General features: G+C 48.8%; 1 protein-coding gene across 1 annotated transcript; it reads right to left on the reverse strand.

The window, feature by feature from the left end:
- Positions 1-732: 732 nt before the first annotated feature.
- Positions 733-48,961, reverse strand: LCT (lactase). The gene is made up of 18 exons (XM_036254814.1): positions 48,331-48,961; positions 37,320-37,399; positions 34,882-34,965; positions 31,251-31,353; positions 29,769-29,847; positions 28,627-28,629; positions 26,936-27,656; positions 21,714-22,359; positions 17,897-19,447; positions 16,810-17,078; positions 13,447-13,737; positions 11,842-12,040; positions 10,153-10,355; positions 7,854-7,963; positions 5,532-5,666; positions 3,057-3,280; positions 1,604-1,831; positions 733-953 (listed from the first exon to the last, which is right to left on the reverse strand). The coding sequence occupies exons 1-18, from the start codon at positions 48,959-48,961 to the stop codon at positions 733-735; spliced, it is 5,778 nt and encodes a 1,925-aa protein (XP_036110707.1).
- Between the last annotated feature and the right edge of the window lie 1,577 nt (positions 48,962-50,538).

Here is a 50,538-nt window from a genome sequence, read left to right on the forward strand (position 1 = left end):
CATGGGCCTTGAAGGCCATACTTTTGTCTTTAAAAGTCTGTCTATACACAGGGGAGAGGCAGTAAGGACATAAAAGGTGGCAGGGTGGAATAAAGGATCATTCACAAGTCTGTCTTGTATGTTTGGGTTTCTCTGCCCCAGGGAATACTTAATGTAAACAGGAAGCCTTGGTCTGGTGGGACTCTTTAGATGCCCCAAATGGCTTGTGTGACTTCATAACTTCTGTGGGTCCTACTGTCTAAAGAAAAATCACTCATAGAGGATAGGACACAGTTCACAGTACCATTTTTATTTTCTGAGAAACACCAGGTGTGAGGCTGGGAGGGAGCTTGGAGAGAGGGCAGGGGATGACACTGCATCCATCTATGCGGTGGAGTGGATTCTTACAGAAACATTGCTATGGTTTTACTCCTGTTTCTATACTTAAAATCTCTTAAACCTGAAACTGCCCAGTTAAATGGTTCACAGAACACTGACTGGTTCAGTGCCTGCACAGTTCCACAAGAGCCAGTTGCAGGGTCTTCTGATGCCCAAATGAATTCCCGACATGGGCAAGATGCAGATATTTCCATTTTAACCAGGGACTTGAAGTCCTTGAAGTTTAGTCTGAGAGTGTAGAAGGCCTTTATGAAGTCTGGTATGGGCAACTATAAGATCCTAAGGAGTTCTGTGGGCGGCAAAGGTGTACAGAGAAACTAGGCTTATTTTGCAGAACTGGAGGAAGTGGTAACGTCAGAATGAAGAAATAGGGCTCATCTCCTGTTGGCCTGGTTGTGTTTTTCCCTGCTTGGAGCTCTTACAGTACTTGTATGACAGTAATGCCACACCACAGATGCCAAGAAGCACAAGAGAAAAGAGTGTGTACAAAGCTGTCTGGGCTTCTGTCGTACCCAGTGCCAGGCCCAGGAACTGAATGTCGTCTTCTCTCTTGGGACTGGTGGTGGGTCCAGCATCTAGGAGAGGACAGCAGAGGGCAGTGTACACACTAGCACAGATGTAGTTATCAACAGTGTTAACCTATATTAAGCCCAAGCTAGGTCCTTGGAATAGAGAAGTTAGAAATAGGTACCCAGAGCGAGCACCTTGCTGAGGTGCACATCCCTTTCACTGAGCTATGAGCCTCTGAATGGAGTTCAGTAGTTTTATTTTTAAACCCCTCTATCAGCAATTAGAATATAATCTAAATTGGATAACTGTCTCTTATATTTGTATAATAATTTATATTTTTTCAGTCATTCAACAAACACTGGCATCTTTACATTATGTCAGGCACTATATTTCATCATTGTATTTGATCCTCACATCAGCCCAGAATATTTGCCTAGTTTCCTGCCTAAAGTTGCACAGCCGGTTAGTGTTAGGGCTGGGACGAGACTCTAGACCTGCTATGCCCAGACCAGGGCCTAGTTTCTAGATGTACCATTAAACCTAAGTTAGTTGCTTTGTTCCATCCTAAGAACAGTAAAAGAAAATATTGGTTGAATGAATGAAGGGAACGGGGAGAGGCTGAGAGGAAGGTAATAAACTAGAAGAAATTAGACTGAAAAAGGTCCCTCTCACCCCTCACCCTCTGGCTTAAGTCTCTCCCAGAGCTCCATCTCACCTTCTGCTTGGAGACAAGGGTGTGGGCCTGCTTCTGGGTCAGGGAAGCCATTGCACCGGGTTATAGAGGCGTAGAGCTTGGCTGATGCTTTGGGAATCCTTGGCAGGGAAGGGTCAGTGTAGTTCACAAAATGGAGACCAAACCTCTCTGAGAAGCCTGTGGCCCACTCAAAGTTGTCCATCACACTCCAAACAGTGTATCCTCGAAGGTCCACTTTATCCTGCACAGCTGTCCAAACACAGGCCCTGGCATCAGCTTCCTGCATAAGCCATCCTCCTGCCAAGCCTGCTGAGGCCCTGCCTGCCCAGAGCTCTCCCCCAGTTCCCACTTGCATGTCAAGGTGAGCTTTGTTTGCGCTCTTTGAGAAAGCTGCCCATCCACTGCATGCAGTATTTGTTACAGGTCCTCTGTGGATGGAGCTGCAGAGCCATCAGCCCTGAATGGGGGTCAGGAACATGGGTAGACTAGTGTTCCTCTTTTCTTTTTTAAGGTTCTCTACTTTTTTTTTTTAATATGTTTTTGGCCCTGGCTGGTTTGGCTCAGTGGTTGGAGCGTCTGCACACAGATCAATAAGTCACAGGTTCGATTCCAGTCAAGGGTACTACCTCGGTTGCGGTTTGTCCCTGGCCCTGATCGGGGTTGTGTGGGAGGCAGCCAGTTGATGTGTCTCACATCCATGTTTCTCTCCCTCTCTCTCCCTCCCACTCTATCTGAAGATAAATAGAAAAATATCCTCAGGTGTGGATTAAAAAAAATAATGCTTTTGTTGATTTTTTTTTAGCAAGAGAGGAAGGGAGAGAAAAAACATCAATCAGCCACCTCCTGCATGTCCCTACTGGGGATCGAGCCTGCAACTCGAGCATGTGCCCTAACTGGGAATCAAACTGGACCTCTCAGTCCATGGGCCAACACTCAGTCCACTGAGCCACACTGGCTGGGCTAATGCTGCTCTTTATAGAAAATGAGTGGCCCTTGGGAAAGATCTTGGCTGGAACAGGATTTTCTAATGGGTTTGTTCTCACTGCTGCATTGCTCATTCTCTTCTGTCACCACGTCCTTGCCAGAGTCACATCCCAAGTTCTGCTGAGCTGAGGTCTTAAACTTTGCTTTGGAAACAAAGACCCTTCAGACAACCCCAAGCCCACTCCTCCTGGTCCTGCCCAAACTGTCCTCAGGAGAGCACTGTTGTTCAGCAGCATCAGACATCAGTGAGCATCAAGGAGAGCAAGGGATTACGGCCAGGAACTCAGGTCTAGCTGTATTAGGCAACTGGGTTTGCCTGCTGAGCTTAAATCTGGGAAGGAAAAATCTCAAAAGTTCAGCTAAACCCAACAGGAGTAAGAAGCCTCATCTTTGTCATTATGGGGTTCGTGGCTGCAGTCCCACCCAAATGTGGACGTTAGCAGATGTTTCCGCAGTGAAGGGTGCATGGAGGAAGGTGGGCCTGTCCTACCTTTGAGTGCCTCATTGATATAGCTGCGGAGGTAGTAGATCCTTGCGGTGTCATTGAGGTTTGTTTCTCCCCGTTGGGACACTCCGTTCTCTGTTACATAAATCGGAGGGTTGTTGTACTCTTCCTTTAACCAGTTCAGGATCCTCCTGAAGCCAAAAGGTGTCATCTTCAGCCAGGAGGAGCCGGAGTCTGGCCAAGAGCGATCTGTGATGGTGGCAACTCCCCTACCATTCCAAACACAAGATTAGGTCTGGTTTTGTAAATCCCTAGAGGTTCTTTGCACAAAAGACAAAACAGGATTTATACTAGGAAAAACCTTAGGCTTTGTCTAGTCTTGAGTCATAAGTAAACCCAGAACAGTCAAATTGCCTCACGTTCCCCTTCCATTAGTTCTAGTTGCACTACTAGTGCTGGTGTAACTGGACAGGCCACGTTGGCTGTCTGTCCTAGCCTTCCACGTGTACAGGGGAATGGTCTCGCTCACGGACCTGACCCTGCATGGGCTGTGCTGCACACCTCACACTAATGTGAGAGGGCTCTGGCTTTCCCTAGCCAGTCCCCAGTGGGGTGTGAGTGCTATGTCTTCAGAGAATGGGCTTCCCTGAGTCACCTACGTCTGGTCAGTGCCACAGGCACCAACCCTTTTGTTGATGATAGAGCAGTAGACTGGGACCTGCTTCAAGTGCCAAGACCCGCCTTTCTCTCCAGTGATAGACTAGAGAGGGCACCAGGTTGCGCCAAAGGAGCGCCCGCCAGGCGTCATACATTTCAAATGAAGACAGTGATTTAGATACGTCTTTCACCCAAATTCTTTTTAAAATGTTAGGTTTTACCAGTAACTCAATCTTGTTCTGCTGAACTGAATGTGGGGCTTTTCATAAGCCTGAGTGCAGGTCACTGGGGAGGCAGTCCCAGGAGCCAGTGAGGCAGCAAGAGTTGAGTGAGTGCCTGAATGGGGTCTCTCAGCCCCTCACCGGCCTGACTGGTAGTTTCAGGATGCAGTTGGGGTGCAGGCATGTTTTCAAAGAAAACCTTGACAAGTTCACACACTGAGCTGGAAAGATGCTTGATAGAAAAGGAACAAAATAACCCTGGCCAGGTAGCTCAGTTGGTTGGAGCGTTGTCCCCATATGCCAAGGTTGTGGGTTTGATCCCCAGTCAGGGCACATACAAGAAGCAACCAATGAATGCATACATAAGTGGAACAAAAATCAATGTTTCTCTCTCCCCACCCCCTACCCCTCCCTTTCTAAATTCAATAAAAAAAAAAGAACTTAGGTTCAGCCAATGTGGCTCAGTGGTTGAGCATCGGCCCATGGACCCAAGAGGTCACCGTTCGATTCCCAGATGCCTGGGTTTTGGGCTCAATCCCCAGTGGGGGTCATGCAGGAGGCAGCCAGTCGATGTGTCTCTCTCATCAATGTTTCTATCTCCCTCTAAAAATCAATAATAAGAAATATTTTTTAAGCCCTGGCCAGTTTGGCTCAGCAGTTAGAGCGTCAGCCCACAGACCAGAGAGTCCTGGGTTCGGTTCTCACTAAGGGCACGTACCTCGGTTGCGGTTTGTCCCCGACCCTGGCTAGGGTCATGTGGGTAGTGGAGAAAAAAAAGAAAAAAAATATATATATATATATATATTTATATTTATATATATTTATATAAAATAAACTTAGAACAGGAACAAATTGTGTGTGTGTGTGTGTGTGTGTGTGTGTGTGTATATATATATATATATATATATATAAAATCTTGTTTATTTTTAATCCTTACCTGAGGAAATTTTTCTATTTATCTTCAGATAGAGTGAGAGGGAGAGAGAGAAACATCGACATGAGAGGGACACGTCAACTAGCTGCCTCCCGCAGAACCCTGACCAGGGCCAGGGCCGAACCACAACTGAGGTACGTGCCCTTGATTGGAATCGAACCCAAGACTCAGTCTGTGGGCTGACATTCTAACCACTGAGCCAAACTGGCCAGGGTTAATATTATTTTTTTGTAAGGAATAATATATGTATAAATATATACTATATAAACTATGTATAATAATATATATACTCCTGAAATTACACAAGAGTTTCCTATTCTTTGTTTCCACTGTGAACACATATTTGCATAATACAAAAATAGCTTGACCTTTATGCTGAAAAGGAAAAAAAAACTTATTGTTATTTTAACTAAAATATAGCTGATAAAACAAATTTTACAAAAAAAAAAAAAAGAATAGGGGAGAAAAAGATTCTTCTCAAATGTTATTTTAAAACTCCAGGCACGTCTATGTCAATGGGAAGAGTCTTGGAAATCCCAGCCGTATGGGATTGATGGGGTTTGATTAGGTGTCTTAGGAGACAGGGCTCATCTCAGAAACCTCAGGATGGATGGCATCAGGAGGCAGCTCTCGGAGTAAGAGATGGGCAAAGGGTGACTCACTGTCTTTTCCAAAGGTGGTTCTAGGCGGCCCTGCTGACCGTCTTACCTGTCTGCGTCAAAGGAAGAGTTCCTGGAGTCATAGTCGAGATTGTAGGCCAGGACAGTGGTGTAGTGATTGAACCCAAAGAAGTCGTAAGTGCCATTGATCCTCCTCTTCTCCCTCTCCGTGAACTCCGGGAGCCTGGGCGGAAGGAGCCATTAAGGGTGTGGGGCTTCAGGAACAGTCCTGCTTTGGGAGAATGTCCTGGGGCAGGGCTGGACGTGACAGGGTGGTGACTAGGGTGCAGCTGGCCAGGAGCAAGGAGAGGCCTTCCACGCGCTGCTGGAGTGCCGAGGCTCCTCCTACCAGTCTGTAAGCTCACTGCCCCTGTTGCTGCAGGGCCTCTCGTCCTGCTGACTGAGTTAAACCACATGCTTTTCTATGAACCCCCTTCAGGGACACACACACAGATACACAGACTAATTTTTTTTTCCTTCAAAAAATTAACATGTAAGTGCTGATATTTACCATTTATGGTAGATTTTTGAAATCAAGACCATGTTTGAGGTACATACCTTAAGACTAATCCTTAAGGTTATCTTTTATAATTTGTATTTCCATAATCTGCCCTTTATGAGTTATTCTGGTTTTGTTGTGGTTTGTTTAGGCTTGCCTCTTTTCTCCAAAGCCTATCCTTATTAGTGGGGAAATATTTTTATAAATTAAATTTATTGAACTTTTTGAGATTTGAACCTTCTGCTCACACGACTTCACTATGCTCTTGTAGAATAAGCATGTGCTGGAGTGTTTCCCATGTTTTCTGAGACTTTCCTATTCGACTGATTAACACGCACGTGCAGTTCCTCTCAGCCCCGTCTGACTACGTGCCTCTGACGGACACGGTGCTGCTGGCTCAGGGCTGCCCAGGGACTGCCCTCATTAGGCGTCTGACACCTTCATCTTGACCTTCCTGCTACCATTAACTTGGGGAGCCAAACCCTCCCTGAGCTTTCCGAGACTGCTGGGAGAACACTGAAGCCCAGTCCTGTTCCATCCCCTGCTCAGGAGCCGTGGCATCAAAGCTGAGCCCCTTACCTGTGGCCTCGGCCCCTGCACTGTTGCCAGGCCAGTTCCCCTGCGTCAGCTGCACATGCCCCACTCATACCTACTGCCAGGCTGGTACTCAACGCCCTTCTTCTTGGATGACTGCCCCCTCTTCTCCCAAATGCTTTTCATTGTCAAGGCCCAGCTCAACATGTCTTCCTTGTCATGAAGTCCCCTGGGTCTACCCAGCCCAACCTGATCTCATCTTCTGAGCTTTCTTTGAATGAAGAAATCGGGGAATAGAATTCCTGGAGTGATGAGTTACTGACTTCCCAGCTGGTGTGTCAGCAACTTGAGGAGCTGGACTTGGAAGCTCTTCTCTACGTGGACTCTGCCGGGCCAGGCGGCCCTGGTCCGACCGGCACTCCACGAGGCTGTCGATGGACTGGAATGCTGGTTGCTTGCTGGAGGCCAGACTGGCTGACTAGACCTTTAGGCACAGCCTGCTTAGCAGGATTGCCCTAACCGGGCCAGGATGTGTGTTGTTAGGGTGGGGCCTGGACTACTTAATCCTTACAGCTGGGCTGTATGGGGTAGTTTGTGAAAAAGGCCTTCTGGGCTGTGGTACATGTGCTACCTTGGAGCTTGTGGATCTGCTTCCATAAGGGCAGTCATTCCGTCCTCATCCACATCTACCTCTAATCCCGCTGGGTGACTCCAACCCAGTGTGGGCCCTGGAATCAGACAGCCTGGTTTCACACCTCAGCTCTAGCATGTAACAGCTGGATGGCCTTGCTCTAATACTTATGCCTCATCTTTAAATAAGAATAGAACTACCAATAGAAGATGGACACATGTTAGTTGTTGTTACTATTACTTCCTTGACAGGAAGTAGGACTGCTTTGTGCACACAGTTGCCACCTACTGGGCAAATGACAAAACACATGCGGGCCATCACCCACTGCTATCCACATTCACTCATAAGGCGATGGAACGGGATAGGATGAGCTAGGGAATTTGTCCTTGGAGGGCGGAGTGGGTTGATAAGAAGTGGGTGCCCTTGAAGATAGATTTCCTGGCTGTTTTGAAGGATAATAATAGCAACTGCCTTTCGTCAAGCATGTAGCAGGGCCAGGGCCTGGGCTAAGAGCTTCACATACACTCCCGTTTAATCTTCCCAGCAAGCAAGGAAGCTCAGAGGTACAGCAACCTGCCTCCGACGCACCTCTCTGACCCCAACCGCCACGCTCTCCCCACTGTGCGGTCCGCCCGGGGGCCTCAGGTCGGCCCCACAGGCCAGACTCCCTGCTGACCGCTCCTCGCTGAGTGGACACCGGGACCTACCGAGACTTGCTGAGCCCTGCAGCCAAGCTTCTGTCACGAATCCGAGTCTTCATCACTGCGTTGTAATCCCCATTCTTGAAAATAGGATGTGCAAACCAGCCTCCCATGAACTGCAGGTGGGGTTGGGGGACAGCCTCAGCATTAACAGGCAGACACACCTGCAGACTTCTCGACTCAGAACTCACTGACCTCGGACCACCCCACCCCATCCCTCACATCTTCCCAAATCCCTTATTTTTTTGGTATTTGGTAGTTGCCATTTTATTTTTAAAAAATAGTTTATATACAATATTATAATAGTTTCAGGTGTACAACCCCATGATTAGACATTTATATAACTTATGAAGTGATCCCCTCGATAAAACTAATGCCCATCTGACACCATGCATAGTTGTTACAATATTATTGGCTGTATTCCCAGTGCTGCACTTTACATCCTCGTGACTATTCTGCAAAAACCAATTTGTACTTCTTAATCCCTTCACTTTTTTCACCCATTCCCCCAACCCCCCTCCCATCTGGCAACCATCAAAATGTTCTCTGTATCTATGAGTCCTTTTCTGCTTGTTTGTTCCAAATCCCATTCAAACTCTCGTCTCTGTGGCTGTTTGCATGTCGCAGCTCAAGTGCCCAAAGGTCTTTTCGCCTCATCTGGATTGCTTAGCTGCCACGCCCCAGGACAGCCTGGGGGAGGGGCACTGAACTGAGCTGTCCTTGGAAGGGTCCCGCGGAAGACGGGACTAGACTGCATGCCTCCAGGCTGCAGTTCCCTCTCTCACTGCAGAGCCCGTCCTTCCCCATCATCATGCCTAAGGGTCACTCAGAACTTGCCGAGGGCCGAGCTGCAAGGCTGTCCCAGCGCCCGGCTGAGGACAGTGTCTCATGGGCACTTGATGCACAGTCCTAAAGTGGGGGCTTTCTGTTCTCTTGAATGAGGCCTACATGCTGGGGTCCTGAGAGGCTTCTTCTGTCTCTTCACATCCTTCCCTCACCTCTAGCTGATGCCCGAATTGTGGGGTGAGGACAGCCTTCCATTCTCAGAGGTGACGCTTAGCAACCGTAATTGCACACACACTGGTAAAAGAGGCTTCCCCTGTTCTGAGGTAACATACCTGGGCTGCAGTCTCGCCGTTCACCAGCAGGTGTCTCAAGCTAATGAGGCTGCAGCCTCACATTTCCTGAGATTTGGGGTTTGGATTTCAGAAAACAAAGTATTGCTCTAACTCTATATATTCAGTGAGTCTGAAATGAGGGACGCATTAATTTTGTTCTAAGACTTTTTCCCTGGCTGGCTAGCAAGCAGGAAAATTAAGCTTTTATTTTCATTTATTTATTTTTTTAGAATATACTTTGATTTTTTAGATTGAGAGAAAAGGAGAAGGGGGGAGAGAGAAACATTAATGACAGAGAAACATCGGTTGGCTGCTTCCTGCACACCCCACACTAGGAAGTGAACCGGGCCTCAGTCCTCGGGAGGACACTCAATCCACTGAGCCACACCAGCCGGGCCTTATTTCCATTTATTAATTTGTCTGCCTTTGTTAAGTTTTCTTGTGAAGAGTTTGGCCAACCAAGGCCCTTGGTGTCCCCTCTGAGCTGCAGGCTCCTCCACAGAGCCCAAACAGTGTGGAGAGACTTGCTTTCTCTCCTCAGGACGAAACATAGGAGAGGGCGCCTTCTAACCCCTTCAGACATTAACAGGAGCCAGAGAAAAACTGCCAGGCGGGCCATTCTTCTCTCCTCAGGGCCCAGACGCTAGTGTCTCCCCTTACTACAAGCAAAATTCCATGACCCAAAGATGCATATCCTTATGTTAAACTCATGGAGTTGGGGCACTAATGAGTTTCACAGAGCCCAAAGTTCCCAATTTAAGGAATTCTTAGGTCAAGGAAATAAAATTAGGTGGTGACAACTAGAGGTTGTGTGTGACACTGCAGCCCAGCTCTGTTAACAACTGTAGTCAAACCAGACATTGGAGAGAGAGAACTTCCTTCTGTTTGTTAGCTTCAGGCCAGTGTTACTCCCAGCAAGAACTACACGTACACATAATTTTTAAAGATAACCTTAAAGAACTTTCATCACAGCCAACCTATAAGGTAGGTATGTCATCTCCACTTCACAGATGAGAAAACGAAGGTCCAAAAAGGTTAGGTGATATTACGAAGTTCACAAAATCAGATAATAGCAACACAGAGCCTAGATCTTAAATCTTTGTCTTGCTGTCTAATTCTATTTCCATTAGACCATGACAGGAGGGGAAACGGGGAAGAATGAGAACAATGCCCAGAGGGAAACAGACCTGAACGTATCTCCTGGCGGCCTCCACGTCCTCCTGGTTGGAGGGGTCTCTGGGCTCAGCCCAGTCGCTGTTGATGGTGATGGAGATCGTGCCACGTTGACTGGCGCGGTACATGTCATTGTACAGGTGCCAGGCCTCGGCATGAGCCTTTATTAGGTTGTGGCCAGCAGTGTAGGGGGCAGTGCCAGGCCGGGAGGAGATGCCTGCAAACATACCCATGGGCGTCGTGAGGAATGCGTGTCTGAGGGTCACTCTCTGCCTACAGGTGTCCACTGTTTATGGGCAAGAATGCACATTTCGGTGTTAGGGAGAATGGAATTTAAACCCTGGCTCCAGCCCTGGCTGGTTTGGCTCAGCGGTTGGAGCAAGGAGTTTTGGGTTCGATTCCAGTCAAGGGCATGTACCTCAGTTGTGGTTTGGTCCCCGGCCCTGGTCTGGGTCGTGCGGGAGGCAACCAGTTGATGTGTCTTTCTAGCACCTGTTTCTCTCTCCCACTCCTTCCCTCCTACTCTGGCTGAGGATAAATGCAAAAATATCCTCGGGTGAGGATTAAAAAAAAAGAAATTTAAACCCTAGCTTCACTTCTTGCTAGTGGGCCACATGACTTTGGGCAAGTATTTCAACCTTCCTGTTCTTTCCCCGGCATAATGAGCAAGTGGAGTTGTTGGGAGAAGGAAAGGAAATCGTGTGTGGAGCACCCAGCAGCACCCAGACAGGCATTTGATGAATGTTAGTTTCCACACCCCTCCCTCAAAGGGAGGCTCATATGCCTCAGCAAAGTACCCAGAAGAGTCGCCTCAGGAGATGACATCCTGGCCCTCTTTGGGGAGCCCACTGTGGAAGTCCAAGTCGGAGAATACGGCTGGTGGAATCAGCTGACAGAGTCCTTGAGAGCCCGTGCTACGAGGCCACCTCCGTGGGGAAGGACTGGCACACCGCAGCACCCCTCGGGCCATTGGGGTGCATCTGGTCATGACTCCAAGAGCTCCTGTGACTCTTTCCAGCTTTTACATGGATGACAAGGAATCACATACGTGATCAAAAATTTACTCTTAAGCTCAGAACTAGAGAAAAGGAGAACTGGATGGTCCTGGAGGAGCAAGGACAAGTCCACAATCCCTTAGTCAAAGCCTTTATGGTCAAATGTGTTTTGGAACAAAAACGTTTTTGTGTCTTAGGAAAGTAACACATTCATATGACATATTTACGTATCACCCCAACAGGGCCCAGAACAGCTCTGCATGGTCAAGGACACCCACAGGTCTGCAGCAGAACGTAAGTGGACAAAGACCACGAGCAGCCTCGTGCTGGCTCGAGTCAGGTCGAGCGCAGGTCAGCCAAACCAGTTACCAAAACTTTGGGATTTGGGAGATGCAGAAAACGGACCGTGGACCTGTATAGCCTGATGAACAGCCCTTTCCTGCACCAAGTACTCCACATTCCTGACTGTCCACCTGGGCAAGTCGGTCTCAGAGCAAAGAAATGAAGCCATTGGGAGGCACTAACGTGAAATTCATGTTTAACAAAAGTGTCGTCAGAGGGGAACTGCTGCCCATCAGGCAGCCCGGAGCAAAGGCAGGTGCTGTCCTGGGCGCTCCTAGCCTCCTCCCCTGGTGCTACCTGATTTCCCGTCTTCTAGGTGCTAAGAATGCCACAGCCCAAGAGCCGCCGGTGGGCGTGGGCCCTCACCTGGAGCGGCTGTCCCGTAGCCATAGCCCTGGAGAGCAACGACAAAGGGCTCGTTCAGCGTGATCCAAAACTTCACCTTGTCCCCCAGCCTCTGGAAGAGCACATTGGCGTAGTCTCTGAAGCGCTGTACAATGGTCTCATTCTCCCAGCCTCCGACATCCTGCAGGGCCTGGGGCAGGTCCCAGTGGTAAATGGTCACCTGTGAGAAAGCAAGACCAGCAATCCCATCAACCCGCTTTTCATAAGAAGCCAGTGGTCTGCTAAGGCTGAGACTGAGTGACCAAAGGGCTCAAAGGTTCCCTGGTGGCCGGAAGGCAGCGGTGCTGGAGTGGGAGGTATTCACACATCTGTATCAAAGAAGCCTGGGTGTGAGTCCCAGCCGTGCAACCCCATTCTGGGCTCAGACACCAAGACCTCTACTTCGCGGAGTGGCTGTGAGCCCTGAAGCATAAGGCACGCCCCGACTCTTCCGTGTGAGCTCTGGTTGTGCTCGGATCTGAACCCGCCTGGACAGACTGCCGAGTTGAGACCCTGAGGCTCTCAGGAGGATGGAGCATTTTACTGTTAAGGGCACCCCGTGGGGCGGGCGGGGAACCCTTGGCCAGGGAGGAGCAGCTCTGGCCATGTTGGGGTGGTGGGCTTTCTCCTGGCTCTCCCCTCGACGCCTCTGACACACTTCCTCGTGGCCACGCCGTGGTCTCTACTGGACCACTGTCCAGCTTCAGCCCAGGCCCAGCTCTCTCCCTCTGCTGGGACAGCCCTCGCTTGAACGCCCACCCGTCCCAGTGCTTCTCTTATTTGAGACCCCACCTCCCTGAGGCTCCCCGGCCACCCGCTACTGCTCTCTGGGGTGTCACGGTGCCCTCGGGGGCACAGACTCATGAGGCTCTGAGCTGTGTGCTCTCTGATCTTGTCCTGAGTTGTACATGATGAATCTCATTCTCCACCCAGCTCTGGCCAGTTTGGCTCAGCAGCTGGAGCATCAGCCTGTGAACCAGAGAGTCCTGGGTTCGGTTCCCGCTAGGGGCATGTACCAAAAAAACAAAAACAAAAAACTTTGCCCTGACCAGTTTGGCTCAGCGGTTAGAGCGTCGGCCTGCGGTCCGGAGAGACCTGGGTTCGGTTCCCGCTAAGGGCACGTACCTCGGTTGCAGTTTGTCCCCGGCCTTGGTTGGGTCATGTGGGTGGCAGCCACTCGATGTGTCCCTTTCACATCGATGTTTCTCTCTCTCTCTCCCCCTCCTTCCCACTCTATCTGAACAAAAAATGGAAAAATGTCCTCGGGGGAGGAAAAAAAAAAAAGCAAATAGCTTACCATTATGAACAAAGAGGGAAAAGGACACACACACACACAGACACATCTCCTGGCTTCCACACCTGGACAGGAGACCCCAGCAGACCTGGGCCCGCAGAAAGGGGGGCTGGACGACTGGGGTCGGATGGAGGGAAATCTGCACTGCAGACTCCTTGATACTCTTTGACCTCTTCTCCATGTGCGTTTGTTAACAGTTCAAACATTAAATTTGAAGACAGTTTTGTTTCCATGATCAAGGTGCCCCTGGCCCAGCTGGCTCCCCGCGTGGACAGGCCCCGGGCCCCCCTCACCTGGGGCTTGATGTTGGCAGCCAGCAGCGCGTCAATGAGCTGCGAGTAGTAGCGCAGGCCCGCTTCATTGATGTGCCTGGTGGTTCCGTCCGGGAGGACGCGAGGCCAAGAGATGGAGAAGCGATAGTGGGACACACCCAGGTTCCGCAGGGCGGCCACGTCCTCAGCAGTTTTGTGGTAACTGTCACAGGTCACGTCTCCGATGTCATTATTCTCCACCTTCAGTGGTGTGTGAGAAAACGTGTCCCAAATACTGAGTCCTTTGCCATCTGCTCTCCACGCACCTTCGATCTTAAGAGGACAAGACACGGTGTAATTAAGTCCCATCCTCACACGTTCCTTTCTGTCAGCAAGACAGTCCCGAGTGAGGAGGCAGGTCAGCAGCACCTCCTCTGGGAGCCTTTGAGGGCCTCCCTCCGGCTTCCACACTCCTACCGCGTCCTGTGCGGAGTTTCTGTGCACCACGACCCTGTCACCCCGCACCCCCGCCGCACGGTCGCGGCGCTGTGTCTTCCACCATCCCGTCCCAGCAGTGTCTGCTGCGTGGAGGGTGCTCACTAAAAGTTTGAACAATTCCACGTGCCCCAACCCAGCATGGCCAAACAGATCCCACTGACGCCGGGTGTGGGGATGGAATTTCTGACGAGGACGTGTGTCACGGGGTCTGCGCTGCTCCTGGTCCTCCCACCTAGCTTAAGGGAAAACTGGCCGTAAGCCACTGGGCAAACTACCTATAGGCTTCGGTAGCCTGACAGGTTCAGTTCCGGTGATTTACTTGAAAACCCTCCAGCACACGGTGTGATGTCACAGGATGGACGCAGCAGCTGAGGCGGCGTGGCATTTCAACCAGGGGCGCGCAGGCTGGACCTGCACAGCCCGGTGAGCGCGGCAGGAGCCACCCCGGCCTGAGATGGTCTCGATGTTGGTGACTGCGGCGGGGGTGGGGTGGGGGGGGTGGGGGAGGGAGCAAACGTGCTACGCTGAGGGTATTAGGAGCGAGGCTTCTCACCACTGGAGACAGGAACACATGTGGAGGATGGGACAGCTAGAACTGACCCTGCGGGCTGGGGTGGGAATTGGAGGTATCACTGTGATTGTAATATGCACAGACATGCATGTGGATGCCGAAGTATGTATACGTGCATGTGTATGCATGTGTGTGCACATGGATGTCCTAGCTCTGTCCACTGAGGGCCTAGAAGTGATGCCCAGCAGCAGTGAGCACCCCTAGCACCAAGATCTTGGTTTCTAAGTGCCCTTATCCAATAGAGGGCACCAGGGCCCATTAGAGAAACGGCTGATGGCAGGGCTGGGGCAGAAAAGGTACAAGATGAACCGGGAACACCTTGTGCTGGAAAGAACTAGGGGAGCGCTCAGGGAAGGATGGCCATGTCCAGGACACAGGGACCAGCTCAAAGACACCCTGCCTGGCCAACTGCAGGACGGTTTGAACATCTACGTTATGATAGCGAAGGTATCACCTGTTGAATGAAACAGGCCTCCTTAAGACCAAACTGATGCCATACGTCCATACATATTTCTAGATAAATAAAATATAAATAAGTAGGAGAAAAGCCAACAGTGGCTTCTCTGTTGAATGCCACATAATATGTAAAGGAATGATGAAATTAGAAAATCACTATTTGTCAGCTGTCGTGCTAATAACTGATTCAGGCAAAAATTGTCAGCAGTTCCTAAAACTACTGGGTGAAATTTGGTGAGGAAAGGATATTTATATAGTCTCCAAGTAGCTCCCCATAAGGAACTTATAACTACAAAATACTTCCTAATTTTATGGTAGAGAAACCTAGTAGACACCTTCTCATTCAGGTGATAAAGTCAGTTTCATATCTCTATGAAATGTGTATATCTTTCTGTATATATATATATATACATACACATATATGGATAGATATACACATACACATACACTCTCCCACGCACATAATTATGCGCATACACAGAGAGAAAATAAGGCAAATGGTAAAACGTTAACCGTGGAGGAGTATGGAAAAGGACATTTGGGGGTCCTCTACTATCTTTGCGACTTTTCTCTCCGTCTAAAAAGATTTCCAAATAGAAGGTTTTACAAAAGAACACAGTCAGATGGCATCTCATCAGGGCGCTCCCATCCATCCTCGATGCATACGTCACTTTTTGCTAATTAGAATATTCAGTGTCGCCCATGGTGAGCACCGCCCCTGTGACAGCCACAACCAGGAGAGACGGCTGCTCACAAACACCCCCTTCACCGTTCAAGATGCCGGTTGACTAACATGTTTTCAAGACGGTCTCTGCCCTTGCAGGGACAGGGTTTAGGAATCCAGCAAGGCCTGTAGCCTGTGCCCTAGAATCGATCCCCACCCCTTCCTGTGTCCAGCCGTCACCGTGGAACCACGGGTCTCACCCAGCAGCTATTTTATCCCCCAGGAGACATTTATCGATGTCTGGAGACATTGTTGGTCGTTACAACCGGGGGAGAAGTCTACTGGCACGTAGTGGACCCACCCCAGACAAGTCTCCATCCACAGTGTCCCTCAGGCCCAGCCGGGAGCCCTGGCCACAGAGAATTCTGCCCCCTTGAAATAAGAGCAAAGAAGCCTGTCTCGGAAACCTTGGCAGTTTTTCAAGTGAACCTTCCATGTGAAGTGTTGGCCAGAGCACCTCCAGGAATGGTGGTCTCCTCCAGTCCACTCAACAGGATACATGAGCAGTTTTAGTGTGTTTAGCTAATAAATGTCAGGATGTGGCCGAATTTGGCTGAGACCTCATTATAACCTAACAGTGTGGTCGTCTGGGGGCAGCTGACGCTCATCTACCTCAAAGATACTTTCAGCAGCTCTGGTCAGTCAGAAAAACCCAAGTGCCCAGCAGCCAGAGGCAGCTCAGCCCCTGCCCAGGGCCCGCCTGAGCGTGCAAGGCCCCTCCTGGAGCAAAGACACGACGGAGCGGACTATGTAAAGCAGGACCCAGACTCTACGCCCGAGCAGGTCACTCTGTGCTCATTGTCTCTTATTTTTGTGGGAGAAAAGCACAAGGCTCCTGTTCCTGGCTCAGCTTCCTTGGGCTCGGATAAGGAGATGGGGGCGCCAGGCACACCCACGTGACAGGCTGTGGAGCCACCTGCCTGCTGGGCGGGGACCAGGAGGACGCAGAGGGGCTTCCCACCGGCCTATCGCGCCCCGTCTGCGGGCCCCACCTCCTGCTGCCCGCGGCGCCCGTCTCCGCACAGCCCCGCGATGTCCCCCTGGTGGGGGTGCAGGGGAGCCAGGCTGCCGGGAGGCGTCCTCGGACGCTCCCCCAGCCCACAGTGCGTGAGGTCGGGCTCCCGGCCGTCCCCCCGCAGGAGCCCGGACCCCTCACCTGATAGGCCGCGGAAGCCGCGCTCCAGACGAAGCCCTGGGGGAAGCGGCCGTGCAGGAACTGCCCCTCGGGGCCCCGCGGCATGCCGTTGCTGGCCGCCACCGCGGCGTAGTGCCGGGCCGAGGCTCTTGCGGTGCGGGGCCGGTCCTTATGGCTGAAATCCACGTGGTACAGCCCGAACCTGACCGCGTAACCGTGCAGCCACTCAAAGCCGTCCATGAGGGAGCGCGCCGCGTACCCTCGGAGGTCCACGCCGTCGAGCCTGTGGGCTGGAGACATTCCAGGGGAGAAGGGCTTCCCGGGGGCAGGGGCCCCGGCTCCTCACGCCCAGACATAGTGCTAAACCACCAACGGGTACACGGGTATACATGCCCTGGCGGACAGGTCATCTTGTGTCTGGTTTTACCCCAAACAAGTATTAATGACTGATCTTTGTGAAATCAAATTCTTTTGTTGGAGTAAAGGGATGTGTTTCAAATTCAAGAGTCTCAGCCCACTTTTGAAGTTAAACACAAAGCCCAGCTGGTGTGGCTCAGTGGTTGAGCATCACCCATGCACCAAGAGGTCACCGGTTCGATTCCCGGTCAGGGCAGGTGCCCAGGTTGTGGGCCTGATCCCCCTGAGGGGCATGCAGGAAGCAGCCAATTAATGTTCTCATCTCCCTTTCCCTCTCTAAAATCAATAAAGAAAAAGAAAAGAAAGTTAAACACAAAGGTGAATTAGAAAACAGTTTCTCACTCTGGGTCGCACAGGCCCCACAGGAACATAAGCTACGCCCGCAGACAGCTATCTCTGTTCGCTGCTGTTACCCCGTCATCTAGAAGAGAGCTCGCCACGCAGTGGCTGCTCAGTAATGAATGGATGGGTGGAAGAAAATGTTTCTGTGGGGACTGCGTGTGTACACTTGGGGAGATGACTGTAGCTTTTCTCAGACTCCCGAAGGGAAATGGAGCCCCAGACAGGGAAAGAATTACGTTAGCAGAGAGAGACTCGCTGATGGTTTGCGATCCACTCCACCCAATCATTTCAGGCACATGACGTATGGGTGCTGGAAGATTTTGTAAGGGGGGCATGAACCCTCACATACCTTTCAAAGCTTCATTGATGTAGGTTTTGTGATAAAATATCCGACTGGTGTCTTCCAGGTCCGGATTGGTCAGCCCCACGCCGTTCTCGGTGATGTAAATGGGGATGTCACCATACTCTTCCTTGATCCAATTGAGCAGCCTTCGCATCCCCCAGGGTGCAGCTCTGCTCAGGGCTGTGGAAGGCCAGGAAGGGTCCTCCTCCTCAGCCGCCTCCTGGTCGTCTTCGTAGGAGGGTGGATTTAGCCTGGGTGTTGTATGCCGCACGATTCTGGTGGAGTAGGTGTTGAGACAGAACACATCGGCTGTGGCCCTGACGTACCTCTTCTCTTCCTCGGTGAAGCTCGGCAGGCGGGACGTGGCTAAGTGTTGCAGTTCGCTCCTGTTCCCCACTTTCCACTTCATGGCATCGGGATAGTCTCCGTTTCTGAAGATGGGGTGGGCGAACCAGCCCAGTGAGAACTGCAGCATTCGGTCAGCTGCCTCCACATCCCTGGGGACCTCTGGTGACTTGGGCTCTGCCCAGTGTGCCCCGAGGCTCAAAGAGACGACCCCCTTCTGCTCTTGCCTGTACTTCTCATCGTAAGTGTGATAGACTCTGGCGTGAGCTTTGATGAGTGCATGGCCAATCCTGTACGGCGCCCAGCCTGGATCCTTCACATTTGGGGGGAAATCCCCTGAGCCATAACCCAACCATGCCTGGTATGTGGGTTCATTAAAGGTCATCCAGAACTTGACTCTGTCACCAAAAGTCTGGAAACAAAAGTCTGCATAGCTGTTAAACAACTCAATCAAGGAAGAATTATCCCAGCCTCCGATGTCTTGCAGGGCCTGGGGCAGGTCCCAGTGGAACAGGGTCACCATGGGAAAGATGTTGCTTTCTACCAAGCCATCGATCAGCCTGTTGTAATAATCAACACCATGTCTGTTGATGGAACTGTTTCTCCCAGTTGGGAATATCCGAGACCAGGAGATAGAGAAGCGATAGGCCTTCACCTTCAAAGCTCGAAGCATATTCAGATCTGCGTTCAGTTGGTTATAGCTGTCACAGGCTACGTCTCCAGTGGCGTTGTCTTTCACGTTGCTGCCTGGTGTGTGGGTGAAGTTATCCCAGATGCTGGGGCCTTTGCCGTGAGCGTCCCAAGCCCCTTCAACCTGATAGGCTGACGAGGACACGCCCCACAGAAAGTCATCCCGGAACGTGCCGTGGTAAAACAAATCTCTTTCAAACTTGGGTTGGTTGGAGAACTTTTCCCAAACGACCTTAGCCTTGGAGGGCACCTCAGATGGAAAAGTAAAGGCTCTGATTTTAGGGGGGAAGTTTGCTGTACTGGATGGTGGCAGTCTTTTTACTTTTTTGGTGAGGAAACCATTCTTTTCAATGATGCTGGTGAAAAAATAGGCAGATTTCCTGGGAGTCCTTGGCTTGCTGCTGTCGTTGAAATGGACGTGGTACAACCCAAACCTCTGGCTGTAGCCAGAGGGTCCCTCGAAGCCGTCGATGAGCGAGCGAGCAATGTAAGAGCGAACGTCCACTGAGTCCTTCTGGACGGCTGTGGGGAAAAACAAAAACTGTTATTTTAAAGCCTCTGTTACTTTGCTCATTGAAGGTCTTCCTTTTGACACGAAAGTTTTGGAGGTGACTTGGGTTACTCCAAAAATGTTAACCCCTTTTCTTCCTTAGAATAAATAAGGAAAACCCACAAGACCCCACAAAACAACAGGCCACATCCATGGCCATAACTCTCAATCCAAAGCAGCATCCTTGTCTTGAAATGAATAATGGAGAGACTATGTACCCCACTGGCTAGTATTAGGACTCCCTGGTCTTACATAGGGTACATAAATTATTTAATCTTTAAAAATGTGCTTTTGTTTTTCCTGGTTTATGTTTAGCAAGATTGACAAAAAGTGATCACACAGTCCATGTTAAAAACAGAGAGAAAGAAAAAAAGCCTAAAGAAATAGATTCCTTGGTGCAGTGGTTTGAATGGTGGTCCCCAAAAAGATATGTCCAAGTCCTAACCCTTGGAACCGGTGAGGGCAACCTGACTTGGAAAGCGGTCTTTGTAGATGTAGTGAAGTTAAGGGTCTCAAAATGAGATCGTCTGGGATCAACCAGGTAGGCTCTAAGCCCAGTGACCTTAGAGAGACATGGGGGAGAGGCCAGGTGAGGCAGAGGCAGAGACTGGAGCGAGGCAGCCACAAGCCAAGGGATGTCTGGAGCCGCCTGAAGATGGGAGGGGCAAGGAAGGACCCTCCTGAAAACTTTGAGGGGCGAGCATTTCTACTGACCCCTTGACTTTAGACTGCTGGACTCCAGAACTGTGAGAAAATAGAGAGAGTCTAGCGAGTCAACCAAGAACCAGAGCTGAAGCAAGGCGAAGGCTGTGGGCTCCAACCGGGAGTCAGCGAGGTGCTCAGTCTTGTTCTGTCGGATCGCACAGCCTCTCCGCAAACAGTGACTGTATAAGCGGCAGAAAAGCTGCTGCTCCTTCCGCAAGCAGTGCAGTAAGCACCCACTCTGCCCCCGGCTGTGCCAGGCGCTGGGAACATAACGATGAGTAAAAGCCTCGCAGGCCAGGGGGCAGAGGGAAGACCTGAGCCAGGAGTAGAAAGGCTGCCGCTCCACTCGCAGGATGCTCGGCCCCCACTTCGTATCTCGAGCACCAGTGTCCACAGCTGTGCCACGAGGAAGTCTCTGTCCCTGTTGTTTACCTGCAGCTGTGTCGGGGTCACTGGAAGTAATGTCGCAAATGGATCCCAAGATTACGAAGATTACAGAATTGTAACCTTGATGCTGAGAAGGGTGCAGTGAAGAACAGAGAGGGTGTCTGACCTTCCCCACTGGGATGCGTGTCCTCACTGCAGTGCCGGGGGCACGTACCACTGATCAAACTCCTTCCCTGTGAATCGAGACCGGGCCTTGAAACCTAGCCCTCTGCGCAGGCATTAGCCATTCTCAGCTGATGAGGACTGACATGAGATCAAGTCTAATGCCACTCCTTTTCACTTGGAGTAAAAAGACATGAAACAGTATGTTAGGTAAGGAGGAGATGGTAGATGTGGATTAGCCGGATCAAAGTAAATAATATGGAATGCATATTTTTAAATACGTTTCTTATTGATTTTAGAGAGAGAGGAAGGGAGAGGGAGAGAAACATCAATCAGCTGCCTCCTGCATACCCCGTACTAGGGTCAAGCCTGCAACCTGGGCATGTGCCCTGACTGGAAATCCAACTGGCAACCTTTGGAACATGGGATGATACTCAACCACTGAGCCACGCTGGCCAGGTGTATATTTTCAGAGCCAGTTAAAGGAGCTGGTGCGCACTGTGGCTGGAGCAGCGAGGGAAGGTGGGGCTGGAGCCCCGCCCTGAGTGCCCATGCCACCTGCAGTGCCAGCATCACCCATGTTGCAGTTTTCTGTCTGCGTCCCTCTGTAGACCATGAATACCCTATAGGAAAAGACAGTTTTGCTCAATATTTTACCCCTACTGTTTTACACAATGTCTGGAGCATAATAGGCAGTTAATCGATATTTGTTAAATAAATGCATTAAAAGATGATGAGGCTTGATGAATGGATAGGAATCGGGGGGCAGAATTTAGAAGGGAGGTATTTTAGGGAATAAGAATATAGGAACAAAGACTTGAGGCCTTCGAGGGAGAGAGTTAGGAGGCTGATGTGAAGGACTCATGCTCTGAGCTTTTTGGCTTCGTTTACTTGGAAGACTGTCTTTGTTTCATAAAACTAAACTGTGAAGACTTGAGGAAGTACCACCCACCTTCCGATCATCAGCATAGCCCCTGTTCTTACCCTTGAGCACCTCGTTGATATACTGATTGAAGTAGTCTATTCTCAAGGAATCATCAAAGAGATCTTCACTTTCCCCTATGGGAACGCCATTCCCAGCCAGGTAGATGGGAACTTTTCCTCTTGTGTATTCCAAGGATACAAACCGCAACAGCCTCCTTATACCCCAGGGCACCACACGAATCCATGGGGATGAGGTCTGGGGCCACGCAGGGTCCACGTGCTGCGAGAAGCCTCCAATGGCATCGTAGCTGGGGGCGCAGGTGTCCTGCTGGGCCTTGCTGATGAGGCGGGACGTGTAATGGGACAGACCCAGGAAATCAGCAGAGCCCTGCAGGAGCTGCTTCTCTGCTTCGGTGAATTCAGGCAGCTGGGCCACAGGACTGGAGCACTGTGTGTTTACCTGTTGAATCTGGGCCCTCAGGGCAGCTGGGTAGTCTCCATCCACAAAGATAGGGTGTGCAAACCAGCCCAGCATGAAGTGCAAGAAGCGCTCGGAGGCTCTCACGTCCTCAGGCCTCTCTGGGGATAGAGGCTCTGCCCAGTCTGAGTTCAGCACGATGCCCACGTGCCCCTGCTGCTGTGGGCGATGGTGGCTGTTGTAGAGATGCCAAGCTCTGGCATGAGCCTTGAGGACCAAGTGAGCCACCTTGTGAAGAAGAAAGGAGATACAGTGCTTAGTAACAACAGCAGCAATGTCAATAACAGCACCAACAAGCCAATGGCAAGTCAACGACAATGTCAACAAATGAACATCAATGTCAATAATATCAGTGAATTAATAACAGCAACACTAAAAATGTCAACATCAAAAACATCAACACTAATGCAACACTGTCATTAAATCATCAACAAGCCAACAAAATCAACAAGAAGCTAAGACTGATGCTAACAATGTCAACAAGTCAACAATATGGACAGTGCTGACATCACCACCATCAACATCAGTTCCCCCAATATCAACAATGTGGACAACAATGTCAACAAGTTAACACCACCATCTAGAGTTTACCAGCAACAGCATTGACAACCATCTTAACAGCAGCAGTTGTTAATGAATTCACTCATGTAATCCTCACAACAACCTTATGTGGCAAGTACAGTTTTTATTACCACTATACGAATGAGGAAAACCAGACCCAGAGAGGGTAAAAGGCAGTGACTCCAGGCCTGTATTGTCACTCACAATGTTACTCTGCCTCTGTTCTCAATAAGTACTTATTGACTCATTAGTCAACAACTAATGGGGAGTGGAGATCATTTTAGTTAGTACACGTAGGAAGGCACACTTCTTTCTAGTTTACCTGTTCTCCTTTCTACCTAACAAGATCTAAGAAGAAACATCACGACCAGGAATTTCTTTGTAGACTTAACTGATAGTCTTACAATAATCAATAGCTTTCCTTGAAGCACCATGAGCAAACCAGGGTGTCTGGTGTATAACAAGCCCAGATTTAAATCCTGACTCTGTCACTACCTTGCTCCTTAATCTCAAACAATCTCTCCGTCAACTTCAGCTTCCTAGTCTGCAGGGCAGGGAATCGCGGTCACAGAGGGCTGCCCGAGGTCGGACACTGACCCCACGCAGACACTTGGGAGTGTGAGGAGAGCCGGCAACTGCTCAGCTCGCTTCCCTGTCACCCGAAGATGCTGACACTGTTTGAATAATTTTATGTCAAAATATGCCCAAGGAGGTGAACCTCCTGCCTGCTGCTCACGTCCCAAATGTTAGTCCTCACGGGATCCTAAATTCCAACAATAAACTGTGACCCTTTCCAGAGGCAGGAGTGCCCCCCTTCTAAACTAATCGTGTCAGGCAGGGTGCCCAGTGGACCATTAGACAACCACCAGAAACAGTCATTTGACGATGTGCTAACATGGGAAAGTGTGAACATGTCAAGTATAAAAATGGGTACCAGGGTCTTTGCTGTGTCAAGGCAGGTGCATGGATTGTAACAATGCCACGTTGATCCTGGGAAGGGGCTGTGCACGTGTCGGGGTAGCAGGCATATGAGAAATCTTTGCACCTTTCCATTCAATTTTGCTATGAACCTGAAACTACTCTAAAAAATAAAGTCGATTTTTAAAAACAGGTACTAAATTAAGTGCACGGTGATTACACTATGAATGCAAGGAAGCCCAGACTGGAAGACTTACGCGAGAAACCTTTTCTTTGAAATTTGTCTTTAATGGTGACATAATGTTTTAACAATACGTATAAGAATGATTGAAGGAGAAACATGAGGTGGACTTTCTCACTGAAGTCCCTGTAGAAGAATCTCAGGAACCACAGCTGTAGGGATCAGAAGCCCAAGGAGCACCCTGCAAAGCCATCAGTTAGAAATGAAGGAGACAGAAAGAGCTTCCTAGACAAGAAAAGAATAATGGAGTTCATCACCACCAAACCAGTACTATAAGAAATGTTAAAGGGACGAGAAGAAGAGGAAGGAGGAGGAGGAGGAGGAAGAAAAATATATGAATAATAAAATGGCATTAACTACATACCTATCAGTAGTTATTTTAAATTTAAATGAATTAAATGCTCCAATCAAAAGACACAGGGTGGCTGAATGAAAACGAGACCCAAGTGTCCATCAATAAACAATCGGATAACAAGATGTGGTACATATATACAATAAAATATTACTCAGCCACATAAAAGAACAAAATCTTACCATTTGCAACAACATAGATGAACCTAGGAGGTATTATGATAAGTCAGACAAAACAAATACCATATGCTTTCACTTACATGTGGAATCTAAGAAAACCAAACAGAAACAAACTTATAGATACAGAGAAGACACTGATGGTTGCCAGGTAGGAAGGGTGTTGGGGGTCTGGATAAAAAAGGTGAAGAAATTAAAAAGTACGGATTGGGCCCTTGCTGGTTTTGCTCAGTGGTTAGAGCATCGGCCCGCAGACCAATGAGTCACAGGTTCGGTTCCCTCTAAGGGAGAGCGTACCTCAGTTGCAGTTCGTCCCCGGCCCCGGTTGGGGTCGTGCAGGTGGCAGCCAGTCAATGTCTCTCTCTCTCTCTCTCTTTTTCTCCCTCCCTCCTACTCTGTCTGAAGATAAATGTAAAAATATTCTTGGGTGAGGAATTTAAAAAAAAGTAAATATTGGCCCTGGCCAGGGAAGCTCAGTTGGTTAGAACACTGTCCTGATACGTCAAGGTTGCAGGTTCGATCCCCAGTCAGGGCACATACAAGAATCCACCAATGAATGGGTAAATAAGTAGGACGACAAATCAATGTTTCTCTTTCTTTCTCCTTCTCCCTCTCTCCCTAAAACAAACAAATCAATCAATCAATCAATCAAATTGAAAAAAAAAGAAGCAAGGCCCTGGCCGGTACGGCTCAGTTGTTGGGTGTTGTTCTGTGCACTGAAAGGTCACCGGTTCAATTCCTGGTCAAGGACACACATGGGGTTGCAGGCTCAATTCCCAGTGGGGGGTGCAGGAGGCAGCCAATCAATGTTGTGCTCTCACACTGAGGTTTCTCTCCCTTTCCCTTCCTCTCTCTCTAAAAATTAAGAAACTATTAAAAAAAAAAAGACGTACAGTTTGGCAGTTACAAAACCGTCACAGGGATGTAAAGTACAGAACAGAAAATAGAGCCAATAATATTGTAACAACTCTGTATGGTGTTGGGGTAGCAGACACCGGGGGGATCACTTGTAAGTTACATAAATGTCTAACCACGATGCTGTACACCTGAAACTAATATAATACTGACTGTCGAGTGTAACTGAAAAAGTTTCTCGTTAAAACAAGGACGCCTACGGAGGAAAGGCTGGTGACCGCGCCACAGGCGACGCGCAGAGGCCCGGCCTCCCGTCTCAGTGCGTCCCCCCGGTGCCCTCAGCTGCTGGACAAGAGCAGAGTGGACACCGTGACTCAACTACTGTAATTCCTGACATTTTATTGAGTCATTTATTCAGAGCATTCCAGCTCACTCGAATTGTAGACACTTTGACTTGTTCTCCAGTTTTTTGTGTGTCTTAGTATGACCTCCCCCAAAGGTGGCAGACAAAACCTGAGTGTCGCAGGGGAAGCCAGACTACCATGTCTGTCCTGGGGAAAGTCGGTGGTTTTTCTGGGAGATTTTGAAGAAAAAGGACAATGATAGAAGGAAGCCATTGATGGACATTAAACCATCTCCTGTTTTATCTCCATTATATACATCTCCTTCTTGTTGAAATGACACCCTGACTGCTCACTGGAAAGTCAACTGCCCCTCCCCCCCAACCAGTGTGTGGAGAGGTAGAGCTGGGACCTGGACCCAAACCAGTCAGTGCCGCGCAGTCCCCTCGCCTGGACCAGTGATCGGCTCAGGGGTGGACAGGTGACCCGACAGAGCGCAGGACACACAGGGAGACTGGCTGGGAACCAGGACGAGGCCAGCTTCCTTTCCCACTGGTCTGGCCACCGGAGCAGTACTGCTGCCACCTGGCTACCAGGTAGCCCGAGAATAAAGCCAACAAGGGGAGCAAGAGAAGAAGAGAAACTGGGTCCTGGTCACATCGTTTACGGTCTGATCACTTAAAACCAAGACTCTTGGTTTCCTGGATGCATAAATCCCCTACCTGCTTGACTAAACTTAGGTTGGGTTTTCGATCACTTGCAACCAGAGTCCTGGGCGACACGGAAAACTTGCTTTGGAGTCCATTAGACTTGGGCTCAAACTCTGGCTTCAAACGAACCCACTAGTGATGTCATCATGACCAACTTGCTTCTCCTCCTGAGCCCCAATTTCCTCACCATCAGTGCTAGTCTGAGGAGGTAATGACTATTTCCATTTATTTACATTTTTTTTCTTTTTTATTGATTTTTAGAGAGAGAGGAAGGGAGAGCGAAAGAGAGATAGAAACATCGATGAGAGAGAACATCGACTGGCTGCCTCCTGAGCCGATCACTGGGCGTACAACCTGGGCCCACAACCTGGGCATGCACCCTGACAGGGAATCGAACCGGTGATCTCTTGGTGCGTGGGCTGATGCTCAGCCACTGAGCCACACCGGCTGGGCTGTAACGACTGTTTTTAAAGTGCCAGCACAGTGTTTGGACAAAATAAGGTGATTAAGAATTTATGGTCCCTTCCCTCTCTCTGATTTCCTTTACAAAGCAAAAGGTAAACAGTTGCTCATGGGAAGAGAAAATGACCTTCTTGCAGACCAACGTCCTACCCTTTCCAATGAGTAGAAGCTGCAAAGATGAGAAGTACCTTGAAAGAGGCCACCCCTGGGTCAGAGATGCCTGGCGCGTGCTGGCCGGTGCCGTAGCCCGCGTAGCTCATCACCCACGGCTCGTGGAAGGTCACCCACAGCTTCACGCGGTCCCCAAAGGTAGAGAAGCAGAAGGCCGCATAGTCCAGGAAGGCGTCCACCACACTCTCGTTCTGCCACCCGCCTCGCGCCTGCAGGGCCTGAGGCAGGTCCCAGTGGAACAGCGTGGCCATGGGCTGGATGTGAGAGTCCAGCAGGCTGTCGATCAGCTTGTTGTAGTAGGCGACACCCCGGAGGTTGGGGCTGTGCCCGCGCCCCGTGGGGAAGATGCGGGACCAGGAGATGGAGAACTTATAGACCTGAGCCCGGAGGCCACGAAGCAGGGAGACGTCAGAGTCCACCTTGTGGTAACTGTCGCTGGCCACACCTGGTGCTGCTTGGCCCTTGGCGGCCTGCTGGGGTCCGAGTTGGTCCCAGACACTTGCCCCTCTTCCATCCTCAGCCCAGCCTCCTTCCACGTTAAAGGCTCCGGTGGAGACACCCCAGAGGAAGCCTTCAGGGAAAACGTCCTGCAGGAAAGCGTCCCTTTCTGCCCTGGGCTGGTGGGCAAATGCTTCCCAGACTCTCCGATAGGCAGAGCCGGCCGAGGAGCGGGCTGCAGGCTCGGAGCCCCGCGGCCCGGCGGCCTGAAGGGGCAGGCTGCCGGCCAGGGAGCAAGACCTGCCGCGGACCAAAGTGACACAGAAGGGCACAGTAAGTGATGACTCCGAGTTACTAGTGCCCCCAGACTGATGAATGTGTTTAACCGGCCGAGACTCCAGAAACACGGAGAGGGAGCCCGTGTCCACAAAGCCATGGGCTGGAAGCGGGGGAACGACCCTCGTCATCCCTACCTGGTTACTGTCGCTCCTGGGTGCTCACCTGCTTCTCTCTGTATTAGCTCACCCCTGAGTACTGTCTTAGGTGTTGATGCCATAATTTTTTCTTTTTATACTTTATTGTTTATAAAACATAGCTAATAATAATGTTGACTTCGGTTTACTGAGACTTGATTCTGTGCTGGCCACTGTGATAAAAAAGTATGCATATTATCTCATTTAGTTTTCATAAGACATTTACGGGCTAGGGACTATAATATTTGTTTTCATCCGACAGAGGAGGAAATAGGCCTAAAGAAATGAGGACCTGGCTTCAGGGGGCACTAGCCACTTGACAGCTGTCACAGAAGCGTTCGGACCTCAGATGTCCATGCTGGACCACGCGGCAGAGCCTTGTCAAGGAGGACGAGGCCACAGAGAGGAACCTGGATTCCTGAGGACTGTGGCCACTCCAGACTCTCCATCTCCAGACTTTATTTACGTAAATGAACTCACAGCTTGTAAACGGTAGAGCACAGAGTCTACTTTCAAACACATATCACTAGGTGTGTGTGTAGGTGTACAGACATTTATGTCCACATAATTTTTGTGTTATGTTCTATTTTCTGAAATAAATGCATCTGAAATAAAGCATAAAAATGCTCTCGTTATATACAGTGAAGTCTGATTCTCCTTCCATTTTTGGGGAAAACGTTGGTTTTTTAACGTTTCATATCAAACTTCTAAATTGATTTCCCCATCGATGCGTCATGTCCTGCAGGCTGGGAAGCACCAGCAGAGGGCGGCCTTGTGTTTGGTCTGGAGAAGAGAACACACTTGGGGAGGGGGTGACACTTCTATTAGGTTGGCCCAGAGTGAAGAACTGGTAGAAGTGATCGGGGTGCTGCGGAGGGCCCTCCCTCCCATGAAGGGAAGCCTGGGCCTTCCCAGCCTAAGCACCTCCTGTTTTCTGAAGCATCAACTCATCCTCATTTACTAGGAGAGTGCTGAGGGGAAATGATGAATTACCATAATTAGTTGTGAATTATCCAAAACATGCATGACTCTCGACAGAGCAGGGACAGAGCAGGGACAGAGATGCCACCTGTTCATGCACAGCCTCGGCTGCCCTGGCCTGACTCCTAGCCCAATGGAAAGAGATCTTGAAGAAGTAAATAAACCACTGTAGATAGAACAGACCTTGCTGTGTAAACCTTGGAGCCGGGAGTCCTGAGTTTGCCTAATGTGGGAAAAGATTTAGCAGGCAAAGCCTCGATCTCTGCCCAGCCCCTCCAGCTATCCCTCCTTCAGCCGACCCCCGAGCATCCCAGGTAAGACTCTTTTCTCCCTTCTCTGGGGAGCAGTGTTGTTTCATGCCTCACCCTTGTGTTTATGGGCCTTTCTGTCTCACCTCTGAGGGCTAAAATTCTCAAGTGACAAAAGAGGGGTCCTCTCGGATCCCTCTTCTACCTGCCCCTGCACCCAGTAGCTTCTCCATCAACACCACCTGGGTGAGGACCCCCCACTGTCGGTTTAACATCAGCCAATGTTACCTTCACTTCAGGCAAAGTTCAAGGGGTTAGCGGACCCTGCACCTGGTGTCATGTACTGTGGCTTTATAATCATTAAGCTCTCAAGGTACCGCTTGTATTATGACCTCGAGTCTTGCTTTCTGAGAAGACATAGCCCGGCCCCCTCAGCTGGTCCCCGAGTGGGCAGGGGGCAGCTCTGAGCCGCTTGCTCATTGCACCGTTCACATCCCGCACAGAGCCTGACACGTGGCAGCTGCTCCGGGTCTGCTGATCGGAGCTGCCGATCTGAAGTGAGTCGACAGGATTAAACCACAGAATGTCTACAGTTAACTCGGGGGCCTGAGGGCGGATGACGACAGTCCCGAGCGAGCACACGTGGGAAAGGGCAGCAGAGTATCCTGCAAATGTCAGTTATTGATCGTTCAACAGGAAATCTATGTTACCTTTTCTCAGAATCTGATGAACAGTTCAAGAATACATTCATATCAAACCCAATGGTGAGCACTTGGTTCTTCTTGAGGGCTGTAAGAGAAGAAGTTAATTAACTCTCCCTGAAGCCCAACAACGCACAACACGACCGAGAGCGTCCCACACTGACAACGCAGCCGCCTCTGGAGAATTCCAGGGGCTAAGGACTGGAGGTCAGAAGGGGTTTCTACCCACTCAGGACTCAGAACAGGGGTCCTCAAGCTCTGGGTGCCCCAGCATCACCTTCAGAGCTCATTAAACACAACTGCTGGGCCCACTCCAAGTTTCTGATCAGTTTCTGATCAGATTCTAATCAGATTCTAATCTGAGGCGGGCTTTATACTGGGAATGTCCGCCAGGTTCCTGTGAGCTGAAGCTGCTAGTCTGGAGACCACACACGGAGAACAATTGATTTAGAAGAAGTCAAATATCAGAAAGGGGTGGGTTTAAAGACAATTGTAGTAAATTATACATTAAACATAAAATCAACCATGTTAACCATGTAGAAAGGGATGGAATTAAGAACAGGAACTGCTTGTCCCCGGCCCTGGTTGGTCGTGCGGGTGGCAGCCACTCGATGTGTCTCTTTCACATCGATGTTTCTCTCTCTCTCTCTCCCTCCCACTCTATCTGAGCAAAAAACGAAAAAGTGTCCTCGGGTGAGGATAAAAAAAAAAAAAGAACAGGAACTGCTGTGCCATGGAAGGCGAGTCAGGGGCAGGGTTCAGTGGTGTCTGTGGACAAGTTTCATGAGGTCTGTGGAGCCATCTCAGCATGGTGACAAGTGGTGGAAAGGGCACTACTGACTAGTCCCATACTCTGACCTTACAGGGTGACTGGACTGAATATCAGGGCACCTGGAATGTGTCCCCTGACCCCTCCCTGCAGGGTGTTTACTGACCCTCAGCCCCTGATGCCTCAATAGACCTCACCTTTCCCTTGACCTGACTGGACCCGGAGCAATCTCCTGAACCACACCAACCAATCAGATTCGCTCTCAAGAATCTGAGCTATCGAGGAGGTGGTCCATGAACTGTGGGTCCTAGACCTGAAGGCTTCGTCCAGGTACCCACCAGAGCTAAGTGCAAGCTGAGGTAACGGGGAAATGAACCAGGGTAGGCAGAGGGGGCTGGCTGGGGGCAGGTGAGGGAAGAGGACAGACAGCCCAGAGCAGTTCCCATGCTTACACCTGGCGTCCGAGGCCTGATGGTCTTTATTTCTATCCAGGAAATATCCTTGGTATTCTTGAACAGAACCTGTCACCTTTCTTGAGTCAATGGGAGCTAAGGGACCAACAACAGGAAGGCCAAGGACACTAAACCCATTGGGGATGGGCTCTCAAACCAACTCTCCTTGGGTCCCTCCTCCTACTGGAAACTCAGACTTTCAATACCTCCCCCACCCCAAATCAGTGCATCGAATGTCACTCAAAGTCTCTCCAGTGATGGTCCACTCACCTTGGAAGAGGCTGAAGAGCAACCCAGCTGGGTTCTCCCTGGCGGAGGGGCAGTGCTGGAGTTTTAGATTAAAGATGAAAACTTTCACTTTTGGCTCAATAGCCTGAAAAGATAAAGGCCAGCAAGTGAACTGAAACTGCCTAGAACAAGTCTTTTGATAACCGGGACAGATATTTCCAGAAGCTACAAATACTCAGTCTGGTTTGGGAAATCACCTCTCGCCATCTCAGTGAGGAAAGGGAGCTGGTTCCAGACGCTGAGGGAGAAAGAGCTGCACTTTTCAGTGACACAGGCCCCCTTCCCACTGACCCCACCACAGAGACAAGCCCACACATGCCTTCAACTCAGGCCTATGAGGCAGCTCCCGGGCCAGGCGCTGTGTTAGTACCAGGCACAGGGCCGTCCGTGCTGGTCAGGGGTCTGTGCACCACAAGAAACTCAGTCAGGTGCCACCATCATGATATTTTTGGATATCCAGGCTTTGCTTCAAGACAGTCTGGTGTGCCCTGGATGGTTTGGCTCAGTGGTCAGAATGTCGGCCCTCAGACCAGAGAGTCCCGTGTTCGGTTCCCACTAAGGGCACGTACTTCGGTTGCAGTTTGTCCCCGGCTCTGCTTGGGGTTGTGTGGGTGGCAGCCACTCGATGTGTCTCTCTCTCACATTGATGTTTCTCTCTCTTCCTCCTTCTCTCCCTCACGCTCTATCTGAAGATAAATGCCAAAATGTCCTCTGGTGAGGATAAAAAAAAAAGTCTGGAGTGGGAGGGGGAGGTAGGGTACAGAAGAACCCAAATCAACCACAAGTTGATTGGTTTTGAAATTGGAGATGGCTTCATTATACTTTTCTTTCTACTTTTGGCTATGTTTGACATTTTCCATAATAAAAAAATAAATATAAGGAGCTGTCTTCATTAAAATTGGAGCAGGTATAATTTCTTCTCCCAGGTCTAGCCATTCTGCTATCAAAGGAAAGAAACATCTCTAGGCTGACACCTTGTTTGACTTCACTTTAAATTCCTTGTTTTGGGGAGGCTGGGTTTGGCCATTTTCCCCATGCTAACTTTTTCCTCCTCTGAGTCCTTAAAGGCTGCTGAGAGATGCCAACAGCAGCTGCTTAGACAGGAGCCCAGAGTTCTGTCTTGTGTTCCCAGAGCCACGGGGAACAATGCCCTTTACAGATGAAACCGTAAGCACTGAGAAGCCGGTAACTTGACCAGGACCACAGGTAACTTGACCAGGACCACAGGTGATGGAGCGGCAGCTCTCACAGCCTTGCTCTTGCCCTGGGCCAGCGCAGAGCTACACGGAGGGGGCAGGTCATTTCCTCCTCCCTGAAAGGTCAGTGCACAGCGGGGGCCGCGCTGTCCTGCAGGAATGGAGAGCTGAGTGGGGACTCCCTGGGACGCAGAGCCCTTTCTGGTCATTGGACGTGGGGCCCTCTCGTGTACCTCCTGTGGAACCTGTGGCCCTGCCGTGGCTCTTCATTGCTGTGCTGGGCCTGAGGGTGTCCTAAGATCTTCCTCTGGCCCCAAGACCCTGCACGCCGGTGGCAGCGGCAGCTGAGCGTCCCTGGGGCACGGAGAGAGGCAAGCAGGCGCTCTGGGGAGCGTGGGAGGGGCCGGGATGGGCGAGCCTGCCTCCTCCTCCCTGCCCTGACTTCTCCCTCTTCCCTTGCAGCCTATGGGAGAGGCCCCTCCAGAGGAGAGTGTGGGACCTGGGGGGAGGAGGGAGGATGGTTCAGGAGAAAGCTGTGGGCAGTGGATTCGGGGACACAAGCCCGCTCCTCTCTGTGGGGAGCACGCGCCGTCCTTCCTGACCTGGGTGTGGTGACTGTGGGCAACGCTCCAGGCATGTCACTAACGCCCCAGAGGGGACAGTGTCCGCTAGCTCAGCTCTCTCCTCACCGCTGCGGGATCAGTGGTCGTCGGCACCTTTAGGGCTGCCCCGGGCGAGAGCAACATCTGTGACTTCCCCCCAAGGACAGAAGGAAGGAAGAAGCGGCGGGCGTAGGAAGTGGCTGCGCCGTGCAGGGGAGGGGGCACTATTTCGCTGCTGGGCTATGAACTGGGGGTTCGCAGCTTTATCCGGACACCGGGGGCAGGTCTTCTGGAGAACGTGTTGATGCAAAGAGGGAGACCAATCCGCCTTCTCAAGCAGCCACGGGGCCACATCTGCATCCCGTGTTCCAGTGTCAGCCTGAGCCCCGCGCCGAGCGAGAGCCCGGGTCTAATTCCTGGAAGACGACGCCGGGCTCAGTCCGCCAGCGCTGCAGGGGCACCGCAGTGCTGCAGCCCAGGGCTGGCGCGGCCCGCAGCACGGGCTCCGCGGGGAGAAGGCTGCACAGAGCTACTCTCACGAGTGGTGCTCGAAAATGCCGCCCTGGTGCGAATTCCCCACACCTTGGGCTCACTTTTGCCTAGAGGCAGTGCGGTGTGGGGAGAAAGCCCTGGTTCCAGGGTCAGCGCGGACGCTCACCGCCTGGCGTCTGCCGTCGGCTCCGTGAGTTCATCTCGGGTGCCCGTGAGGGGCGGGTGCCCACACAGTGCCGACCAGGGCAGAGCAGGCACTGGAGTCCCAGCAGCTACCACTCAAACGTGTGGCGAAGCCCTCGGCTACCTTTGATGAGATCATCTTATCATAGGTAGATAACAAAAGCAACAGCATCCCCGAGGGCCGGCTGGGGACACACGGGGCTGGGGACACGCGAACGGTCCCCTGGCGCCTCCTGCCTCAGGACAAATGGAGGCTCCCCCTGGCTGCAGCACCGAGGGTGTGACATGAACGCACTCGGCCTTTCTCATAAATTATTCCTCTGACGATCCATCCTCCCTGGTGGTGGAGGTGCTGGGATCAAACCAGGAGGCACAGGGCTGGGGCGGAGGTGAGCGGTTTTCTGCAGAGACACCTGCAGGAGGGCAGCTCTTCAGGGGGAGGCACGGGACTCCCGCTGGGACTCGGGCAGCCGGAGAGAAACGACTGGGCACTAATTACCACATCATCGGGAGATGGGAGAGCAGTCGGGACTCCAGGCAGGTGGCACAGCAGTGACCAAGCACAGGAGAGACAGCCAGTAGTCAGGTAGGGGGTGCCTGACACACTTCCCCTAAGGAGCAGAATCCTTAGACTTGGGAAGAACAACGCCGGGTTCAGGAAGAGGGTCCTGAGGGTATAGGAAAGCCCAATAGCTGGGATCTGACTTAGTGGGCTTGGGTGTGAAATGGCTTTAAAAAAACTGTGGTAAAATACAAACAGCATAAAATTTACCATCTTAACCATTTTAAGTGCATAGTTCAGAGGCATTAAGTACATGCAACCGTGAGCCAAATCCATGAAATGTCCTTTTTTAACCCAAAATTTTGATTCCCAGTAGATTTCTACACCAGAGAGCAGGACATGCATGTAACTATCTACCTTAACAAGCCCACCTCACCGCCCTCCTCAGGGAAGACGGCCGAGCCTCCAGATGTCCTCCAGCGGTGCTCTGAGGGAACTCCCCCCCCCCATTGGGCTCTGCAGGTCTGCTGACCCGCTGTTGGCAGTTCAGTTTGCGTATCAGCCACAGCGTTAAATGCCTAATATGCTCCCAGGAACCGCTGCCACTCGTCATCAGCGTGGGAAATGGCTTGACTTACCTGCAATTCACCCAGCTTCTGCAGCAAACTTGTCTGACTCTGGCAATCATAAGACAAATCGAGAGAGAGGAAATCAACCGCGCCCTAGAAATGAGGACACAGGCCCATCAGAGCATAAGCAATTTCAAGATGAAGAACTGCTCAGAAGTGTTCTTTTTGTTTCTACCTGAATATTCCAAAGTAGGATTTTCCAAGGGAAAAGCAGGTGGAGGAGAAGCTGGGGATAGACTGAGAACGTGTGTGTGTGTGTGTGTGTTGCGGGGCTGTGTGTTGTGGATACATCATCTAAGTACTCAGCAAAGTGCTTGGCACCCAGTAAGTGCTCAATGATTGCACACGAGTAAATGAATGAGTGAATGAATGCAGTGCTGTATGCCAGACATGGTGGGTTCCCTCCAAGCAGGTAAGCACTAAGGAGGGAGTCAGAGGCCAGGAGTACCCTGGGCAGCACCGTCCTCAATGGCTCCCACTTTGCCAGGATGGGACACCATGGGCCCCTCAGTGATCTCTGCAGACCCTACTGGGGTACCGAGTTTTGTTTTCATTGTAGGCTATAGCCACTGGCTACTTTCAGAAGGCAGTTTAAAGTCCCAGCTGGCCCTAGCCTGGCCCATACTGTTACTGAGAGCACAGCTCATGGCCCTGGCCTTCGATGACCCCGTTTATGCTCCAGTGAAGGACGTACCCCTCTGCTCTGTCTCTGGCCTGCGTAGATCTAAGAACTTCAGATCCACAGTCTAAACATATAAACAGACCATGTGATTCCCTTCCCGCCCTTCTCAGCACCAGCTTCCAGTCACGACTAGATCCTTGCCTGCCTTCTCCCCTCACAGACCATGTTCCTTCAGAACAAGACTGTGCACAGGGCTCCTGGTGAAAACTCTGTGCCGTGGACTCGTGTAACTGCCTGACCTGGAGCCCCGGGTTTCCCAGCCCCGACCTCGGTGTTGACTGAGGCCCATAGCCTGCTCCACTGCGGTGGGGCCACTCCACCTCCGCCCCCTGCCCGCCGGGCTCCTGCTGCTGTCAGCTCCATGCAGCAGTCACTGAGCATCTACTCTTGAAATCACTGTGCTGGGTACAGTGGATGGGGGTTCACGTTTAAAGATGAGTAAGATCCACAGAAGCTGACAGCTTAATAGAGTGTCAGTAAATGCACCGATTACACAGAGACGAGGCAGACATTTAGAAGTGCTGTAGGAAGACCCACCCCAGGGGTCCTCAAACCTTGGCAGCGATTAGATTAGCCTGAGAACTGGGGCTGCCCATGAAGGCCAGGACTGTCCTCGGCCTGTGTGCTTGCCTAGCCCCCCAGGTGGTTCTGATAAACACCAGCACCTGGGAACTGCTGGTCCAAGCACACGGCTACGGGTTTCAGGTGGGGGAGCCACAGCAGGTCGAGCGGGCTTCCTGATGAAGAGACATTCACAGGAACCTTAACAAGGGGCAGGGTTTAGTTGGAAGAGACTTTTGAAGCAGGCTGGGAGGATAAGGAGATGCAGGAGAGCAGGGAGAAAGCAGAGCACACGCTGGGGAAAGAGGGGAAGTCGGAGAGAGAGCAGAGAGCCGGAGTGAGCGGCACCGACTCAGGGCCCTGAAACCCCCCCAGCAGGGAACTGAGCGAAACCGTGCTTTTGAAAGATAATTCAGAAGCACTGCGTGGCATGGATCAGGGCAGAGACCAGTGCAAAGGCTACTGCTCCGCCAGCACTTTCCTGATCAGCACTTTGGCCTCCAAGTTCATAACTGATAGTCGTTATTGCCCCTTGTAAATTAATTCAGACGGCATTCTGGCTACACACTCAGCCTTGGATCAGGTTATTTATAATTTATTATGTCTGGATTGTAAGTTTCCAAGCTAATAAATCCGAAGACCAGACGCTGTGTGGGGCCTCCTTGGTATCAGCGTCTGTCCCACGACAGCCCGGTTCTGTGCAGAGCCCTGTCCAAGCAGAACGACAAGAATCAATTCTTGCCTGATGGCTTTTCCACACTGCCCCGCAGCCAGCCCTACAAGGGCCGAAGCTGTTTAATTCTCGGGTGTTTTAACTGTTCTTACTAAAATCATAGTTGAACAGTTAGATTAGAGGAGGTAGAAACCAGGATGGGTACTCTAGGGGGCACATATTTATAAAAACAAACCCTTTACCCTAGTACCTGTTTTGCTCTGAACTGACCTCTCTTCTAAGAAGCTATTTTAGACTCTTAATAAAGAAGTCAGAGCGAGCAGCAGCATTTGTGTGGGCAAAAGCTGAGACTTGACCAGGCAAGAGCTGAGGTTGCAACAAAGCAGATTGTTTTAAAGGCACTGTGAATCCAGAGAACGTTTACCACCCAGAAGAGGAGCTTATATAAATGTCAAGCCCACAGACGGACACACCTCTTGTTTTCTAAAACGAAAAAGGCAGATGTTACACATACTGTTTCTTTGGGCTCACCTTGGCGAGGGAAGACACGGAGGGTTCTCGCAGGAGCGCTGAGGCTGCATCAGCGGGCAGGACCACAGAGAGCTTTCCGCCTGAAACCAACCGGGGGAGGAGACGCAGGTGAGCAGGCCCGCAGGTGAGCAGCCCTCAGGAGAGCAGGCCCACAGGTGAGCAGCCCGCAGGAGAGCAGGCCCGCAGGTGAGCAGGCCCGCAGGAGAGCAGGCCCACAGGTGAGCAGCCCGCAGGTGAGCAGGCCCGCAGGAGAGCAGGCCCGCAGGTGAGCAGGCCCGCAGGAGAGCAGGCCCGCAGGTGAGCAGCCCTCAGGAGAGCAGGCCCACAGGTGAGCAGCCCGCAGGAGAGCAGGCCCACAGGTGAGCAGGCCCGCAGGTGAGCAGGCCCGCAGGAGAGCAGGCCCGCAGGTGAGCAGGCCCGCAGGAGAGCAGGCCCGCAGGTGAGCAGCCCGCAGGAGAGCAGGCCCGCAGGTGAGCAGCCCGCAGGAGAGCAGGCCCGCAGGTGAGCAGGCCCGCAGGAGAGCAGGCCCACAGGTGAGCAGCCCGCAGGTGAGCAGGCCAGCAGGCCCGCAGGTGAGCGGCCCGCAGGTGAGCAGGCCCGCAGGTGAGCGGCCCGCAGGTGAGCAGGCCAGCAGGCCCGCAGGTGAGCAGCCCGCAGGTGAGCAGCCCGCAGGTGAGCAGCCCGCAGGTGAGCAGGCCCGAGGCTGCCACCACGGAGGCCGCGTGGGCACTCATTTCCTATCGAGCTTGCCATTCCACGTTCGCGGCTTTAAAAAGACTTTCTGAAGGAATCACTCACATGGCTTAACCCTAGCTGAACACTTTTAGAAGATAAGATGGCTTACAAAACGTGTCTTTCGAGAATGTTTCACATAAACCGGGGCACTGAATTGCAGGATCCTTGTAGAAGTCTTTTAAAGGCATAAAGTTAGTTACCCTGCCCTGCTCCCTCAGCTTCTTTTCCAGGGCAGGGTGCGCGCAGGGACCTGCTGTTCCCTGTCCTTATTCACTGGACAAGCATCAGTTCGCCCCGACGGTGCCCTGAGGGGAAAGGAGGAAACAGAAACAAGCACCTTGTAGCCACGTGCTTTGACCTCTGATCCCCTAACAGTGGTGCTCAAATCTGTGTGCACCAGACCCACTTTCCTGCTTGTCAGCCGACGGGGTGGCCAGGAACCCGTGCATTTCAACAAGCTTCCCGGGTGCTGCAGTGCAGGTCCTCAGGCCGCACCTGAGAGCAGCCGCAGGCTGGCCCTGGGCGGTCTGCCCTGCCAGGGGGGCCCTCGGCGGTCTGCCCTGCCAGGGGGGCCCTCGGCGGTCTGCCCTGCCGGCGGGGCCCTCGGCGGTCTGCCCTGCCAGGGGGGCCCTCGGCGTCTGCACTGCTAACTCCGCACACGAGCCTTTAGCTCTCACTGGACTGTAAGCTCCGTGAGGAGCAGAAGGAAACATTTCCTTAGTCCCTCTGAATATCAAGCTTAGGACTGGGTGCTCAGACCTATAGTTTGAAATCACTAAACACAGTTTGAGGCTTCAACTCTAAGACTAATATGCCTTGATTTCTCTCTTTCAACCGAATTCTGGACGGGAGAAAGGTCTTCCGGCCAATGAAACCGCCCCTACCAGCCACTGCCAGCTACAAGTGCTCATTCTGATCAGCATGATGGGACTTTGCAATCCTCTGAGCAGGTCTATCACCCAGACACGTTTAGTCCTCAATCTGATAAGATAATGCTATTTCCAGTTACTTAATGACCGTGCCCAGGCTGCACCTCACCTTTCGCCGGCTTCCACGCCCCTGGGGCGTCAGCACAAGAACTACATTCTCAGCTTGTGCTGGGAGTTTTAAAATGTACAATTTAGTACCGTTTCTAGCCCAATGAAACGGAACAAGGGTACAGTTTATTCCTAAGCACAATTCACACACAAATCATTTCTATTTGACTTTGCAAACCGTCTTTAGAATTTAGACTAAACAAATGTACCCCAAGTTTCAGAAATTCTCATAACAAAGAAAACGATCAAACATCCCTAGTATAGCTTATGCTTCCGCCTGCTCCCAGTGCAATCTAAACCGTGCTTTCTAAAATAATGTAAACTGCAGACTACGCAAAACTAGATTCTTACTCGAAGCCTGCAGTTCACGTTTTCTGTGGGACGGGGGGCGAGTAATTACTCTGGATTTAGATCATTTATCTTGACAAGAGTGCGGTGAAGTTGGGGTGGGGCGGGAGCGGGAGTCTTTGGGGGAAAAAAGGAGGGATATCTGTAATACTTTCAACAATAAAGATAAATTTTAAACAAAGATAATTGTAAATTTTGCTGGATGTGCTTAAAGATAACTATTCACGTCCACAGGACTCAAATCAGTATTAGCTGCGGGCTGAGGATTGTTTTAAGCCTGGGTAGAAAATCACGGCCTAGCACTGTGTAAATCCCTGTCCCTCAGCGGCTTCCTAGTCCTCACTGAAGGATCAGCTCCTTTCTGTTTCCACCGTGAGGGGAAGTTGTTCCTCCAGAAACCATTGCAGTTTCCACACAAAATAGCTCCTTACCCTTTTGGCCCAAACACTTAAATAAAAAGAACCTGGTCAATATTGCACGGCCAACATCAATGCTTCCAGCCCCTACTGCCCGGGTGGGGTGGGTGGGTGGGTGACTGGTGTTACCCCGGATTGTGCCCCAGAGTTGTACAGTGGAGGGTGCCGTGTGCAGGTCTATCCTTCCTGTGAGAGGGATGTTCTTTTTCGTATGCTCCTCAGTGTGGGCACACTGAACACATCCATATGAAGTTTATAAGACATAGAGAAAGATTAGAAAAGAACTTTTCAGAAGTTGTGGTAAAATATAAACAAAAGAAAATGTGCCATTAAAAAATTTTAAGTGGCATAAAGTACATTCACACTGTTGGGCTACCATCACCACCACCCAGCTCCAAAATGTGCCACCATCCCAAACGAAAACTGTGTCCGCTGAACAGTAATCCGCCACTTTGCCCTCCTCCCAGCTTCCGGTAACCACTATTCGTCTTTCTGTCTCTGTGAACTTGACTATTCTAGGTCCCTCAGATAGGAGGAATTGTATCATATTGGTGCTTTGTGGCTGGCTTATTTCACTTAGTATAATGTTTTCATGGTTCATCCATGTTGTAGCTTGTGCCAGAATTTAATTGCTTTTTAAGGCTGAATAATATTCCGTTATTTGTATATTCAACATTTTGTGTATTTATTCATCCATCCGTGGGCATTTGGGTTCTCCCCACCTTTGGGCTGTTGTGAATAATGCTGCTATGAAAATGGGTATATGTAGCCCTGGCCAGTTTGGCTCAGTGGTTTAGAGCGTCGGCCTGCGGTCCGGAGAGACCCGGGTTCGGTTCCCGCTAAGGGCACGTACTTCGGTTGCAGTTTGTCCCCGGCCCTGGTTGGTCGTGCGGGTGGCAGCCACTCGATGTGTCCCTTCACGTCGATGTTTCTCTCTCTCTGTCTCTTCCTCTCTCTCCCTCCCACTCTATCTGTACAAAGAATGGAAAAATGTCCTCGGGTGAGGATAAAAAAAAAAGAAAAGAAAAAAAGAAAAAAAAGAAAATGGGTATATGTATATCTGTTCAAGTCCCTGCTTTCAAATCATATGGCAATTCTATGTTTAATTTCTGAGGAACTGCCACACAGTTTTCCATAGTGGCTCCATCATTTTACATTCCTGCCAACAATGCACAAGGATTGCAATTTCTCTATACCCTCACCAACACTAATGATTTCTTCTTCTTTTTTTAATAGTAGCCATCTAAAGGGTGCAAAGTGGTATCTTGTGATTTTTTTTTATCTTGTGGTTTTGATTTGCATTTCTTCATGACTGTTGATGTAAAGCATCTTTTCATGTATTTATTGGCCGTAGCATAATTTCTTAGGAAAAAAAATCAGTTCAAGTTCTTGTCCATTTTCTAATAGTTGTTTGTTTTGTTGTTGAATTAGAAGTTTAAAATATATATTCTGGATATTAATCTCTTAGCAATATACGATTTGCAAATGTCTTCTCCCATTCTGTGAACTGCTTTTTCCCTGTTGATAGTTTCCTTGGATGCACAAAAGACCTTAATTTTGATGAAGTCTAGTTTATCTGTTTTATTTTTTGTTGCATGTTTAGTGTCATAGCTAAAAACTCAGCACCAAGTCCAATGTAGTGAGGTTTTTGTCCCAATGTTTTCTTCTAAGAGTTTTATAATTTTAGTTCTTATGTTTGGGTCCTTGATCCATTTTGAGTTAGTTTTTGTACATAGGGTAAGGTAAGGGTCCAACTTCATTCTTTTGCGTGTGATGTTCAGTTTTCCCAGCACCATTTGTCGAAAAGACTATCTTTCCCCCCACTGAATGGTCTTGGCACCCTTGTCGAAAATCATTTGACCATATAGCTGAGGGATTTTTTCTGGGCTCTCTACTCTATTCCATTGGTCTGTATGTCCATCTATCCTTATGCCAGTACCACATTATTTTGGTTATGGTAGCTTTGTAGTAAGTTTTGGAATTGGGAGGTGTGAGTCCTCCAACTTTGTTCTTATTTTTCAAGGCTGTTTTGGCTATTTGGGGTCTCTTGAGATTCCATATGTATTTAAGAATGGATTTTCTTCTTTCTTTTTTTTATCCTCACCTGAGGACTTTTTTTTTTTTTTCTTTTATCTTCAGATAGAGCAAAAGGGAGAGAGGGAGGAAGAGAGAGAGAAACATCGATGTGAGAGACACACATCGACCGGCTGCCACCCACAGGACCCCAACTGGGGCTGCGGACAGACTGCAACCGAGGTACATGTCCTTAGTGGGAACTGAACCCAGAGACTCTCTGGTCCGCAGGCCGACGCTCTAACCGCTGAGCCAAACCGGCCAGGGCAAGGATGGGTTTTCTTATCTTTGGGATTTTGATAGGGATTTCTTTGTATCTGCAAATCACTTTGGGTAGTACCAATATTTTAACAATATTATGTCTTCCAATCCGTGAACAAGGAAGATGTTTCCATTTATTTTTGTTTTCTTTACTTTCTTTCAGCAATGTATTATAGTTTTCAGTGTATAAGTCTTTTACCTTTTTGGTCAAGTTCAGAAAATAACTTTAAAATAGTATTTATAAGAGGGAGTGTTACTCCCCGCTCCTCAAGGGTGGGTGGTGTACAGTGACTTCCTTCCAAAGGGGACAGTATGGAATGGAGGGGGAAAGAGACTTTACATTAGAGATATCTGACAAACACGACCTCAGCCAGGTGTTCAAGATTAGCATCAATAACCATAAATCATGTTGATAGTATGTACCTTTGATATGATGTGATGAAAACAATACTTTATTCTGTGATCTTCCTCCCCAAAACCCATAAATCCAGTCTATCCTTGAGGAAAGTATCAGACAAATCCCAACAGATGCAATCACGAAAGACCACATATTATACTATCCCATTCTTGTGAAATGTCCGGAACAGGGTAGTCTGTAGGCACAGCTAGTGGTTGGGGTCAGGAAGGAAATTGGGGGGGGGGGTAAGAATGTGATAGTTGAAGCTTACAAGATTTATTTCTGAGGTGATAAAAGTGTTCTCAAATCGACAATAGTGATGGTTGCACATATCTGAATATACTAAAACTGTACTAAAATAAACGGAAAACATTAAATGGGTGAACTGCATGGTATATGAATTATATCTCAAGAACACTATTTTTAAAAACAAGTATCCTACAAAATACCCAGCCAGGACTCCTTGAAACTGTTAATCAGGTTATCAAAAACAAGAAAAGTCTGAGAAAATGTCACAGCCCAGAGGAGCCTAAAGCAATATAACACACAATGTAATATGATCAGATCCTGGAATTTAAAAAAAGGACATTAAGGAAAACCTAAGGAACTCTAAATAAAATATGGACTTTAGTTAACAATAATGTAATTAATTGTAACAAGTATATCAAACTAATGTAAAATGCTAGTGTTCGGGGAAACTGGGTTCAGAGAGAGGGGCATATGGAAACTGTACTATCTGCTCAATTTTTCTGTAAATCTAAAACTGTTCTATAAAATAAAGTCTATTAATTTGTTAAAGTGTTGATTAAAAAGAAATAAATTATTACAAACCAAGGATGCTTTTCAATTTTGCAGATTATCTCTGACTGTTTACTGTCCCTCAAACATTAGGAAATATCATAGTAGTAACAGAAAAGGACTCCCCAAGCAATGGGTCAGAAAAGATGCAATCACCAGGGAGGGGAGAGGGATAAAAATATTGGGGAACTAGAAACTCTAAAGAATGAAGAAATGAATTTAAGTAATTGAAAATAGTACCATTAAAAATGTATCTAAAAAAATTAACCAAAGGAAAAAATTGATAAGTTTTTGTCAACAGGAAGAACTTCTGTTCTTCAAAGCCTCCACAGAAAGAGTGAGAAGAAAAGACACAAATTGAAAAAATATCATTACATATAATCACTCAGATTAGATTTAAGATTATATGAGAATTCTGACAAGTCAATAAGAAAAAGACAACTCAATACACAAATGAATAAGAGGCATAATAGAATTTTACAGGAGCGGAAACAAATATGGCTACTAAACAAGAACTCTTTTTTAAAAATATGTTTTTATTGATTTATTTTTGGAGAGAGAGGAAGGGAGAGAGATATAGAAACATCAATGTGAGAGAGAAACATTGATCGGCTGCTGGGGATAGAGCCTGCAGCCTGGGTAATGCCCTGACCGGGAACTGAACCAGGACCTCTCAGTCCATGGGACGATGCTCAAACCACTGAGCCACACCAGCCGGGCCAGGCAGCTCCTTTTCAAGGGCCTGTGCACAGGACTACAAAAAGTATAATGCTTTTTTATGGTGCTCAAAACCAAAACCAAGCAAAATTAAATACTATATTGTTTAGGCATATAAGCACTTGGGATAGAAATCATTTTAAAAAGCTATAGACTCACAATGAGATACCATCAAAATGGCAAATATAGAAATTACGAGAATGCCAATGCTGGCGAGGTTGTTGGTGGAGCCCTGAAACTCTCATACACGCTGGTGGGATTGTAAAACGGGACAACTACTTCAGAAACCTGGCAGTTTCTTTCTTTCTCTTTTTTTTTTTGTTTAATCTTCACCCGAGGATATTTTTTTATTTATCTTCAGACAGAGTGTGAGGGAGAGAGAGGGAAAGAAAGGGAAAGAGAAACATCGAAGTGAGAGGGACACATCGACTGTTGCCTCCTGCACAACCCCGACCAGGGCCGGGGACAAACCGCAATGGAGGTACGTGCACTTGGCTGGAATCGGATCGAACCCGAGACTCATTGCTCCCTGGGCCGACGCTCTACCACTGAGCCAAACCGGCCAGGGCGGAAACCTGGCAGTTTCTTAAAACGTCAAATACATCTATGATCCAGCAACTCCACTCCTAGGTATTTATATAGGAGAAATGAAAGTATATTTCCATGTAAAAACTTATATAAGAATAAATGCTCATTGTAACTTTATTCATAATAAGTGAAAACTGGAAATAGCTCAAATGCCCTTCAACTATGATACATTCATAACAGAATACTACTTTGAAGAAAAACAGGAGCAAATAACTAAGGCAGCAATAAAATGAATAAATCTCACAAACATTATGCTGATTGAAAGAAGACAGACACAAAGTCTGTGTGATCCATTCCTATCTGTGCTGATAGAAATCAGGCCTGGTTGCTCCCAGGGTAAGGTAGATTAGCAAAGGATACTATTAGTCAGGAAGGGCATTTTCTGAGGAGTTGGTTAAGTCTTATCTTGATAGGGTACGGGTTACATGGTTGTGTTTGCCAAAACTAACCAAACTATAAAATTAAGATCTATGCATTTCACTATATGTAAATCATACCCCGATTAAAAAAAAAAAATCTTAGAAAAAAATCAGAGCTGCATTTCATATTGTATTTTCTAGTCAACTGCAAGAGGAAATTTACTTCCTTAACATATATATATTTTTAAACACTGGAATGTGTTTTATTTGCTAAACTGCCACCTGTTTTGTAACTAAAAAAATTTTTTTTTATTTAAAATGTTTGGCCTTGTACTTTTAAGTCATTCTGAACACCAAATTGGGGGGGGGGGGGCATCAAATAGTAAAAGGTAAACGGAATATTTAGCATAGTGGTAACCTGGGTGGGGAGGGTACAAATAAAAGATGAAACAGGGCCCTGGCTCGGTGGCTTAGTTGGCTGGAGCGTTGTCCTGTGCACCAAAAGGTTCCGGGTTTGATTCCTGGTCAGGGCACATATCTAGTTTTTGGATTTGATCCTGATTGTATTGGGTACAGGAGGCAACCGATTGATGTTTCTCTCTGACATCGATGCTTCTCTCTCCCTTCAATAAAAACATATCCTTGGGTGAGGAATTAAAAAAAAAAATAGATGTAAGTTGTTTGCTTTGTTTCATTTCGTTTTGTTTTATAAACCCTCAAAGTTTTCCTTTTTTTTTTAACATTTTAAAAATTAAGATATTCATATGGCATAGAATTCACCCATCTGAAAATAATATAAAATAATATTTAATGTCAACTTTAATTGAAAAAAACTCACCCCTTTAAAGTATAGAAATCAGTGGTTTTTAATACATTCACAAAACTGTGTAACCATCTCCAATATTCCAAAACATTTTAGTCACCCAAAGAGAAATTCTGTACCCAACAGCAGTCACTTCGCATTTTCTTTGAGCCCTAGATATTGCTAATCTACTTTAGTCTCTATAAAACTGCCTACTCTGGACATTTAATATAAAGGAAATCATATTATATGTGGTCTTTTGAGACTGAAGGTTCATCATGTTGTAGCATGTTGTTTCATTCCTTTTAAAGCTGAATAATATTTCATGTATGGATATACCTCAGGTTGTTTCCACTTTTGGTTATTATAAATAATGCTGCTATAAATGTTGGTAACGAGTTTTTTGCCTGGACATTTGTTTTCATGACTCTTGGATATATACTCAGGAGAGGCATTGTTGAGTCAGAAGCTAACTCTAAAGTTTAACTTAAGGAACGACCAGACTTTTTCAGAGTGGCCCCACCATCAGTCGATCCCACCAGCAGTGAGGGTCCAATTTCCCCACATCATCACCAACAGTTACTATGTGCCTATTTTATTGCAGCCATCCCAGTTGATGTGAAGTGGTATTGTGTTCTATTTTAATTGTTGGATTGAGTGGTCACTCCATGTGTATTTGTTATTGTATTTTGCTTTTAAACAACATAACTTATATAACTTTTTGTGTATATTAAATAATATATTCTAAAAAGAACAACGAGGCTATAGATTGGACTAAAAATGGGGGAGAGATTGAAGAGAGGGAAGGAGGGAGGGGTAGAAAGAGAGAGAGAGAAGCCCAACCTTTTGAAGTAGTAAAGAGACTGAAAGGAGAATTTATTTTGTTTCCTGTATTATACTGGGGGGATATAATCTAGTGATATTGATGAAACAAAAAATAAAGAATGGAAAAAATGAGCACAAGAAGGAAAATATGAGTTTAAAAAAGAAACAATCTTTAAAAAAAGGAAGTCTTTAGTAACCCGATGAAAATTAAAACTGAAATATGCTAAACATTTAATAAACCTGCTTATCTAGTTTTATAACAATTTAATGGAATCTGACCTCAAAATAATACAGATATTCCTTTATTAGAGAGGTTCCAAGTTCAGTGTTGCCTTCTTCCAAAGTTCATTTGACTCAGAGCTTCTTCAGCAGAATTACAGCCAACGAACATTTACTTGCTCACCCACCCCAAGCTAGCTTTCCGAAGAATCCAGTTTCAAAGCCTGCATCTCCTCCCCTGCCACCCTGTGTTCTCCGTTCGCTGCACTGAGAGCTCCGTGGTTCCCACAGCAGGGGCCGCACACTCCGGGGCCTGGAGGCCTCTTCCTGGAACTCGGGGCGGCTGCCCCCTTGCCTTCCAGTCGCTCCGAAGGTGACCTGAGGGCTGCCTTCCCCACAACCCTGCCCAAAACAGCCCCTTCCACTCTCACACTCACACTCCTTTTATTTTTCACGTAGAAAAAAAAAATTAACCTCTCTATAATCAAATATATGCAAATGAAGAATATAGTGGTTAAGTTTTTAGCAAATTGCCAATGATAAAAATAATTATATCATCGAAAACAGGCTGAGTGGGGTCAGAACAATTTTATAACTGTTGATAAGAACTATTACAACTGTTCTAGAAAATAAAATAGCAACATGCTTTTAAGTCCAGTTCTAGGAATCTATCAGAAAGAATTTGTCCTAGGCATGTTTATAATTTGGAATAGTAAAAATTAAATAAACCTATATTAAAATGAGAGCAATATTTTAAACTTTATGATCCATTCATAGTGTGGGAACCTATAAGACTATTGAAAACCATGCTTTCAAAGAGTTTTCGATAAAACGAGATTATACTCATAAATATACAGGTATGCATATATTATACACTATATGTACATAATAAAAACAAGAAAGCATATTAATCCAAAATTGGTTCTCAAAATTGGTGTACCTCGTGGGCACTTAGAGAATTTATTAAAATCACAAATGCCCTGGTCCTGCCCAGATCCGCTGGATCAGAACCCCAAGTTAGTTAGGAAGCAAGACCAGGACAACTGAAACCATGCCCTCCTCGCCACCCACGCGGGCATCATGTTCTGTCTGCGCGTCTGGCGGCCCGGCGGGGACGCACGCTCCGGCGGAACCGGCACCTGCCGGCCTGAGATCCGGGGAAAGCTGCGGTCGCTGCGCCGTGCGAAGCCTTGGAAGCGCCAGGGACGCAGGACCGGAGGCGGAGCACGGTGCAGGACAGCCCCAAACCTGGGCCAGGGGCGCTTCGCAGACACCTTCCCCGGGACCGGGCGCGGTGCAGCGCCCTGGCCCCTCGCGGGGCATCCTCACCGCCGCGCCGTCCCCGCCACCGCCGGGCGAGCGGGAGGAAGCGCGGGCGGCGTGCGGGGCCCAGGCGGGCGGGACGCGCTGCGGGGCGGCAGGGCCGGGCCACTCACCTTGAGAAGCGTATTTTTCGCGGTAAATCTCATAGGCCCTTCTGTGGGCGTCAGCGAGGGTCTGGAGATGAGATCTTGATTTCTGGTGGGGAAGTTCCGTTGTCGCCTCCTCCAAGTCACTAAAAGTGAACCAGGTTCCAACCAAGTCCCCGAAGGAGTGGAAGGCGAAGGCGGCGTAGTCGGCGAAGAGGTCGGCGAAGAGCCGGCGGCCCGGGGCGGCGGCGGGGGGCGCCCGGCGCTGCAGCACCGCCAGGGGCTGGAGCCGCGCGGCGCGCACGGCGCGGAGGAGCCGCCGGTAGCAGCGCACCGCCTGCCCGTCGGGCCGCCCGGGGCTGCCCGCCGGGAGAAGTTGTGCCCAGGACAGGAACACTTTGTAGTGAGTGACCTCCCTGGCACGGATACTGCTCAAGTACTCTGGCAGGAAAGCGGGCAGTGGCTGGCGACACGCGTCCATGTCTTTGTCCCCTGCCGCCCAGTGAGCGCCCGGGTTTCCCAGGGGACCGCTCGGGTCGTGCAAGTCGTTGGTCAGAGGACCAGCCGCTAAAATGAAATTTCTGTCGGGTTCCCAGGCGCATCCCCAGCACGAAAAACTTAGGAAAACCGGGAAGACTAACTTCCAAGTCAGCTCCATTTTCATGGGCCTGGAGAGGATTTGGAATCCTAACGACGGACGAGGTTGTAAAATACCAAGTGATTATTCACACTTAATATTTAACTGGGTTATCTATGATAATGCGGTCAGTGTTTGGTTCACCAATGTAATATCAAAAAAAAAAAAAAAAAAAAATGAAGACCATAAGCGAGAGCAAAACCTCAAATGCCTCGCACGATTTAAGCAGAGGAACTTGGAAAATGTCCGAAGGAAAAATGTTCTTTGTCTTACTTATAAGTTATTTTAAAATCTGTTTACATAACAAAACAAAAACGAGTCCCTTGACAAACTCTTTTTTCCTTTTAATAATATGTCAGTAGCCCAGCCCTGTGACTCAGTGGTTGAGCATCGACCATGCACCAAAAGGTGGCGGGTTGGATTCCCCATCCGGGCACATGCCCAGGTTGTGGGCCAAATCCCCAATGGGGGGCATGCAGAGGCTGCCAATCCATGTTCTCTCTCATCGATGCTTCTATCTCTCTCTCCCTCTCCCTTCCTCTCTCTCTAAAAATCAATAAAGAAAAAAATTTTTTTTATGTAAGTAAATGATGAAACATTTTGTAAAAGATTCAAACAATATAGAAACATATGAAATATCTGTCAATTCCCCTTCCTAGTGTAAGTACCTTCCACGTTTTTTCCTTCTGGTTTTCTTTCTCTGTGTAGCTGGTAATTCAGGAGTTTGAATGCTGGGTTTAAATCTCATCTGGAGAAAGTTACTTAATTTCTCTGCGCATTCTTTAGCATGCTTAGAACAATGCAACTCAGTGACAGCTATTATTGCATATACACAATGCAAACATAATGCAAACATAATTGATGTATAACATTTTAAATGTATAATATAATTTAACATATATGGGATTATGGTTGTTCCTCAGCTTTCTTTTCTTTTCACTTAATAGCTGTTGGGGCTCTGTCTATATTAAAATATACAGACCCACTTCTTTTTAACAATGCATACCATTCATTCCACAGTAAGGAGCTACCAGGACATAATCTCTTGCATATTGAACACTGGTTCTATGTTAATTTTAATTGGTTGCAAATGAATATCTATATACCTTACATATCTTTGCCCACATGTGTGATTATTTATTTAACACAAAATTCTTAGAAATTAAGTTGCTGACCCAATGACATTTTGATTGAAATCCAAGTAGTCTTCCAAAACAGGCTGCTTCTACCTACAGTTAGAACTGTGCTTAAATTTCTCCTTTGCTAACACCTGTTTTAAAACTTCACACTTTTTCCCTGGCCAGATTGGCTCAGCAGTTGCACATCGGTCTGTAGACCAGAGAGTCCCAGGTTTGGTTCCCGCTAGGGGCACATACCACAAACACAAACAAACAAACAAAAAACTTCACATTTTTGACACTTGAAAGAATGAAAATATTATCTCTTTATTGGTTTCTCATTTTTCTGCTTAGAGTTGTAGCTCTCCATGTTAATTGGTCGCTTGCTTTTCTTCTGAGATTTATGTTTATATCCTTTGTATATTTTTATTATTTTAACTTGTTACTGAAATAGAAACTCTTAGTAGAGTTTGAATATCA

The sequence above is a fragment of the Molossus molossus genome, unplaced genomic scaffold, assembly GCF_014108415.1.
Source record: "Molossus molossus isolate mMolMol1 unplaced genomic scaffold, mMolMol1.p scaffold_m16_p_11, whole genome shotgun sequence".
NCBI classification, from domain to species: domain Eukaryota; kingdom Metazoa; phylum Chordata; class Mammalia; order Chiroptera; family Molossidae; genus Molossus; species Molossus molossus.

What these genes read in the sequence shown, in the direction of transcription:
- LCT (XM_036254814.1), bottom strand. Translation starts at nt 48,961, where the DNA reads ATGGAGCTGACTTGGAAGTTAGTCTTCCCGGTTTTCCTAAGTTTTTCG. An exon ending in CGGCTTCCGCGGCCTATCAG is followed by an intron (nt 13,738 to 16,809) that starts GTGAGGGGTCCG and finishes TGTCCTCTTAAG; the next exon opens with ATCGAAGGTGCGTGGAGAGC. An exon ending in TATCAATGAGGCACTCAAAG is followed by an intron (nt 1,832 to 3,056) that starts GTAGGACAGGCC and finishes GTGTTTGGACAG; the next exon opens with CTGTGCAGGATAAAGTGGAC.